This window comes from Coptis chinensis, chromosome 6 (genome assembly GCF_015680905.1).
Source record: "Coptis chinensis isolate HL-2020 chromosome 6, ASM1568090v1, whole genome shotgun sequence".
Classification (NCBI taxonomy): domain Eukaryota; kingdom Viridiplantae; phylum Streptophyta; class Magnoliopsida; order Ranunculales; family Ranunculaceae; genus Coptis; species Coptis chinensis.
This window is the reverse complement of record NC_141461.1, coordinates 45,372,600-45,444,688: the sequence shown is the minus strand read 5'-3', so window position 1 is coordinate 45,444,688 and position 72,089 is coordinate 45,372,600. Positions and strand designations below refer to the sequence as shown.

The window sequence follows — 72,089 nt, the reverse complement described above, 5'->3', positions numbered from 1 at the left end:
TGTGGGCGAAATCTAATTTAAGTGGTTGGGCCCCTTTTCTTTTGTTTTGAAATTTTTTGGACGAACCACTTAACCTGTTTTGGGCCCGTTTAATATTGCTTGGGCGGTCCATAGGACTTAAAATAGATCCAATTAATTTAAGTAAAATAAATAAATTAGGCCGGTTTGACTTTGACCAAGACAGTTTGACTTTGACAATGATGAATTGACTTTGACCGGGACACATTGACTTTGACGGAGACGGTTTGACTTTGACCTTTCACCATGGACGGTTGACTTTCACCTTTGACTTTGACCGGGACAGTTTTGACTTTGACTAGGACATGTTGACTTTGTGAGGACATGACATGTTGAGTTTGACCTTGACCATGAGGTGTTGACCCTTGACCGTTGGTACATTGACTTTGGTTCAGTTGACTTTGGTATGGAATGTTGACTTTTCGAGTTTTTCATATGTTTGTTTATATGGATATATATAGTAATAAAATATTGTCCATATTGTATAACTTTGTGTGTCATTATCTAATTTAGATTTGGCGTGAGTAGTGTGTAAAAGCATATACATATTGGGCTTTAATTGTGGAATGGACCTTGTTTATTTGTCTTTCACGTTTTATGTGTATATTATATGGACACCTATAGTAATAAAATCTTTGTGGAAGCTTGTATATATTTGGTTGTCATTATCTAATAAAGATTTGACATTGATATTGTGTATTTTTGACACGTGACGATATTGAGATGTTAGGAGATATTATATTCCTAATATGTTATAATGTATGTGATACGTTGAAGCATTGTGACATGATATAATATGCTAGGATAGTTGTATTAATGCAATATCTTGGAGAAATGTATATACACTCCATTATTTTATATGTGAGATGCTAATATAGTATTGGTGAATATTTGCCCACGGGAGTGTGGTGTAGTGCAATAAGATATTGGCACGTGAAAAGTATGAAATATGGTTATGAGATATATTAAGATATTTCTAGAGATTGTGGCTTAGTGCAATAAGGTAATTGACCTTGCACGTGATATAATGGAATGTTTATGAGTCATTAATGTATGACACCTGAATAAATTACGTAAATCCGAAAATCCTAGAACGACTACCACACCACAACTCATGAGATTTGCCTTGTGTGGGCTTATGTGATATGATTGACCCATGTGTTGGGTGTATATATAAGATGTGATTGACCCATGTGTTGGGCAATCGTGGCGAATAATTGGCTTGATATATTCCGTTAAGCAAAATAGAACGATGATGCGCAATATTTTATGCCGAATAGTGGCGGTGCTTACATAGATTTGGCTTCCGTGTGAGGATTTACGGTGTCGCGGCATCCCGCTTCGGGTGGTTACGCATCGGAGTGGCTCATTATGTAAAGGGAGGCATGTGGATGTACATGTTCGGTTGGGTTTTCGATTGTGGTAGCCGAGGAAACTAGGTAAGACATAGATACGATGTGATTTTAGGGACACACAAAGAAAGCCTGAAATAATCTAATTATGGTAATATGTTGGTAAATGATATATCTCTAGATAGATGATTTGTATATGGTTGGATGGTTATAGTTTAGTTAGAACCTAAGGCGCCTCGATGGAGGAACTACATGCCTTATTTATTATGAGTATAGTTGTGGTGTGGTTAGTGGGAAGTTAAGGCGCCTCAGTGGAGGAACTACCTGCCTAGATTAGTGTACTTAAGAATGTTAAGGCGCCTCAGTGGAGGAACTACCTGCCTAGATTATTGTACTTAAGAATGTTGTATTAGTCGTTGAAAGTTAAGGCGCCTCGGTGGAGGAACTAACTGCCGTATGGATTGTGTATATATATGTATATTATATGTTGTATTTTAGGACTACTCACACCAGCATTTTTATAATGCTGACCCGATTTGCATGTTTGCTTATCGGGTGTGTTCATTAAATGAACATAGTTGATAAGTCTTGACAGGTTTAGTGTTGAAGAAGGTTGGCTGCTGCTTGTGGTTTGCATTAGCGTTACATCTCCGGATACGTTTTGTTTTTCCCTTGAGGTGATATAACTTTTCAGTCATGACAATGTTTTTGTATTCTCATTTGTATATTTTAATTAAAGAGTTATTGAAAAGAGATTTGTAACCTAATCTTAATTGGGAATTTTTGTAATGAAGAGGACTTTTGTATAATTGAAATTTTTATTGGTTTTAATTATCCATATTTTAAAAATTTGTTTATGGGTTTTGGGAGTGGAGAGTGCGTCACACCTCGGAAATCGAAGAGTCGGGGACAAATAATGTTTTTCCGAATTCTGTCGAAATTCGGGGTGTGACAGTTTGGTATCAGAGCATTTGGTTAGCTTAGACTAGGGTGAGTCTAGGTGATTCTCGGATCGTGGTTTATGGGTAGTGTTTAAGGAGTATTATTTTCAAAACTATTTCCGCTAGTTGTTTTATTTTTACAAAGAAAATGAAAGAGATATAGAAATAAAGAAAGTCAATATTTTCTTTGATTTGATTGTATGTGTAATGTGTATATTGATATTAGTTACTCTTGTGGAGTGCATATGAAATGATTTTTGTTTCCTTATCATATGAGGAGTAGTTACATTTATTATATGTTAATTATTAACGGGTTTTGATCAAAATGATGTGTGCTGTTATAATATTGTTTTCTTGTTTGTGTTCATTTTCACTTGGAGTATGGATTAAGTATGACAACCTGTCTGTGAACTTTGTATTTGGGTGTTATGTGATTGTTCAAGAAGCAAGGAGATATTTTATCTATATTGAATGAGTTGTATTATATGATGGCTTTGTGACATACTGAGTAAGGAACTAATTGCCTCGGTGTTGGAGGAACTATCTCGCCTCACTCGTACATTGTAATGGATGGATAGTATTTTTAAAGTATAAGAGATTAATCTGTTAGAGGTGATTAGTTAGAAATAGATTGAATATAATAATAAAATATACGTGTATTCTTTTTGAGATGTATATACTTGCGTATATACGTGTATTCTTTTTGAGATGTGTATACTGGCGTATACACGTGTATTCTTTTGAGATGTGTATACTTGCATATACGTGTATTCTTTTGAGATGTGTATACCGCGTATACACGTTATATATTGTATATAGATGAACTATTAAATGCGTATGTGATGATTAATATTGTTGTACCAAGAAAACATGCATGTGTAGGTTGTTTTCTTCAGGTCACGTTACTAATGATTAATTAAAATAATGGTGATAATTGTTATTTTTAATTTATGTAGAGGATGTCTTAATATAATGATGATCGTATTTCCACAACAAACGGATTTTTATTTTGTCTTATAAGTGTGTCGTGCCTATAAATTATGACATGATTGATTAATATCGTTAAATTAGTTTCACTTGATTTTTGCATATTCGAGTATTTATTCTGAATTGTTTTGTTTCAGTCTATATGATTTCGATAGATGAATATGAAAAATTATTTTTGGATACGTGTTATATTTGATCCAGTTGCAAGCATGAATTAGGATTCAAGGGTGGTTTTAAAATTTAATTTTTTTGAGAGCATGACTAAAGTAAATATAAAGTTTTATTGTAGTATCAATGACATGAGTGATTTTTGTTTTAAGTGTATTAGGACACTAATTTTCTTTTATGCATGATATGAAAGACTCCATAATGTTTTATGCATGGATGAACTTATCCTGTATTATTGATTAGTTACGTAGGATATTATTTTTTTCGTAGAGTTTGCTACGTGTCAAGAAATTGCATGCTTATGAGTAATGATATATTTATCTTGTATTTAAGGGACAGTAATAATTTGTTTTAATATAGACAGTTAAACTGTAATAGGTTTTGTAATGGCATGAGGACATATATTCTGAAATTATTCAAAATAATTAATACCAATGTTATCTTGCTTAAGTTTAATCAACGTGCATTCTCGTATAGGTTCTAAGTTAATAACCAACGTTTTTGTTCGTATAGCTTTACTTCGAATCTGGGACGAGATTCTTTTGAATAATGTATAGTCAGAATGCTACCGTATTTTAAATAATATTTTTCTATTTTATTAATTAATTAAATTTATTTATTTTCAAAATTCGTCGATTGGACTCGGGATACGTGGGCCCGGTTTTGGGCCCGAGTCTGTGTTGGGCTTGGGTTTCGGACCCAAGTATATAAACACATTTTTCTAGAAAATAGGGTTCAGAGAATAATAGAATATTAAAAATGGAGGCAGAGATAAAAAGCTGGTTTGCTGGAGCGTTGGAGCTCGACGAATCGGGCTAGGAGGATTCAAGTCGAAATTTTGTTCATCTCATACAGGTGAGTAGTTACGTTTTATTTTTATATCAAAACTAGAGTTTTACGCGTGAACAAAAAAACCTTTACTGCCGATTTCGATCAGTTTTCTACTTATGTGTTTTCTCTGTCGATACGTTTTAATTTTATTGAAAACTGTGGGAATCCGCTATTTAAACCGCGAGAGGCTTATCGGGTTGTTATCGGCGGTTAAGCCTAAAGCCACAAGAATGAATCCTCCTCTGTCTTGTATGCATTACTGTGATACTGTGGGTATGTATATATTGTTATGAACGGTTTTGGTTGGTTGTCGGGGTAGAATCGGCGGTGGTTATTGATGGTGGGTGGAAGGTGGCTGCCGATTGGGTTGTGTGTTGTGGTTGGACGAGGCTGTAAGAGCTTGGAGGCGTCAATGGCGTTAATGCCATTGCTGTGACACTGAGGGTGTGCGTTTTTATTTGTAATTTTCGGTGTTTGAACTGTGTTTTTGTTTGTTGTGGGTTGTTTGGTGATTGGGAAGTGTGGGGTTTCGGTTTTGACGATGGTTTGAGGGCTGTTAAAGCTTTGAACAGCGGCAATGGCGGCCGACAGTAAATCGTTTTTTATTCAAACCTTGTTGTTGGGTTTTGTTTGGGTATTTGAATTGGTTGTTGGTATATGATGGACGTCGGGAATGTGGATGGGGGCTGTTGAATGGTGGTGGAAGCCATTAATGGCGGCGGCAAGAATTTCATATCTAGTTTGGAGAAGATGGTGGGTTAGGAGTTGGGGTTTTCACTTTTATTAAAGTTGGAGGGGTTTTCTTGAGGAGAAAAATCGGTGGGTCAAAATTGGTGGTTGTGTGGAGGTGGTGGTGGCGGATTTGGGTCACCGTAGTGGAGGAGATGATGAACGATTACCAAAGCGATTTGGGCTTGGGCCTTGGTTGGTTCTTTGGGCGAAATGTTTTGTTTTGGTTGGGCCCAATTGATTTTTAAGTTGTTTGGCCGAAATTTCAAGGGTGGTTGGCGAAATTTCAGTTTTAGTTTATGTGGGCGAAATCTAATTTAAGTGGTTGGGCCGCTTTTCTTTTGTTTTGAAATTTTTGGACCGAACCACTTAACCGCTTTTTGGGCGCTTCTAATATTGTTTGGGCAGTCCCATGGGACTTAAAATAGATCCAATTGGGTCAGGTAAAATAAATAAGTGGACAGTTTGACTTTGACCAAGACAGTTTGACTTTGACAATGATGAATTGACTTTGACCAGGACCTGTTGACTTTGACCAGGACAGTTTGACTTTGACCTTTCACCATGGACGGTTGACTTTCACCTTTGACTTTGACCAGGACAGTTTGACTTTGACTAGGACATGTTGACTTTGACCGGGACATGTTGAGTTTGACCTTGACCATGAGGTGTTGACCCTTGACCGTTGGCTGTTGACTTTGACTGTTGACTTTGACTGTGGAATGTTGACTTTTCCAGTTTTTCATATGTTTGTTTATATGGATATATATAGTAATAAAATATTGTCCATATTGTATAACTTTTGTGTGTCATTATCTAATTTAGATTTGACGTGAGTAGTGTGTAAAAGGATATACATATTGGGCTTTAATTGTGGACGATGACCGCTTTATTTGTGCTTCGCTTTATGTGTATATTATATGGACACCTATAGTAATAAAATCTTTGGGAAGCTTGTATATATTTGGTTGTCATTATCTAATAAAGATTTGACATTGATATTGTGTATTTTGACACGCGACGATATTGAGATGTTAGGAGATATTATATTCCTAATATGTTATAATGTATGTGATACGTTGAAGCATTGTGACATGATATAATATGCTAGGATAGTTGTATTAATGCAATATCTTGGAGAAATGTATATACACCCATTATTTTATATGTGAGATGCTAATATAGTATTGGTGAATATTTGCCCGGAGTGTGGTGTAGTGCAATAAGATATTGACGTGAAAGTATGAAATATGGTTATGAGATATATTGAGATATTTCTAGAGATTGTGGCTTAGTGCAATAAGGTAATTGACCTCGCGACCGGATATAATGGAATGTTTATGAGTCATTAATGTATGACACCGAATAAATTACGAACGAAAATCCTAGAACCCCACTACCACAACTCATGAGATTTGCCTTGTGTGGGCTTATGTGATATGATTGACCCATGTGTTGGGTGTATATATAAGATGTGATTGACCCATGTGTTGGGCAATCGTGGCGAATAGTGGGCTTGATATATTCCGTTCGCAAAATAGAACGATGATGCATAATATTTTATGCCGAATAGTGGCGGTGCTTACATAGGTTTGGCTTCCGTGTGAGGATTTACCCGTCGCGCATCCCGCCGAGGTGGTTACGCATACGGAGTGGCTCATTATGTAAGGGGAGGCATGTGGATGTACATGTTCGCGTTGGGTTGCGATTGTGGTAGCCAGGGAAACTAGGTAAGACATAGATACGATGTGATTTTAGGGACACACAAAAAGAAAGCCCGAAATAATCTAATTATGGTAATATGTTGGTAAATGATATATCTCTAGATAGATGATTTGTATATGGTTGGATGGTTATAGTTTAGTTAGAACCTAAAATCTAATGGAGGAACTACATGCCTTATTTATTATGAGTATAGTTGTGGTGTGGTTAGTGGGAAGTTAAAAGCTCCGGTGGAGGAACTACCCTAGATTAGTGTACTTAAGAATGTTAAAAAAGGCGCTCGATTGGAGGAACTACCTGCCTAGATTATTGTACTTTAAGAATGTTGTATTAGTCGTTGAAAGTTAAAGGCCTCGGTGGAGGAACTAAGCTGCATTATGGATTGTGTATATATATGTATATTATATGTTGTATTTTAGGACTACTCACACCAAATTTTATAATCTTGACCCGATTTGCATGTTTGCTTATCGGGTGTGTTCATTAAATGAACATAGTTGATAAGTCTTGACAGGTTTAGTGTTGAAGAAGATTAGGTCACTGCTTGTGGTTTGCATTAAGCGTTACATCTCCGGATCACGTTTTGTTTTCCTTGAGGTGATATAACTTTTCAGTCATGACAATGTTTTTGTATTCTCATTTGTATATTTTAATTAAAGAGTTATTGAAAAGAGATTTGTAACCTAATCTTAATTGGGAATTTTGTAATGAAGAGGACTTTTGTATAATTGAAATTTTTATTGGTTTTAATTATCCGCATATTTTAAAAACTGTTTATGGGTTTTGGGAGTGGAGAGTCGTCACACCTCGAAATCGAAGAGTCGGGGGGACAAATAATGTTTTTCCGTGCAGCCGAAATTGGGGTGTGACAACGTTCTCCGCTCGGACTAAAGAACGCAGAGGCGACCTATCGTGACTAGTAACTAACATGTTCCAGGACATGTTAGGGGACACCATGGAGGTCTACATCGGCGATATGGTTGTCAAAAGCAAGAAAGCGGCGACCACCTTTACTCACCTCGAAAGCAAGCGCGTTCTCCGACTACTGACGAACCGAATGAAACCGAACCCGAGAGAAAGTGTCTTTTCGGCGTCCTCGAAAATTTCTCGGATATCGGGTCGCAACGCGAGGTATCGAAGCAAATCCAGATCAGATTCGATGGCGTTCTTAGACATGCCCGACCCAAAACAAAGAAGCGGATACGAAGTTGTCAAGCATGGTCGCGCACTCAACCGTTCATATCAAGAGCATCCGATAAGTGCGAATCGTTCCTACAGATATACTAAAGAAAGGCGAGCAATTCTCATGGAACGATCAATACCACCAAGCATTCGCCACCCTTAAGGAGTACCTCACAACACCTCCCGTCCTAGCCAAACCAACAGACGGAGAAACTTTGGGGCTCTATCTGGCGGTATCCGATTTCGCCATCAGTTCGGTCCTATTCAAGGACGAGCACAATTCAGAAAAGCCGATCTACTTCACTAGTAAGACACTCACTCCAGCAGAGAAGAACTACTCTTACATAGAAAGAGCGGTCCTTGCTTTGTTATACTCGGCAAGAAAATTCAGACCGTATTTCCAAGCTCATCCAATCAAAGTACTTACCGATCTCCCTTTGAAGAGGATTCTTCACAAAGAAAACAAGACTACTAGGATGGCAATATGGGCCGAAGAGCTGGGCGAGCACCACATGGACTTTGTCCCGCGCATATCGCAGAAGGGTCAGGTCGTTGCAGACTTCCTAGCAGATTTCGATCGGACGACCTAATTGGGAGGTGAAACGAGTCGCACCCAAGAAAGCGCATGCATGCAAACAAATGGTCTCTCTACGCCGATGGTTCCAAAGAACACGAGGCGATGGTATGGGAATCGTTTTAGTCTCCCCGAGGGAGCTATGGTAGAGAAGGCAGTTAGAGTATAGACTTCGCGAACGCCCAACAACGGCGAGTAACGGCACTAATAATGGGAATCTTGCATCCGCGATCCGGCCAAATTTCGGAGTAAAGGAGATCCAAATCTTTAGTGACTTCGCCGCGAATCGGTCGCGCCCGAGTTGCAAAAAAGAGTACACTACCGGCGGTAACCTCTCTAAATACCTTCAAGTTGTTAACGATTTGCTTCCGTCATTTAGCGCGCAGCGACGATACACCATTTCTTAGCGTGACGAGAACCGCCGCGGATAGCTTGGCATATCTAGCCACTCGCATACACAAACTATGTCCCTAGACAACCGATTATCGGCGTAGTCGATCGACCCGGCTTACCGCTTTAAGCGGACCAAGTCTTGACAATTAGCGACTGTTCCCACTCTCGAAGATCGACGAGCCAAAACCTGGATGCGACCTATTATACAAGACATCCAAGACGGCAAGACGCGGCTCGGATGAGCGCGCTTAAAGCCAAGAAGGTTCCACACCGCCGTGTAGCTATTTGTTTGGTGAACGGCAGATTATTCCGCGAAATCCGCGGGGGGACCTCATCCGAGATGTATCGAGTCGAGCAAAGGCCGGCTAATTTTTCTTTGAAATTCACGAAGGAGAGTCGGCAACCATCTGCCGAGGTCGATCATTAGCCCACAAAGCGATCTCCCAAGGGTACTTCGCCTCGTGATGCGATTGATGCTAAAGCGTATGTCCTCAAAAGTGTGTCAAATGCCAAACATTTGGTCACAACATCATCTGACCATTTCGCGAATTGATTAACATCGCGAGCCCTCGGCAGCTCCACATGTGGGGCATGGACATTATGGGACCATTCGTCCCACAGAAGAGCACCGGCTTCCGCTTCGTCCTTGTTGCCACAGACTACTTCACTAAGTGGGTTGAAGCAATTCCATTAGCACACGTCAAAGAATCACATGTCGAAATTTCATTTGGACTCATATCATCACCCGGTTTTGGCTTACCACATACACCGTGTGAATGACAATGGCTCCCAGCAAAGGAAAAATGCGAACAAAAGAGTTTCTGGCCAAATGGAAGATCGTTCATGCATTCTCTACACCACAGTACGCTCAAAGCAATGGACAAGCAGAGGCCAGCAACAAAGCCATTCTGGAGAATTTGAAGAAGAAAATTGAAAAGAACAAGAGCCAGTGGCCAAATCAGCTGGAGAACATACTATGGGCTCATCGCACTACAGCTCGCTCAAGCACCGGCGAGTCACCATTTTCCCTGTGCTATGGCACAGAAGCCGTCATCCCCACCGAGCTGACAATCACGACAACCCGATCTGAACTTGTCGAATCAGGCCTTAATGACTCAGTTCTAGCTCGAGAGATCGACCTCCTCGAGGAACGGCGCGACCTAGCAGCCATCAGGGTGGCAGCCTACCAACAGGTCCTCAAGAGATCTTACAACAAACGAGTACATCCACGGTCTTTTCAACCGGGGATCTCGGTTTTGAAGAAAACTCAAGATGACGCTAAGCTAGCACCAACGTGGGAGGGCCCTTACATAGTGGAACGCGTCGTTGGCAACGGCGCGTATTGATTAAAACCCAAGAAGGAAAGTTGCTGCCACGACCATGGAACACATACTTGCTAAAGCAATTTTACCAATAGTTGTATTACGCATCGTAATTCCTGTTCCCAGGCACTACAAAGTTCATATGAAAGAAACTCAAGATTATTATCATAAATGGCAGATCTACTCACATCTCCAAACCATACCTCTCACACAGTAAACTCCATACCGAGACACGCTCTCATACGAGCAGAACGCTCTCAGGAGCAGAACGCCCTCAGGGGCTAAACACGCTCTCATGCGAGCAGGACGCTCTCAGGAGCTTACAGGCTTATCGCCTCTCCGAGTCTCGCTAAGTTGAGGACCTATACTTCTAGGATCAGCTTCGGAAACGCCTCAGAGCGTAACGCCCTCGGGGGGGCTAGACACGCCTCATACGAAAGCGTAACGCTCAGAGCGTAACGCCCTCGGGGGGCTAAACACGCCCCCATGCGAGCGGGGACGCCTCTCGGGGAGCTTACAGGGCTTATCGCCTCGAAGTCTCGCTAAGTTGAGGACCTATACTTCTAGGATCACTCGGCCGAGAACGCTCAGAGCGTAACGCCCTCGGGGGCTAGACACGCCTCATACGGCGTAACGCCTCGGGGAGCGTAACGCCCTCGGGGGGCTAAACACGCCCCATGCGGCGGGGGCGCTCTCGAGAGCTTACAGCTTATCGCCTCTCCGAAGTCTCGCTAAGTTGAGGACCTATACTTCTAGGATCACTCGGCCGAAACGCTCAGAGCGTAACGCCCGGGGGGCTGCTACACGCTCTCATATTGGTAGAACGCTCTCGGGAGCGTAACCTCGGGGGCTAAACACGCTCCCATGCGAACAGGACGCTCTCAGGGAGCTTACAGGCTTATCGCCTCTCCGAATCTCGCTAAGTTGAGGACCTATACTTCTAGGATCAGCTCAGCGAGAACGCTCAGAGCGTAACGCCCTCGTGGGCTAGACACGCCTCATATGGCGTAACGCTCTCGAGAGCGTAACCCTCGGGGGGCTAAACACGCCCCATGCGGCGGGGACGCCTCGGGAGCTTACAGACTTATCGCCTCTCCGAGTCTCGCTAAGTGGGGGACCTATACTTCTAGGATCATCTAAGCGAGAACGCTCTCAGGAGCATCACGCCCCTAGCGACTAAAACAAACTCTCATACGAGCAGGGCGTTCTCAGGAGCTTACAGGCCCATAGCCTCTTTGATCCTCACTAGACGAGGACCGATACTCCTAGGGTTAACCAAAGAAGAACGCTCCCAGTGAGCAACATGACCCACGAACTCGCAGGGGCACGGTCCCCTTTCGTCCAAAAAGATCAAATACTCACATGTCGCGTTCCCGTGCATTATCATACCAGCTTAACATATAACGAGAATACATCTCAGAAGCAAAATCCATAGACAGAATCAAAGCCATGCACAATCAGACCAAAAAGTATATAGCATTAATCAATTACGCACCAAAAGGAACACACATTCCGGATCCAGTGAAATCAGCTCTAAAGCACCGACTGCTGGGTCTACCCAGAAAATCCAGGTCGGTTACCAGATTACAAAAACCAAAGTTAACGAACTGCCACTTTCACGGAAACCAGTTCTCCAAATTCAAAAGAAGCGAACTGCTCGGGCAAGCCCGAAAACGCAGCTCTAGTGTTTAACCCTCGTAGGGGCAAAGAAGACACACGTTCTTATCAAACACAAAAACAAATTCTCACCAGAAGACAGAATCGGCATCACGGAGCAAATAACCACATGTTTATCCTCGGAGGCGGCCGGGTCGAGGGAACATGCCCGGCACTCGCAGAACAACACGCGATACCGGCTCTCGAGCCCCATCCGCCCGTTAGTGCGCGGTATTTCGTCCAGCCTTGGCGTATCACTACAAAAGCGCTGGTATACGCTGCTCGAGCCTTTACGGGCAACCCTCTGGCATTGCTTCGCATACTCGGTGACTTCCGCGATCTCCACTTGCAGATCAGCCATAGACGCAGCAAGTTTCGCATTTTCATCGAGAATGATGATATCTCCCGACATAGTCTCCAACCTTTTCTTGTCACCACCACCGAAAATTCGCGGACATCCCAAATCACTCGGGCATCAACATCAGTATCAGAGCGTTGCACAACACTCTTCAACTTATCATAACCAGCAAGAAACTACAAGTACGGAAAGACAATGAAAATCAATCAAAACGGACGACTAAAAAGTTCACAAACAACGTACTCACCAAACAGCTTGCCATGTCCATGGTCCCCAGGAGCGTATCCATATCTTCGTCCTCGACCTCAGCTTTGTCCCCGTCCAGTACGATACCCCTCAGGAGACTAGTCGCTATAGGCGCAGAGTGGAAGCTGCAGTCGGAGCGCTTTCCAGCACGCCTCTTCCCCGTCTTCCCGACGTAGAAGAACTCACTTCCCACGTCCCCAACGTGAGAGTGCGAGCTCCTACTGGCGACGTGGCCCCCCTGCTCCAGGTCGTCTACCCTTTCGGCAGCCCGAGGGACGCCGTCCTCCGGTGCGACGACGATCACAATACCTCCATGGAAAGCCACCACGACCTCCGGCCGTTTAGCTTTTGGACCCGACGCTACCGCTTTCCTCTTGCCACGGTCCTCGTGCACATGAGAATGAAACTCCATTTCCTCCATCGAGAGGAAGAACTTCTGAGACCGCCTTCCCCCCTAACAAAAGGGTCACACCGAGCCATAGAAAAACTAAAGCACAAGGAACAAAACAAAGCCAATGAGGGAGAGATAGCATCCAACATCACGATCAAAAAATAAAAGAGCAAACATATACGAGAAGATGACCAAAGAAAGCAAGCAAGTTCGAGGAGGAGAAAAGACAAGAAGAATGAAGTCCAAATGCCGTCGCTCTCCCCGAACAATTTATATTTATGCAAGTGAAACGTCTCTTCCCGAGGCAACTCATTATGGCATCGAGACGCCAAACGCCAATCCAACTGGCAACCATCATTTCATATTTCACGCATCGTTTCATATCCGCTGCGTGCCAAGCACGCGATCAGAATGGAGGTGACCATCGCTCACAGACGCTTCCAAATTGTATCAAGATCGATTAACTAGAGGACGCTAAAACCGGCTACACGCAAAACAGTTCAAAAGTGACACAGGTCCACCAACCCAAAGGCAAACAAATCAAGCGGATATACAAGACGCGCCAGAAGAAAGACAAAGGACAACAATATAGCCTTAATATAAAACAGTTAGCAAACTGAAGACCACGATCCGCCCAAAATCGTCGAATAAGCCGAAGCCGGGGTCTACCCAGAAATCCAAACTAAACATCAGTATCATAAAACAAGTAAAGGAAAAGACGAGCTGCCCGGGCAACCCCAGGAAAACAGCTCTATTGTTTTAGGCCAGAGGCCGCATACAAACACAAAAACCAGACATTGACCGCTCAAATAACATCATCGAAGCCTTCAACAAGAGGGACGGTCGACGCTTCCGAATGTTCGGATCACCAGGAGACGCCACCACTCCTTCAGTTAGCGTCCCACCTGTATCACACCAACAACGGGAGGTCGATCAACCACCACCTTCAGAGCCGGACCCGGCAGACCAAAGACTACCGACCTCTAGCGAATCGACACATGGGTTCTATTGTAGGTCCATGAGATCGGCTCCTCGGGCGGTCGCCGATCTCGCCCTCCAGTTCTTCTATTTCAGCACGGATAGCAAGATAGGCCTCTCTTGCCTCCATCGCAGTAGCTTTACAACGTTCAACGAACGCATTAGCAGCAACACCCTTTTTCTTCAGATCAGCGACCTCATGCCTCAGCCCAATCGCCTCGCTCACGGTGACGCCCTTCTCAGAGATAAGCGTGACCGGGTTCGCCTTCAGAGTATCCAAACCACCTTCTCCGTTTGAGCTATCGCCGGAGATCGAGAGACCTCGAGCCTCGCGGACTCGACCTCCGACTTCTCCATTTCAAATAACAAGGTACTCTTCAATTTTCAATTCGATACCCAAAGAACCACCGCAGCAGCTCCATTATAGTACCACAAACAAACGATAAGCAACATTAATACAATAAGTAATAGCACAAAACAAGAATAACGCGTGACCACTTACCGCACAAATCGCCTTTATCCACCCTCTTAGATTCGACTCTAGCTCCTTGGCATCAAGGTCCTTCCTATCACCATCAAAAGCGTCATCCCTCCAACAAGCAAAGCGGTATATGGGTGCGGACTTGTAGCTGCAACCGACCTCTTCACATAGCGCTTCTTCCCGATCCACCTCATCATCGTACATCGTCAAGCGCTCCCAGATCGTCCTTTGCCGATCTTCGGATCGCCCCTTTACAAAGATCTCTTGAGCCAACCTTCCCTTCATCTTGCACGAGGCATCTCCAACAACCCGGTCGAAGACCTCGGGCAGCCTCGAGTAACCTCCGGGCCGCCCTCAACTAGGGCGCCGAAGTCGGCATCGGCTCGACCTCTGGTTCATGAGCCGCCCTCCCACCCGTTCGCACCTCACCACCCTGTGCGGTCTGGGCCACCCTCGCAGTCTTAGCAGGTCGGTATTCCGGAATGTCGAAGGGAGCGTCCTCCACATCAAAAGGAGCATCCTCCCGACCCTTCCCCGATCCAGACCCGGAGGCCCCAAAGACTTCGGGGGTCACTTCACCCCAAGATCTGACCCGGTTTCTATCCTCTCTGGTCACCAGATCACTCCCACGCTTCTCCATAACACGTTCCTTGGACGCTCCCTTACCACGAGCCCTTGTTTTCTGAGCTTCCCTTCTCTTCCGAACGGCAGGCCCTCCACGCTCCTTAAAGAATCCGGCGACCTCTGGCAACTTCGCTTTTTCACCGAAATCATTTAGCGAAGCTTCGATCATCGCTTTCGGTTCGTCTCCTGCGCAGGACGGGTATCTGTACAAAAGACAAAATAACAAATGTTAGATCAACACAGGATCAGTCGATATCAGCGTGAAACCTAAGAAAACGTACTGGTACCCACCAGTAAAATCACACGTTTTCCTGTCCACACTAAACCCGCTCGCACAGTAGTTACCGACTAACAGGAACGGTCTTTTATCCCAAGACTCGTTACTCACTCCATCCAGAACGGGCGACAGAGTAGCTCGGGTTTGCAAGCTAAAGTTATATGCCCTAGATCGCTTCAAAGTGAAGTGCTCAATAATATCAGCGACTTCGATCTGGTATTCACCGCTGGCGTTCAACAGGTCGAACACCTTCAACAACCGCCATGTGTTACCCACGAACTGCACAGGCGCTTTGCCACAACGGTTCAAAAATTCGCAAACCAACTTCGAAAATGGTATCGCTATATCGCCCTCGGTACCTCCACAGACGATCACCCCGGGTGCGGTGGGGCGTACCTCTCGCCAAAGACCAAATCGCCTTCGCTTCGGCTCGTGGATCTCCGCACCGGCCCGACGCTTATACCATATCTCTTCCTTAGATATGGAAACGCCCTCAAAGCATGTTTATCCACATTTAGGGCGGCGGCATTTCGAATCGACCTCTCTCCCGCGTCACGAAGTGCTAACGTCGGCAAACCACGAGCGATCGAGCATCGCCTTCCTCACTCATCCCTTCATCCCCATCACCCTCACCCAAAGATACCAACCGATTCGTCTGTCTCCTCCTCATCTTCCCAACCGAGGGAAACTTCACGAACCTCGTTCGAACGAGTGTCATCGGAATCCGACATCTTTCTCCTCTAAGCTTAACAAATCTAGCTACTAGTATCTAACAGAGTACCCTAACAACTCTAGCACAGAAGCTTAGCACCAAACAAGGGAAACGCGTTCAAAAATGGCAGAGAACTAACCTGAAGATTGATGCGCTAATGAAGTTCTCTCTACCAGACGAAGCAGCCAAATGAAGTTTCAGTCAAGCAAGTAAAATTTTTGAACAACCGCCCCTCCAATTTCCAAGGCATTATGATTACACCCTAGCCCTAGCCGCCCACGACTTCCAAACAACTGTCTTGTCTTTTCACATCCCGAAAAAAGGTCTTTCACGCGTTTCTTCTTCAAGAATCGCCAGATCATCCGTCGCGTCGCGACACGTCACACGATCGCATCGCAACCAGCTCACGCGGTTAACACTAGTCGTTTCTACACCGATCGTGGGCGCATTCCCACCTATCACATAGTACGCTACAGCCGTTATTCTCTCTCGCTCAAGGTCGTTATCACAACCTACCGGTAGGGGGTCGGTAGGGAGTGATATTCTCTATCCAAAGACGCGGCTAACATGGTGGAACTAATACACCGACCTATGGTCTCGTGTCGCATCCATGAGCCAACATCGCCCCGGGGACGGATCGCAACATCATGCGAACTACGCCAGAAGTGACACGCACTCTATCCATAAGCAATCATGACTAAAGGTGTACTTGCACTCATCCCGACCGATCACCATCGGTCACGGCCGCTAGTTACCGCCTGATCGCCACTCCTCATCATCACAAATGACCTATGTAGATATTTCTCACGTGCCCCATGATCCACACCCCACGTTGGTGACATCCTTTACACGTGGAGGGTTAGGATACACTCTCGATCTCTATAAATACCTCTCCTATGAACTACGCCAGACTTGATTCTACTCTGACCCCAGGAACCCAGAGTAAGATACGTAGGCAGTTCGCTCTCAAAACCGAACTCGGTCTCACCCATCCAACCATACCAGTCCCCCAGAGACTGTTTGTAAGGGAATATCACATCACACCTTTACACTCCTCATTCTACTCCATTGTTTTCTTCACGGTAATGTATTAGTCAACGGGATGGCAGTTTGGCACATCTAATTTCTATCCACTTCACTCCCAATCTCATCCAAGTATGGTGGAGTGCAATCCGTTGACCGTCATATGCATGTTATGACTTTTGTAATAAGATAAGATGTGAGACGATGTAATAGCGTGTGTAAGATGTAATGTATACGCGATAAGTTGGACGACGAAATAGGCAAAGCAAAATAAAATATTGGAAGATAAGATTTATTACGAATATTAATTGGGAAACTAACAGTCATAAGGCGCAGCATAGCCGGTCCAGCCTCTGGTTTGTTCGGTCACCCGCTCAATTCCCCTCATGACCCAAAAAAAACACTGTTAATTTTGTTAATTTTTTTTTCTTTTTTTTTAAAGTTTGTGATTCAGATCAATTCAACATATTTTGAAACAGTTAGTTCCATATCATCAATAAACTTCTTATCAGAACGTGAGAACTATGGGGAAAGCCGAATTTCCATATTGTATGCACTATGCAGGAACAACAAACAGTGAGCATTTGCTAGGCAAAATTGCAAATGTTCAATATAAATTGAAAAAAAAATGAAAATGAAAGCAGATAGTGATCAAACTAGGATTTCGGTATCATCAAGCATCTGCTTCAGCCTTCAGCTATCTACTTTCAAATTTGGGAAAATGGTGTGTTTGCAGTTTGCAACATAATTTATGCATAAGTTACGGGGAAAGCAAGCATCCACGAGGAGCACTTCAGACACAATTTGTGATAAGCCTGATCTAAGTAAAATATCATCTTCAACCTCCTTATTTGTTTCTCGAGTTTTTTTTTTTTTTCAATATTTTTATTATATACAATATAGTGCTCATTTATCAGAGATGTGAGAGAAATTACTTTTAGACTGGCGATGTGGAGAACTCACTAACAGCTTCTAGTTTCATTTAACTATTGGAGCTGTAACCAAACACCATGCATAACAGCATAACCATAGTGTTAATCAGTGGCAGAGCCACATGGTGGTTACATAGGGCACGTGCCCCAAGTGAACTTGGCGGCAACAATCAGTTTGTAGTTACTGGCTTACTACCAATGTGTGTCAGTGACGCCATGGACTACTTCCACCCTCTAAGTCAAAGCATAGGTGAATTATCTAGTACAATTACCCAAAACACATTTTAACCATGTTGTTATACCTAAGCAACTTTGCACTACTGTCGATTCACATGCTAGGATTTCAAATGAAACATGTGTACAGACTCAAAGGTTCTTGGTATATATTATCCCCAATCTAATTTTACCACATTTTTCAATAAAAATGTAATACTTGATGGTTAGGTCATTAAAAAAAAAACTACTTAGCTGTTTATTAGCTTAATAATAATCTTTTATTGCTAATATATGGTTAACCAAATCAAGGCGTTTTTTTCCCCGGTAAGGTATCCAAGTGCCCCATGTGTCGGTGATTCCTAGCTCCTGCACTGGTGTTAATGATACAAAAACACATTCAAGTAAAGCAGTTTGCTGTGAGGTGACTTGGGTTCAAATTTATATTCTCAAGGTTGCACTTCAATGCACCACAATAATAACAATGAGTCTGTGAGCCGAGTTGAGAGAACTCTACAAGAACAGATAAATAAGTACAAAATGTACCAACACATGATCAATAAACTCATAAACACTCCAGGATTATAACACAGAGGAAAAAAAAATAAAAAATAAAAAATAAAAAAGAAGAAGATATGATTTCTCAATACATGTTTCCAATAGTAGAATTACCAATATAGAACTCCCCAAAAAAAATCGATGTCCCTACCAACACTTTCCAATTTACAGAAGTGGATAATGCCAATTTGGGAATGTAGCAATTATGCATATCACGGTATAATAGCTAAGACAATTTTGAGGTTGTGGGACCATATCTACGAATTAGTCCTATATGCTCTCTATGAAGGATGATGTCCAAAAGATCAAACTCACAATGTTAATGGGTTGTCTGGAAACTAGGATCCAGGAAAGAATGTGATTATCCTAAGAGACCCCTGAACTTGAACAGCCTAAAAATCCACAACTTGGCTAACTAGAAAAATACATTTTATAGATACAATAAGTTGAATAGCCGGTTTAAATAGGGAGAACTGGAGAATATACTAGTTTATATCAAATTAATTCCAAACTCAAAACAATCAACTCGATTCTTTTTTTTTTCCTTTTTTTTAATAGATAACTCAATTGCATGCAATTGATAAATGTATATAAGAAAAAGGGAAATATACAATCTATTCATCTACCACACTTTTTAATCCCCCAACTGATCCAATGCCGATTCTTAACAAACTAACCCTCCTAAAATATAATGGACAGTCTAATTATATTAGACTCCCTAAGTCCAATTTTCATGGTAAGCCAAACTGCCAAACCATATTCCAAAGGGTTCATTTGTCACCCAATTAGACTGGCAAACATGGTGAAAAACCAACAACCAAAGCAAAATAAAGCATCTGACCATCTAAGAATAAAAAAAAGTGCAAAGCTCTACCTTCCCTAGTGGAGAAGCCGATGTACCACAAGTAAGACATTGTTCTTGATTCCCAGAAAACATGCCAGTGAACTTCGCAAGGAGGACTTGTCTAAAACACACATCATACGAGGAGTCAATACCACTAGATATGTCAGAGCATATGCCCAGTAAGATAATTTGGAATTAACACAGTGGCCTTTGAAAAATCTTGGTGTTCAGAGATTTATTCAAATTGCCTAAAGAGCTATAAAAAAAAAAAAAAAAAAACAAGAATAGCAACCATATTAGCACTTTTAACATTTTAAGTCTCTTTCACTAAAATGTGGAACTTATTTTCTGACATTAAAAATTCTTACATGGAAGAAAAAGAACAACAAGATTTCCAAAGACACCAAGCAGGACCTTATTAAGAGCTTAATGGCTTTCCTGTTTAACTTTTCTACGATAAATGCCATGCTTAGTGATCATAAATATAGAGATTAATATCCAGGCTACTCTGCACCCCCGCAAACCATTCGGCTATATTGTCTGTAAGAACAATAACTGAACTCGAGTTGAAGTTCACTACACACGTAGATAGATATGTACCTGTGTAAAGTCTAAGGAAGTTAAAACAAGTTGATGTACTCCATTCTTTCATCTAATTCGACTGAAACTAGCAAATGGCTCCAGATTTGTTTTAGGTGCAGGATTTGCCACCACTTCAGGAGTCCCAAAGACGTTCCAAAATCTTAGTGTTTCATCCCCAGCTGCAGATGCTACGGTGCACCCATTTGGACTCTGAAAAGATAATTAGAAATTCAACATAGGAAAAATGTTAATAAATATGACTCATAATTCTATCCATAGTTACTTGGAAAAACATTAATTAGTACTTGAGTCATGAATAAAACTCTGGAAGTGTGACCAGTAAGCTCAGCCATCTTAACCATTGATGGGTACTTCCAAAGAGTTAACTGGTAATGTATGAATCCATGAGAGCTCAGCAGTTCTCTCTCGTTTTTATTACATAACAATGCACAGACTTGTGAACCGGTGTCGACTGAGTTCAAGCAAGCACCAGTGTGAGTATTCCAAAACCTAATGTGATGGTCACACACACCTCCACCAAAAACAAGCACACTACTGTGAAATGGACACTAAGCAAGGGCCTTAACTGCAGCGGTGTGGTTGTCGAGCCTGTGTAGCCACTGAGTAGGAGAATTTGAAGAGGCCATTGAGCAGTCCCATGTATGCAGAAGGTTATCATTTCCACCGCTAGCTAGTTGTTGACCAGAGGATGACCAATTCAGTCCACAGACCTCCAGTTGGTGCCCTTCATATTTTTCAACAATGTGGTTGTTGATTCGCACATCGTTGTTAATGATCACACTGTCCATTCCCCCCAGTGGATAAAATATGTTCATTCCAATCTAAAGACCCAAATCGTGAACTATGTCCACCTCGCAGTGTCCTCATTCTTCTATTAGATACAACATCCCAAATTTGGACTTCCGAATTGTTCAAGCCAACCGCAAGGTTACCTCCATCAGAAGCCCAGTGCAGACTTGTAATGGGACCATTTTCATTGTCAATGGTCAAGAGCTCAGTCGTGGATGAATCAAAAGCATCCCACAAATAAACTGTGTTACCAAGACCAATGGCCAACAGTTCAAGTAATAATCATCTCCCATATCAAGTGCATCAAGAGTCCTCTCGGAAGTCTGTAAACCATCAAATCACATCAGTACACATAATCAAAGCAATAACCATATTAATAAAAGAATGAAAAATATAACTCACTTGATGTACTTGTTTGATTTGATGTTGTTAGCATTAGCAAATCGTCCCGTGTTTGCTTTTGGTATAGGTTTTGCCATTTATCTTTGTGATAAATGCTACATATAGGATTGCTTCATTTGCATCATTATAACATATATGCCAACTGAAAGCTGGATGAATTTTTCTTTATAACTATTTCAAAAGAGAAGTGTGATAATACACGATTTTGTTAATACATGATTTTGTTGAATACAATGTATTTTAGTAATTCTATCTCTCAAACTGTTAGCAACTCCAAGTGTAGGATCACTCTGCACTACTACAGAAAAGCTCATATACCACTGTTATTTACAGTGGTAAAAAGCCTTTAGCCACTGTTTTCATACCGTGGTAACAACCACCGTGACAAATACTTCTAGCAAAACCGTGGGAAATAGTACCTATTATATACCACGGTTTTGACTAAACCCGTGGTATTAGTATTTCCAAACCGTGGTTAATAGTCTAAACAATATGCTCTATTTGATTTGAACCGTGGGGAATAGTGATGCTAAATACGACAGTTGGATAAACACCGTGGGGTATATAAACTACTTATACCTCGGTTCTTACCAAACCGTGGTTTATAGTCATTTAAAAAAAAAATTAAAAGCCCATAATTATTTGATTCTAATCATATTCATTCAACCTGCAACCTACCCTTTTCACCATATATATCCACAATAGATTTAAAAACACATTGCTCAAATAAACAATTCATAGTACAACACGAACAAAAGAAATAAATTTAGACATCCAACACGAAGACATTGAATTGCTAAAAGAGTTTTGAACTTTTTCGAGTCATCAATAATGAAATAAACATCCAAATTTAGTTGTTCTATCAACATAATAATGACCTAACTTGTTCCATCAATCAAAAGAGCAATCTATTTGTTCCATCTAAAATATCAAAAAAATGGTGAGACCAAACACCAAACCTTAACTGGAATGGGTCAAAACCTAGCAAAGACACAACGCTTGGCTCAAACGCTCCATTATGCTGGATGAATCTAAGAATTTCAAGTCGAATAACATCAAGTTCCTCTTGTGTGTATGTATCTTTGAGGGATAGATTTGTTATCTGCACGATCAAAGATCATAGAGTAATATAATAACTAAATAATGAAGATTACCACAAAATAGAGAATGCTAGTGTATGACGACTTATACCTTATTTTCAAAAGAATTATCTGAACAAGCTTCATTATTTCTCTCATAAACTTCATTATGTAATACCTACACTCTTTACTATTTGCATGTGATTGCTTGGGGGTTTGGTGCCTGATAGTGTATCTTTAGGAACCTACCATACCATTTTCGGTTTACTATAAACAGAAGTTTAACTTATCATGAAAAAGGTACCTCAGAAGTAAATCTGTAAGCACCATGCCTGGAGATACTGTATGTACTCCTACCTTCAACCACTTGCAATCTGTCAAAAGTGATGCCCCGTTCGCCTTTATACCGCGACTTGGTCGAACCATATCTACAAGTCAAAGTAGTCACAACTGAGTGAAAAGCATTAACAAATAATAAACAATCTTAGATCTATGTTGTCAAGCACGAGGCAAGGCGCAAGGTTCCCAAGTAGCGCCTGGGATCTGAGCCGCCTCGACTACGCCTTCAACAACAACTTGGAACTTGCCGCCATACTCTTAGATGCTAAGCACAAACACTGCTGTTTACTTTAAAATGAATAAAATTAGATTAAGAATGAACAAGAATAAAGCTTACATAGCTATCAAAGGGGTACTAGAACCTCCAGATCCTGCACCATCCATGTTAAATATGTGACCTCCTTTTTCATGGGATCTCATCACCCGCATGTCTTCTCGTGTGCAAAGCAAAGACCCAACCAAATTTGTTGAGACAATCTATTCATACAATCATGATGTATAAAACTATGTCAGTTAAGCACCACCGGCCCCTTTGGGAAGAATAAGTACACTTAGTAACTAAAGTAGACCATCCGTCTCAGTTGAGAAAAAAGCCAAAAATCCTTCATATCATGGAAAGCAATGGTTACTATTTAGATTTATGTCACCAATTTTATTAGCTCATTAAACATATGGTCACTAATTGATTAATGGCATTGGACCTTTACTATTACCACCCCCTTTGCGGAAGGTGATAGAAAACCACATTTCAGAAACAAGCAGTACTCAGATGAATGAATTCAAAGAAAAAGAAACACCTGCTCAATATTTTCATTTGCGAACTGCAGTAAGGGTCTAAAACCTTTATTGGTGCCAGCATTGTTTAGCTGTTGAAAATTAGCAAAACTAATTAATTAGAAAAAATATAGGAAGAGATGATAAATACATTGCAATAGATAGACAGAAAGAAAAAAAGATGAATAAAAAGCGAAAACAAAAGTTTTCAAAACAATCTTTGAGCTATAATATTCGAATGTAATTGCATAACCAAAGGAATCATTCACAAGGATATAATTATAAGAACGCTAGTTTCAAATCGGTATAGCATCAAATCAAACATAATTAGTATTCAAGTCACAAAACAATGAAAAACAGTTGCATAACCAAAGGAATCATTCACAAGGATATAATTATCAAGAACTTGGCACCGATCTCCAATAAGCAAGTACTTTTATGTTTTAAATTGAATCTGGTTGACAAACTGAAAAAGACCATGACAATTATCTTCAAGCATAATACTAGACAAGTACGACTATCAACTGTTTAACAAATTACCAAGAACATACTCCTTATTTCCTTCTTTTGGTTTATATTAAACATAAAACAGACTGAGAAGGGAACAACAAAAACAAGAAGAAGAAGAATAATCATAGTAAAATGAACATATTAGTTAAATTGAAAGTAATTAAAATTTCAAACTAATCTAAGAAATCTTACCTTCCAGTAATGACAATATTTCTTGGACCAGCCTTATAATGTTCTTCCAAAACCATATTGGAACCAATCATCGTTCCGATTATAATTCCCCCAAGCCAACTATACCATATCAAAGTATCCAATTGATTGTTCCCACCTTCAAACAAAATTCACACAAAACTTTCTCAATCCAAAAATTCCAAATTATTGTAAAATGTCCCACCAAATTATGAAAAATTCAAACCTAACAATTGAAATCCAATTGCAAGTATGACTCCAGTACTCATCATACTCACAAGATATCTTCCAACTTGAGTAGCACACTACAATTCAAACTTAACCAACAACAAGTTTATAAGCAAAATAATATAACAAGCATATTATCCACAAATCTTACCGAGAGGAAAAGCCATTGCTATCGCCCCTGCTAACGCCCCGCAACACACACTCTCAAATGGTTCCAAATGACCTTTCTTAGTTTTAGCCAACATCGGCTTTCAAATACTCAAACGACGAATAACTCAACACCCCAAAGGTAAATTCCTAAGCAAAGTCAAAGCAGTATAACCAAAGATATAAACCCAATATCCCGCCTTTCGTAATATATACTGAACAAAACTTGCCAAGACCTACCCACCACACTGGCTTGCATCCTTTGAGTAATAAGCTCTTTCGACACCATTACAGCTGAAGACACAATATTCCCCATTGCACCAGCAGTTGGTGGAATTAAAACAGATGGGTATTTACTAAATTTCGATAAAAATAACTTTTCAAACTCACAAGTACCAAAATAAATTGCAGAAGAAACAATTGAACCAACAATTACAACAGAAATGCCGCTATAAAAACCCAATATCCCCTTTGCTTGGAAAGTTTTCACAATGACATCTACACTTCCTTTGTAAATTTGAGTTGCCCCTTTGGTTTGTAACTTTGTTTTAATAGTGTCTAAAGGTAAAAGACAGACATAAGTAAAAGCACCGACCATACCTCCAAATTGATGAACCAATGAGTGCTTTCTCAAAAGTTGTCAAGTTTTTCATCAAAGTTTGAATCTTTGGACTCCCTTTTAGCAAAGGGTTAATCCAATTTTTTGATTTGGGGTAGAAATTTTTGTTCCATTGAAATGGAAATTGAAGAGAATGTGATATTGTTGTTTGGAGGAGATAAGAGAGTGTCGTTGAAATGAGTGAAAAGGTTGTCGAAATTAGTGAGACTTTAAAGGTTGGCGCCAAGCAATGAAGTTTGGAGGTGGAAAGACCAAGTGATGCAGAGCTTGTTCTTCATTTTTAAGGTAGGGTGCGGGGTTTTGGTAGGCTTCCTTTGTCCACGGTATCCAGGCTATTTTGCAAAACATTCGCCACCTTTTTCGTTGAAACTGTGGGATATATGAATACCAAAGCACAAATTAGCTGATTTTGAGTCGTTCCGTGGTATATGGCACTTTATATGCCACTGCTTTACGAGACTAGTGGTATTTGCTTGTGTCGAAATTAGAAAAGTTATTCTTACCGTGACAAATGCCTATTAGCCACTGTTATTAGTGAAACCGTGGGATATACTCTTTGACCTACCGTGGGGAATGAGCCTTTATGTAGTAGTGCCGGCTTGTGTTTAGTCCCACTTTTTGCAACTATTTATCTGCAAAGCCTTTGGTTTTATGTAGATTACTAGATTTTGAACCCGTCCAACAAACGGGTGCAGTTATATAAATTATTCTGAAAAATATTTGCTACTATGCAAAGCTATGAGATATGAATATTATATTGATTGCTCATTTAAATTTCTTGTAACTTGGAAACTCCACTCTCCATAAAAAGAAAAAAACCCATCCATGAAAAAATCAACCAACTTCTTTTTGTTGTTGGAAAATAGAAATTTTATTGAAATCCTATGCGAGCTACTCTAGGCTCAACACTTAAGTTGGATATCATGTAGTCATGCTTAAGCATTGAATACCATTTTTTTTTTGCAATTTATCGTACCTATGAACTTTAAGATAACAAATAAAATAACTTCCATCCTCATTTAATTTTCTATGTCTTACATGCTTGAAGGGATAAATGATCTTGCTCTAAGAACCTCTTTAAACATAAGGGTTAGACTTTAATCCCATCAAAACCTATAAACCAATAAACGCCTATGTTAATAAGTTTCAAAAATAGCATCCAATTTAAAATTTGTGGTTACAATGTATTAAGATCAAAATAAACACGATGAGACAATCTACTTAGAAATTACTATGACTAAGCTTACTAATCGGAAAGCTATTACTACAATGAACAACTTATATGCAGCTTTAAGAAGAACTGACAGGTAAAGCTTTCTATAGTGCCATGTACAGAGATGAATATGCTTACACCCCAATTCAGTCTTCATAAATTCGTGAAAAAAAAGCAAAATAAATTTTCCTGATTTTGCAAAGAGTTAGTCCAAAACTTGAGATTAGTTATTCATTAGCTCAAGAGATTGAGAGTATTGAAACGGTTAATTTACAACTGTGGAAAAATAGTGAAAAGTGTCTCTTGAATGGGAGGCCTCGAAAAAATGCAAATGCTTTCGAAGTTTTTTTTCCGGATAAGTAATATTCATTAATATATGTTTTTGAAGTAGATATATGAAAGATAGAATAAAATAATCTTTGTTATTCTGTAAACAAAACAATTAGGAGTTAAGGAGACTCCAACCTATATTAACTTGGTAGTCTTAAGTACATTTTGCGTCTAGCACCTGCTTCTACTAATACAGAAAGAATTTCCTTAAGTAAAGGCATGTTGAACAATAATACATTTTCGATAAGATCAGCTGCTCTATTTACTTATCTAAATACATGAGAAAAGCATGGATGTTATAGCAGTACCAATTGTATAACTCTATTGGAAACGATCGAAGATGTTTCGAAGTTGATTCTCTAGAATTTGTTATGCATGTCAACAGTGCCAACTAAATTTTTGAAAAATTTATATCGAATTATCTCCTTTTGGTTGTTGCAAAATAGGTTAAATAACCGTAGTCCCCTTCCATGTATTTTACTTCTTTGCTTGTATGGGGAAACCTATCAGTATTCGGCTAACTTTTCAGATTTTAATAGGGTGAATAATAAGTATCAGTGTAGAACTGTAGAACAACTATCTCAACTACTTCATTATTGAATCTTTAAGCTTGATGCGGAGATGTTACATATAATCAACATAGTGATAACAACAAATTGGACCTGAGCACCGTGACCAAACTATGCAATACTACGAAATTTGAAACGATGCTTCACACCTTAGCTTCATGTCCATTTAGGTAGTTACCTAGCCAACACTGTTCCATATTCTCCAGCTTGTCCCGGCCATGTGCAAATGAGATTCCATCTCTTGAGTGAATTGTGGATGTTTTGAACTTCTTGTCAATTTTGGCGGAACTCATCAAGTTCTTTTGGAAATTGTATGATGCCATTCCAGTTCCTAAACATTGCAACTCACGAAGTTCTTTGAGTATCTAAACATTAATGAATCCAATTTCCATATGGCCATACTGTCATTATATCCATATTCATATCCATAAATAATAAGACCAACTCAAAGGCATGCTGAGAATAGTATAAGTGGCCGAAAATCACAGTGCATTATTGTAAGAATAAATTAAGATCTACGTAGGGTTAGGGACCAACTTCGATTCTTTTCATTGAAAAATCAAGTGACGATGCAAGGTGGAGCAGCATAGTTTCCTGTTTTTTTCCCAAACACTACAATGATGTATGAGGTTATTGAAATAAAATCTAAAACTAAGAAAACCTAAAGCTATAATAGAATAATTGATGACAGTAAGCTCAAATCTGATTTTGCAATTATGATAGACTAACTAAAAAAAAGGGTTATTGTCATTAATCCCATTAGATTACAAACATGCAAGCCAATATAACAAATTGTATTATATATAAAGCTGGCTAAATCATTAAGCACACTAAATTACTGCGTGCTATTATTTAAGGGAATGTGCAAAACACATGAAATTCCAAATAGTACAAGTGGAAATCACCTGTGCTTGCTTGCGTAACAAAGAACAATTTTGTTATCCTCCAAAATCAAACCTTTATTTTGCTTTAAGCATAAACATAGTACAAAAATCACATTATCGACCTATGCTAAACAAACATCTCCCTATTGTGCCTCGTGTGTGACAATCATGTTGTTGCAAGCAGGGAAGTCGCCACCTTGGCCCCCTTTTTTTTTCTAGGTGCCACCTTGCCACTAATCATAGTCAGTTATTTTATATAAGCATTAAGCAAAACTGCAGTTGATTCATCAAGTGTTTTTTTTTTTGAAATATTTAGAGGGTTAAGGTAGACCCACACCGGTTACATTGAAAGACCCTAACACCGGTTACATTGAAAGACCCTAGCCCGAAGGCTTACATTGCCCAAAAGCTCTCGCTGATGCGCCAGTTTTTAGTAGACCCAACCGCCTCCACCTTGTCCATGAAGACTTGCTTTCGCTCCTTGATCCACCCATCCTAGATGCATCTTGTCTCTAGCACGAAGGCTCATTTGGCCCAAAGGCCCATCACATAATTACACAAGAAAGAAATTTCAACCAACAACACTTGGTGGGATTCGAACTTGCAACCTCTCCCATGAGGAGAGGGGTACACATCCAATTGAGCTAGAAGCTCTTGTGTATCAAGTGTAAAGTCAAAGTTTAGATATCTGGTAATTACAAACTACCTAAGATTCTTGTTTTTGTAGTAATGATACCAATCAAAGTTAACTCTTCTGATTTCTTCCAGGTGACAGAGAAAAGACATGTTTCTTGCTATGGGACTCAAGTACTAGTAGTGACTACTTCCATGTGCCTTGATATGCTTTCAATTCAAGAATGCAAAAACATCTATGAGATTACTCTAGGTCTCAAAATGGAACTAACAACACACTTCAGCATATCTAAAACACTTCCAGGATGTCTGAGTTACCAAAAAAAAATTAAAAAATAAAATAAAATCTAATCTACACATTTATAGTGATTTTAATGGTTAACTTTCATTGAACTAAAAGAAGTATAAGTCATCTTCTTACTTACATTTTGCCATCTCGCTCACAGAGCCCAATCGATCTTTTGCTTAGCTTGCTGAAAAACTTCGCCACTACCATTAGTTTACAGTCGCTTATGTGAGAGAATTCACTCTTTGTAGGATGGCATGCTTTAGTGGGATTTTGGTGTTCGTCCCTATTTCAAGGATTGGGTGGCTCAGCAGCGGGCGGACTTGATTCACATCCTTGTTCAGCTGTCCTGTCGTGACAAACTTCACAATAGAGTAGTAAAGTAAGTATAAATGAAAGTTGTGGTTTTATTGCCGAAATTTCCTATACGCCACTTGAAACCATAAGTTGTCAAAACAGACTATTAAGACCTTAATTTTCCACTAACAAAACTCACAAAAGAACTCTAGAAGAGGGAGATTGGGCTTACAGGTGCGTCATCGTGGGTGAGAGGAAGACAGTATACATATGTTTGTTTAACTCTATTTTACTAATGCTTTAAGGGAGGTTTTCTCTACAATGCTTAGGGTTCCAATACATCCTTGGTTTTCATAAGCCTACGCCACTACTTTAGACCTAGGCGGTCTAAAAATATTAAATAACTAAACCCCACAACAAAGTAACTACGAACTTAATGTTTGCATGCTTGGCTCTTGGGTTATTAATTTGGTTCTCATGCTAAAAAATTGTCAGCTTATTAGTTCAATATCATTAGACAACAATGTATTTAGAAATATTCAAGCAAAGCGATGTACGGTGTTAAACAACAGGTTCTTGCTACACTTTTTCTTACCAGAATATATATAATAGCTTAGAAGAAACTTACATTATAGATCAGAGAACATTGGACCACACTCATTATAATCTTAAATTGAAGGTAATTTTAGTCTTTAAATAAATTGTGAGTACTCGTGCATATCAAACACCATAACACAGGTTGAGCTTCAACATGCCTACCAATCGAGCGATTATATGAAAGATTAGCAAAACCTATACTAAATAAATCTAGGTTACATTGACACGCCGTATCGGACACGGATACGAATTGTCGGACACGGCAAAATATCAAAATTCGAGGTAAATTACATGTAATATGTGTCCGACACGGACATGTGGATATGTATCCGACACGGATTTTTTTCAAAATATGGCGTGTCCATGTAACCTAGAAATAAATATATTTAAAAACTGAGTAAGACCGTCCCAATAGTATACTCAAAGAGCATCCCAATAGTATACTCAAATCTCAAATTTGAGTGGATTATTAATCTCATAAGCACCCCTGATGGTTCCCTTCTACCATTCAGCTTCCCCAGCATTTTGCGATTTTCCATGGTTTATCAATTATCACACTGGTATGCATGATTTCTTAGTCAAAGGTGTTCACTACAAAAGTGAGTTGTTGGAAATACAAACTCCATTAGTAATAAAAAGGTAATAATGTTGCATGTGAAACACCACATTTTATTAACCACAAATACATTTCAAGAAATTGTTCAAAAGGGGAAGAATAGGGTGCTAGCCAGATAACTACCATAACATTGCCATAGCACAAAGTTTGGAAGCTGTTCTAAAATAGGACCAATTCATAATGTAAAATGTAATCATTTTGTTGATCTTATTGCATGTTAGCCAAGAGCTAAGGAAAAAATAAAAAGAAAATATGTAAAAAGAAAACTTCATTGCTACACTAACCGAAGCACCCAAATTGAAAAATAGGAAACGCTGTTATGAGTTATGACAACTTAAGTTTTTGATATGCTATTACGTGTTAACCAAGTCAGGCATACATGCATATTGTAGCTTGAGATACCAAGAACCAACATTGTATCTTCTGACTTTTAATAGCATGAAAAATAAAGTAGACAAACACCACACCACATGAATTTATAAAGGAAGAAAAAGGAGATGTACCTGGCTAGAGTATGGTTCTCGTGGTTTAATATTTTTTCTCATCCTCAGAAAATCTAATTAAGGTAAAAACATTGAGTTCCTAGCAAGACTTCAATCAACATTTCACAATTAAAGGTGTAGTAGTGTAATTCCTTTCAAGCTCATGTTTCTTAATCGCATTTCCATCTTGTTCCATTTTATTGTGCCTTCATAATCCCAGTAGCTCAAGTCTTTAGAACTATTTTACATTAGGCAAAATAGTAAGCATACTAAGAACACCAATTTACCTGATAAATTGAATAGACACCACGAAAATAAGATGTTTGAACGGATTTCTAAATTTCAAAAAACAGCAAAACAAGTTTATCCAAAAAAACATTTGAAATTGCAAACCTCAATTTGATTGCATTTTTTTTTTACCTTTAATTGCAGTCCCTAAAAATGTGGTGGATTGGAAGAGGAACCACTACAAAATGGAAACAACGTGATAAAATGAATCCACTGGTGAACAATGTCTATAGCCACACAGATAAATTCAACAGGACCCAATGCCTAACATATTCAGTAATTAAAGGATATGAGACAGTGGAGTAATCTAAAGTTATATCCACTGTTGTTAGGAGAAAGTCAAAGCCTGGGGCTCTAGGCTCTATGTTGGCGCCTCTAACAGTTCTTAAAAACCATTGTTGGCGCATGTGACAACATGCTTTTATCAAAACCAAGAATATATAACTAAAAACCAAACTCCAAAGTTATCCTGCATGACCGAAAGAAATTCACAGTAATAAGTAATGTAGCCATATATAAGATCAAAACGTAAATAATTGATCATTTAATTAGTGAAGTCAGGCAAACAATGTCTTAAGTCATTCCCAGTAAAAGTGTGTTAAAAGCAGTCTCGTTCATATCCAAACTCCACTTCCATAGTAAAAAACAGTACAAATTCAAAGAAATGTACCTGCATCTTTAAGTAACCGACTCTAAAGTAACATACCTTAAGCAAATCGACTTTGATGGAAGTATAAGTTGAAATAGCAAAATTTCTTCAAGTATAACACCAGACATAGAAAAGGCATGGAAGCCTATCCAATTAAGAGTGGAAGAACCGTGCTAAAAAGATGAAAACAAACCATAATCAATTTATGTTTATAAATAGGCATAAAAAAAAAAAAGATAGATCACAATGCAGTGCAATTACAATGCAATTAAGAATTCAAGATAGATCACAATGCAATTTTTTCGGCTTTCCAAATCATTTATTCAAACAACAAAGAACAAAAGATATACAAATAGGAAGTGTTACCAACAACCAAAACAATAACCGATTTTGAAAACCTTCAAAAGCTGATTCCATAAAAAAAAAACACAAAAACAAAAGGTCCAATAGTAAAGATATTTCACTAATAATACAATTAAATTGACAATTTCCCATAGGTTTATGGTAACTAATAATATATATAAATCAACTACACTAAATTTTATATTCCTAATCGACCAATAAACGGCCATTAACATTCTTCACAATTCAATTAAAATTGACAAAATAGCAAAAGTGTGTTCTCAGTAGCAAACCGAAAGAATTGAAGGAATTGTTCAAGTGACAAACAAACCTTATCCACGGAACTGCATCTACAGATGAACCATCTGCTATGCAAAAAACAGAGTTATTGTGTGAACGAATTGCATCGAAGACTTATATATGTGCGAAGGGATATAATGATAGGAGGGGAATAGGAGTAACGGATGGGAAATATAATGACAGGAGGAATTTGTTTTTTGGAAATTTTTGGTTAATGGACTTTAATGGTGAAATGGGGAGAGAGGAGTTCCAGGTACGTTTTTTGAAAGGTTTAAGAGTTTAAAACTTTAAATACAATCCTTGTAAACTTCCTTGTAAACTGCATGTACCACTTGACGTATGGAAGTTCACTGAAAGCAGGGCCGAAAATATTGGTCGAAAAATCAATTTTTCACCAATATTTATCATTTTTTCAGCCTACCAACTTCGAAACATTCAAAATATCGGCTCCGAAAATTAAATGAATTTTAAACCGATATATATTTCGGTAAAACCAATATAAAGATATATATCGGCAATATATTCTAACATATTCGATATATATCGTTTGACTTGGTTGGACCGTTTGACTTTTGACCGATATATATCGTTATATATCGGTGATATTTCCAATATATCCTAATTTTTCAATTTGGTTTTTTAGACTTGCCCCCCCCCCATTTCAAAGATGGATTAGACTTGCCCCCCCAAATTCAGGGAAATTAGACTTGCCCCCCCAAACTCAGACTTCGTCTAAGTCAATGCAGTTTGACCGTTATCTCCTTGTGAAATGTCCAAATTACCCTTTCGAATATAAAATTACCTAAATAGCCCTTGACTTCACAAGACCGAAGTTTTATTTTGAAAAATAAAACAACACGCGGTAAACATCTTGTTCACTCCGATCAACAAATCCATATTCCATCCCTAAAATTTGGCTCTCTCATTTTTAAAGGCGGAAAATGTACTCTAGCTTTCATTGTCCGTGTTGAGTCATGGTGTTATGTCGGGTTTGATAAATTCATGTTGTTTTAGTGTTAGTCTTCATAGCAAGTGCTATTTGTTATCATTTTCAACCATCAATCTGTTGCAACTTGAAGAGGAGAAGCAAGGACAAATTTTACCGCAATTTGTAGGTAATTATGTTACGCTTTTAAAGTTGTTTTAAGTATTTTTGGTGGAATATGTTGATTTGGTACCTGGGAAATCGAGAAAGATAACAATTTTATGCATGCAGTTTAAATTTTAATATAATTTTGACAATTTCGATTCAACCCATGGTTTTTTATGAATGGAAGTGGGGTTAACATTTATGTTTGTATTACAGAAATGGGTGATAGGAAAAATTTGAAGATACATTATGCTGGGTCGTTTTCAAAAAGAAGAAATGGAGAGGAATTGTCACATTTGGATTACAGATCAAAATATCCAGTTAAGGAAATGCTTGATGTTGATAGTGATGAGTTGAATATGATAGACTTTGCTGCAGATGTTAGTCTACCTAGTCACATGTCAAAGTTGGATTATATAAACATTAAGTTGTTCTATCTTGTTAGTGGTAAGCAAGTGTATGTAAACAGTGATAGTGGTCTTTTAGGAATGTTTGATTTGTTAGTTGTTGATGATGAAGGGTATTGTCATGTATTTGTGGAGAATGATATGGATGAAAGTGCTGTTCCACCATCTCAAGAATATGATGAAACAATGTGTACACTAATGGATTTAAAAAAATTGATTAAGAAGAGGGCTTTGAATGCAAATGACAAGGGGAATTCCATGCAAAAGAAGAAGAAGAGTGATAAGGACAAGGGAGAAGCAAAGGGAAAGAAGAAAAGTACAACACATATGAAAGGTAAAGGCGTACTAGTTGATGGGGAAGATAGCTTCTGGGTTGAACTTAGTAAGTTTTCTAATGAAGAAATGGATACTGAGCTGCCAGAGTATGTGGATGTACCAGGACTTGCAACAAATGATCCAGTAGAGATTGATGTTGAGGTTGGGTTTAGAAACCCACCTAGACAACCTCGATTGATCGCCTTTGATCCCGATGAGGGATACCACAAAGATAAACTCATCGATGAAGAAATAGAGTGGCAGCAACCAAGGAGTGATGAGTTTTACAATTTTGTATATGAAACCTCCAATGTGTATGTGGATGAAGGAGAGATAGTTATGCCAACATGTTCTGATGAATGGAAAGTTGGCATGGAGTGGCCTGACATTGAAACTCTAAGGCATGAAATTTCAGATTATTGCATAAAGAATAGATTTGAAGTTGATATGAGGACTGTCAATGAAAGGTACAGGATTAGAGCTAAATGTAAGGGTAGCTACAAGGGTAAAGACTGCCCTTAGGCAGCTTTATTGGAGATCGAGGCCCCGATGCCTTCACAATGAGATTAAATACATTTGTAAATGAACATATATGTTCTCACGATCCGAATCAAGAATGGGATGGTGATGCAAATTGGGTTGCAAGAAAGATTGCGGCACATATGAAGGTACATTACAAGACCATGTCTCCAAGATTTATCATGGCTGAAGTCATGAGAGGAGATTTCCATGTTAGTATTAGCTATTGACCGCTTGGCATGCAAGGTTGAAATGTTTGCAAGATATTCATGGTGACTATGGAGCAAGTTATAACATGTTGCTGTGCTTATGTGATCGTGTATGTTATTTATACCCTTATTTATATTTGTAAATAATTTGGTTGTTTATCATAATGGTGTTTGAACTATTTCAAATGTTTACTTGATACAGATTTTGAAAAGTAACCCAGGATCCAGAGCATGTTATTCTAGAACTGATGGTACTTTGACATTTGAGGATATGTGTGTTTGTTTTCCTGCTTCTTTGCATGGTTTCTTGAATGGTTGTAGGCCTATCATAGGACTAGATGGATGTTTTATGAAGGGGAAGTATGGAGGGCAATGCTTAAGCATGGTGGCCTTGGATGGAAACAATGGCTTGTTTCCTATGGCCATTTATATAACTAGGTCTGAGAATAAAGATAGTTGGATTGGGTTTTTGAATATAATGAAGAAGTATGGAATAGATGAACATATGGAACTGTGACATTCATTTCGAGATAGACAGAAAAGATTGGTTGAGGCTTTGGCACATGAATTTCCTAGGAATCCCCATAGGTTTTGCTTTAGGCATATGTTCAAGAATTTCAAAAAGTACTTTAAAGCCAAATACTTAGAGACTATAGTTTGGGGTGCAGCTAAGTGTTATAAGAAACTAGAGTTTGAAAAGTTAATGGAGAAGCTAGGAAGAGAATGTACGGAAGCCAAGGCATGGTTGCTACAAGAAGATGTGGAATGTTGGGCTAGGTCACACTTTGATCTTACTACAAAGTGTGATCATATTAGCAACAACTTCTCTCGAAGTCTTTTAACAATTGGATATTGAACCGGGATAAGCCAATAGTTCCTTTTGTTGATAAGTATCATACATTGTTAATGTCTTTTCTGTACAAGAGGAGAGAAAAGGCCAAGGAATGGGATGAGGATGGTCTAGTTCCACAAGTGGAAAAGAGAATCAAAGAACTGATAAAAAAGTACATTGGTATCATGTGGAATCAAGCAATGAGGTGGTGATAAGTGTTAAAACTGAAAATGGAACTAGATTTTGTGTGAACTTAGTTGACCATGAGTGTAGTTGTATGAGGTGGCGCTTATCCGGTATAGTTTGTGTACATGCAGAAGGGCAGTGTTGTATCCAAGGAGAGTGTATTGGAAAGAATATTGTAGTAGCTATTATTGGGTGTCAACCTACAAGCTTGCTTACATGGGACACATCATGCCAATGCCTGATATGTCTGAGTGGCCTATGAATTGTGTAAGTTGTAGTCTATCTGTAATTAATGATTGTGTAGTTTTCTAATCTCAAAAGGACTAACATATATTATGTATGTAGGATCTTGAAAGACAAATCATGCCACCTCCATATGTCAGAGGCATTGGGAGGCCCAAAAAGGCAAGGACTAGAGGAGCAGATGAAGAAGTTAATCCCAACAAGCAAATCAGACTTTGTTCTAAATGCAAACAACCAGAACACAATGCCAAGACTTGTAAAGGTCTACCTGCTGCAAAGAAAGATAAGCATGGCAAAAAATCTCAAGAGGAAACTCAAGCTTCAGCTTGCTCGGATGAAGCTCTAGAATCCATCAAGCATCACAAGCATCATCTCCTACTCAAGCATCATCATCAAAAGCAAAGAAAGAGGGTTTGTTCTAAGTGCAATCACCCGGACACAATACCAAGACTTGTAAAGGTCTTCCTACTACAAAGAAAGATAAGCATGGCAAAAATCTCAAGAGAAAACTCAAGCATCACAAGCTTCAAACCAACCAAGCATCCAAAGCAAAGTCTGCAACAAAGTCAACTATCGGCGACTCCAAAATCAAGTTTTCAAGCATCTCGGGCTTCATCGAAACTCCTCAATCAACAAAATTTCGGCAACTCGACTTTTGGACCACCAAGAGTAAGAAGATCAAAACTGCTCAAGCTCAAGTTTTAAGGTATATTTTGTAATTGTTTTAAGTTACAATATGCTCCCTATGTCGGACCCTAGTTGATTAGCTTAAAATTATGTTATGTTACGTTATCGGGCACCGAACAAAGGCACACATTTGGTGATTTATTGTCTAAGCAACCGTGCAAGTCATCCACTAGTGTGCTTGAAGCGGCCGAGCTAACATTTATCACTTTGGGAACCGCCGGGCACCAATAGTAACCAAAAGGCCAAGGCCACATGGACCAGGATCAACTCCATTTATGCCAGCAGGACCAGCATCTCAGCCTTGGGTGCCACCAAGACGAGTGGGGGATGCACCATTCAAAGCAACTAAGAAAATACTGCCTCCTCTTGCTCCCGGCCCCTTGCCAACATCAAGGAAGAAGTTTCAAGTTGTCAGACCCAAGTGATGTGGGTCTGTATAGGAGTGGAGTGAATTGTTTTTGTTAGTAACTCATGTCAGACATTTGGTTAAGGTTATGCTTAAGGTTTTTTTTTTGTTAGTAACTCATGTCAGAAATGGTTAAGGTTATATTGTTGATTTTTTGTTCATAATGAGCACATGAAAACACAACTATTATGGCTATGGCTATTCAAGATTGTAAATCAAGGATATCCGTTTGAAAATTTATGTTTGATTGTACTGTGTTTCTGGTTTGAGGATCGGTTTTATTGTATCAGTGTTTTCTCCGGTTTTATATTTTCTTGTACCTGTGTTTCTCTGGTTTAACCAATAAGCCTTATCACCACAATAGTAGTGATAACTGATAACAATATAAACATGGGTACCCTATAAACATCCACTTTCAGACTTGGCACGCAAGCATGATAACCAACATTATATATACTAATAAAAATGTGTTATAAGAAAGTGGGTACCCTAAGAAAGTCAAACAGACAGGGTACCCAAACAAACAACTCAAGGTACCCAAACAGACAAAATGGCAAAGAAGAAACAGACAGACAACATTTCAAAACACAAAATCAAGTTCACACAGAACTTTAACAGCATTTCCATTTCCATTTCCATTTTACAGAATGCTCAAAACACAAAACACAACATTACAACATCAAAACACAACATTACAACATCAAAACAAAACATTACAACATCAAAATAAAACATTATAACATCACTTCATCTGTTCTTAACAACATCAAAACAAAACATTACTCCCTAACTTCTTAACAACATTACAACATCACTTCATCACTTCTTAAGCTTCGGCAAGGACACACCAGCAGCAGCAAGTGCTTGAACCACTTCCTTAAGTTGCTGCCTTTGTTGAGGTGCTGCTTGTGGTGGTTGAGCTGTAAGTGTAGATCTCCTACCAAATCCATGAGCTGGAGCTGGAACTGGAGCTGGAACTGCAGATACATTTCTCCCTCGAGCTGATTTGACCAGATGTTCAAAACCTGGTGGTGGAGCATCTGCCTCTAGAGCTGGACCTCGAGCTGGAGCTACAAGTACATTTTTCCCTCAAGCTGATCTCTCCACATGCTCATAACCTGGTGGTGGCCAATCTGTTTCCAGATGCTCATGATTTCCACTTCCATCTCCACCACTTCCATCTCCACGTTCCATCTCTACAAAACAAAGTTCCCTACACTTACGGCATGAAGTCATCCTCAACTTATCATTTTTCAACACCACCTCCATGAAAATCCTACTATTCACCCTTGCTTTCAACATAGTTATGACAGCAGCACAAGATTCCTCTATATTGTCATGATCCACCTCCATCGAGCATAACTTGGCCTTCACCATTTCTACACTTTTTGTCGTAATTCCACTCAACCTAAAAATGAACTCAAGACCACTTTTTATAGAAAGATTTTGGAACTGAAAAATGACAAAGAAGACTTTTTTTTGGAACCTGTTAGAAAGATTTATAGAAAAATAGAAAACAATACAACACGGTCTCCAATCTTTACCTTAATCTACTAACAGCATTCATTCTTACCTAAAAGTAACTTCATAACTCCATCCCATTAATGATAAAGTAACTTCATAACTTTATAACATATTAATTCCCAAGTCAAAAGTCAATGAAAGTCTAAGAAATAGTTCTAACTCAAAGTTTTAGTTGTTATTTTTAGTAAAGAAATAGTTCTAGTAACTCAAAGTTCTAGTCTAAGAAATAGTTCTAACTACAACTAGAGGAATTACACCTGAAGTACAACTAACTAGACAGCTATAATAACTAACCCTAATAAGTATGTTGAAGTACAACTACGACATCACTGATATGTTGAAGTACATGCATTCCCAATCTAAACATATAGTTAAATAAACAACCCCAAGAATACTATTTTTAATTTAGACTTGCCTCCCCAATATAAACCTATAACTAGATAAACACCCCCATTCTAAGATAACCATAATAATTTCAAAAGTAGAATAACCATAAGATAACCATAATGCAAACAACCAACAACCATTTGACTTTGATTTTCTTCACCTCCAACTCCAATTGACGATTCACCATCTTCAGTTTACGATTTTTTGCTTTTAAAGCTTCAACTCTTGCCTCCAATGTTTCTTCCTTGTTCTTTGACGATTTGGATTATCAACCCAAAAAAAGTGGCAAGACAATTGGTTGTTCTTGTTGTAATGTCTCGCATCCATAGAACAATCGACACTGGGTTAGGTAATGCGTATTGGACCTTTTAACAGATACGGGATCTCCATGATAACAAGTTCTTTAGGATGAACAAGAAGCATAAGACATTTTAGTAATTGAAGATGAGAGCGTAAATTTTAGGGTTCGAAATTTAGGGTTTTTAAGTGAACAAGATGTTTACACGTGTTGTTTTATTTTTCAAAATAAAACTCGGTCTTGTGAAGTCAAGGGCTATTTAAGTAATTTTATATTTGAAAGGGTAATTTGGACATTTCACAAGGAGATAACGGTCAAACTGCATTGACTTAGACGGAGTCTGAGTTTGGGGGGGCAAGTCTAATTTCCCTGAATTTGGGGGGGCAAGTCTAATCCATCTTTGAAATGGGGGGGCAAGTCTAAAAAACCCTTTTTTTTAATATTATCACCAAAATGGGCAAAAACGATATATCGATCCGATTTTTTAATTTTTCCGATATATATCAGTTTTGGGAGGGTCTGAAATATCTTCAAATCCCGAAACTTTCGACCTTGACTGAAAGTTAGCGCGACTCTAGGATGGGCGGGTATTTTCATTTCTAAACTTATCCAAGCCCCTAGCCCGAATAAACTTTATAGAAAACTTGATGTTACAACGTAAATTATTTGGTTCATATAAGCCATTCAATTCATGAAGTAAATATTTCATAAGTTATTTGGAGAACTCATATGCCCATAAATGTTTAAACATGCATTTTTGCAAGAACTGTTTTTAAAAAAATCATTATGTAAAAATTTCAAATGAAGTGTTAAAGGAACCATTTAATTCATGAAATTTAATTCATTCAAAATGATCCCAACCGCCCCCTCCTAACTCAGATCCCCACCACTCTTTGTCTTTCCATTTTGTTTTGTTATAATAGATGTGTCACCTCTTTTTACGTTTCATGATGAAATGATATATGTATTCTAAAATACTTTAAAGATCGCACCTCTCATCTACAGTGGGGCAATAGTGTTTTAATATTTTTTATGTATCTCTTGGTTACTTTGTCAGTTGTTATTTGCCCCTCTATTTTTTAGTTATTTACCTAATTTAACCCTATTTAAAAGAGAGAAAGAGAAATTGTTGGGCTTTTGGTGGACATGATGAAATGATATATGTATAAGTATAAACTCACCAGATAATTTGGTATTTTACATACCACCATAGCACGTTACATTGTGAATTAAAGTACATCCACTCCTATGTAGCACATGTTGGGGAAAAATCATAATGTATCTAGTTATACTCGTAGAAAGAACGTGTCTAACATAAACCTAAGTGTTGCTATTTAGAAATATTAACAACAAACACTGAAAGAAAGGAACAATTATAAACTATATATAACGATGCTAATTAACTAATAATTAGCTAATTATTAGTTAATGATACCCACAAAAGTGAAATTTAGTTCATGATGATCCTTAACCACTATAAGACATTTACATATTAAGGCGGGCCATATAGACCTAATGAAAGAAAACTGGACTCAAGAACAATTAGTTTCTACTTTATTGGTTAATTATTCAGAAAGGTCACAGGTTTCAAGTTTTACTGCCCCTATTCCAATACCTTGATTGAGACAGATAATGCCAAATTTATTGAAGATGTTGAGGACAGTGTGAGTACATAACATAGTTATATTTCTTTTGACGAAGAACATGTTGATATTCCTTAAGGGGATATCCATAGTGATGAGACTTAATAATGGAAATTACATTTGCTTATTTTTTCAATTTGTAATGTCATAATTATCTGTTAGACTATCCATGAAATAATGCCTGAAAATATTGGAAAATGGAAATTACTTGAATTCGAACTCAAATCTAGAGTCCAGACCAACCCAACTCATGAAGGAAATGAGAAGCAGTGTACCTGGCTTGAATTGGTGTCCTCATTACATAAAACTTCCCATGCATCTTGGTTGAAGTAAGTCATCTTCAAATTCCACGCCCGTTTGCGTTTGCAAATCCACTGGTTTCTCTTCATTGAATAAGACTTTATATACGGATAAACTGATGGATTGAAGTAAAACAAAATCCTGAAAGCATTACTTAAACAATTACTTACTGAAATTCCCAAGAATGAAATGGGTTAGCTCAAGACATAGAAAAATTGGCCAAAAAATGCAAAAATAAGAAATTTGGCCAAAAATGGAAAAAAGGAAACACTATGGAAAAGAAATAAGAGTGGTCCACAGATTGTTTTGTGGAAAGGAAAGGAAAGGAAATAGATAAATAGGGACTTACTGAACAACGTACTCCAAATTTCCTTTCCATCTAAATATCAAAAAAAAAAAGGTGTTGACATGTAGGCAGCGACTACATTGAACAAACAAACCAAGGGCAATGAAATGCATGTATTTTTAGATTTCTTTAAACTTTCAAAAGAGAAAATTCATGAGAGAAAATTTTCGTGGAAAATAGGTACCATATTTACAAACTTTAAGTGCAAACTATCCACACAAAACATACCTAAGAGAAGATGAGTGTTAAGAAGAGAGGGAAGATTAAGTAGATTTGCATTTCGTTTCATATGCGGGGATTTTGTTTCCAAAATAAAGAAAATACATAAGAAACCTATGTTAGGTCTCTGCTTTGGGGGGCAGGAGTGCGAAGGGCTAGTAGTGCCCCTTTCTTTTTACTCTGTCTTAGGCAACACTTAGCTTTAGGACATCCAAGATTATAATGCAAGACTAAAAGTCTGAAAACTCAACTTAAGATATATAAAAATCTATGTACATTGAAATTTCTTGAAAAACATGGTTGGGATTCATAGGTAGCTTGCCTTGCTTGCAACCTGATCTGATGTTCATAATTAAAACACTTCAGTACTTCACACACTTCACAGAGTTCAGCCCTTGACCGCTTCACACACCGATAAGTTGCCTGCAATATACATATATGAGACAATTAATTTTAAAACTCGGGAGGAACAACATAAATAAACGAATACATACTGTTGTTATAGCTGTATATAGATCATATCCAGTACGTAAAACAATATGCTTACTCGTCAAATATCAACTAAAACCATATGCTTACCCTACTTAAAAAGCAAACCAAGGAACTCAACAAAGTTTCTAAATAATGCTATGGGATGAATAATTTTTGCTACATTGTGGCATTGCCAGACCGAGCAATGGCTTTTAGGTGAGTTTATAAACCTCCTGGAAAATACTAAAAACTGTGTGAAAAGAAAAGTTTCTTATGGTGATTTACAAATGAGATACTTGCGAAACAACATAGCTAAATATTGAAGTTCTGGAAGGTAGTAGATGGAAAAAATGAATGAAAAAAGGGGGAACAGTGTCATCGAGCATACGATAATTACACAGATTATCACCTCCAACCCAACTATTGAATTTCGTATTCAAATGTGTGGTCTATTTAAGATGGAAAAAGACTTGGCACTGCTATTACAGATCCCTACTCCTTCCTAAGGTAGCTTATACGAAAATAGAAGTTCAGTGAAAATAAAAATTTATCAACGTTTGAGTGTTGACCTAAATAATAGCTCTTAGAATCTAGTTCACGTTTCCCACTGGTGTTGAGTTTTGTGAAATTATTGGCAAGGCGGAGATATTGGGGTTGTATGAGCCCTGAATACTTCTTCTATTGCCAATTGTGGATTTGTGGTATGATCATTAGAGGATGTGAGGATCCTTGCTGCTAAGCAAAGCCATCTGAATAACGATAAAGAAGGTGATAAAAATAAAGGTTTTGGGGTTTTAGAAGAGAGTCCGATTTTTTCCTATAGAAAGAACGAATGTTTAGTCTTTCGTCTTTACTGGAGTCTCCACTGTTTTTCCGTAATACGGTGGGCAGGTCTTATATATATATGCTCTGCATATAGATCAAGAGCAAAATAATATATATCCAGAAACTTTTAAGCTATATATGGTACTAACTAAACTACATGTAGAATCAGATTGCTTGGTTTTCACCAAAAGGTATTCAAAATAGAAGATAAAATCTAAATTAGTTTAAGTAAAACCATAGGTTGTTTCAAGACCAACCCAAAAGTTAGTTCAATTATATGCGAGTTTGATTACCTAAGTTTCTTTTATTATTATTTTTACTTCTTTGGTATGTCATCATTCTTGGATTGTGTTACATATTTAGTTGTATGATGCCTTCCCACCCTTGGTCATGAGTATGCAGACTCCAACGTGAAGCATGAAAATTTTATGGATATAAAAAGCCAAGAAAAGGTAATTGAATTACTTCAATTCCCACTCACACACGCACAATCTCAGTTCAAGAGTGTGTATCGAAAAACATCTAAACATTTGAACAACGAAGCCCAAGCGGAATTTCTATTGGTTAAAACATTTGAGGTAAACCACATGCACAACCAAAATATTTCAATGTCGGTCTAGCCATAAATAATAAGTATTCCAGGAAACTTTTCTAAGTGTTATGCTACTCCAAATAATAAGCAGTGGGGTTTCTGTTCGTAGCACACACCCAAGAAATATTTTTCATATTCAATATATAAGTTTTATGACTCTTTTTGCTCTACTCATCCCTTATTTGCAGTAGAACTTATCAACTTGGTATGAATGATGTAAGAACTAAAAAGAACCACGAAAGATACATTCAGGTTTGTGGTAAGTGGAGTGAAATCTAAGTTAGAACGATACCTTGGGTTGAGCACGATAGGTGACCAACCTCTTTTTGTGTGTTTAGATGGTGTATGGATGATGTAGATAGATGATGATCGTTAAACAAAAGAGAAGCGTATCAAAACCTAATTATCCCTCACTAAGTAAAAGATGAGTAGGGTATCGTTCCACTTTTAAGTGTATGTTATGTGAAGAACAGGACTGGAAAGGGGGTTTGAGGGATTAAAAACTAATGTTGTAGAGATTGTAGATTCTAATGCTAAACTAAGCTAAACTAACTAAACTATTGAGAATTTATAAGAGAGAGAATTCAAGATATTAGAATCCACCAATACTTTTAATCTATGACCTTCCTACATTCATGGTTGTTCTTTACAAGTAGACTACAATTAAATGATCGAAATGAAAGTGCCGATGCCCTTTGGATGAAACATCGTTAACAATTAACTCTACTTAAGGTTGTTCTTATGTTTATGCTATTAATATCTTCTTTCCTTTTATGTAAGCTCGGGCAGCCATTCAATGTATTACCAAGAGCAACATCAAGGAGTACTTCCTAATAGGGCAGACCATTCAATGAATCACCACTTAAGGCAAACACAAAGAATACTTCCCCAAAGGCACCCACTCCCGAGCTACCCCTTCTAAGGCAACACAAAGAATACTTCCCTAACTCTAAAGAATTACACTACTAGAAGAAAAGTAAAGAACACTAGGATGATATTAATATTGCAAAACATAAACCCTATTCTATACTTCCATCCCCGGTGTGGGCAATGGAACTAATAACTACAAACATAAAGAACTAACCTGATTGAAGAACACCATGAACCGGAAGAATCATTAAACCTTAAGCATCGGCTTCATCTCCTCCTTGAAAGGAGAAGATTAGCCTTCCATATAGAAGGAAGAACACGAAGAACGAGAAGAAGAAGAGTTGAAGAACATAAGACTAGAAAGACTAATTTATTAAGACTCAGCTAGTTAAAACCGATCTTTTATTATTAATCTCTCTCTGCCTCAAGTTCTGGAGACAAGAATATAAGTGAATTGGCCAATTACATGAGGCACTTAGGTCCTCTATTTATAGGGGTTACAATGAGTTCTAGAAGCATTCCAAACCGTCATTTGTTTCCTAATACAAATAGGTTTCTTTCAGAGTCCGACTTCGTCTTCAAACCCGAGAAGGAATTGGCTCTGATTAATCGATTCATGCGTGCGGGCGCATTATCCATGCGTCCCAGACTTAATCAATGCATCTCGACGCTTTCGATCTATCGCCCCGGACGCAAATAACAATCTGCACTGGGCGCCGATCCATCGTCCCCCCGCATATAAAGCCGATTTTTCTCTCTTACGCTTCTATCCATTCTATCCTCTTTTTGGGGCTTTGGTCCAAGCAACGAATTATTTGGCCTTGGGCTTCCAAATAGACTTTAAAATAGGTCCAAGTCGCATATTTAATAGCTCCAATTCTTTGGCCTTCTCTATGATTGTCCACGGACCTCCCATGTGATCATTAATGCTCCGAATTGCTTCGTTTTACCCCATTTTCTCTAATATTCTACAAAACTCTCTTTTTCACCTGTAGAATCTTAAAACACAACTTATAAACACTATTAGTCCACTAAGATAGCTAAACAAGAGGCATAATCGAGGGTTAAATAGCACTTTTTGAGCACTTATCACAACTCCCAACTAGCCTTTTGCTAGTCTCTTAGCAAATAAGATAAAAAATAGATAAGTGATCAAAATCATATCCTAATAACAAAAATAAAATCCTAACTCACTTTCGCAGGCATCGCGATTGCATTTACCATATACAATAAGGCTTTAAACCTTTAAGTTCCCCAAAAAGGACGAAAGTTATAGTCTTGTGAGGGTTTTCGTGTGATATACCCACAAAATCAATCAATAGCATGTTTAAGAATGATAATATTTTTCGAGAGAGAAAATTCCTTACCTACTTAGTGCTTACTCCATAGAAGCGGTCTCCATTGCTAACTACATTGCTTTTGCAAAGACTCATAGATTATGATCGGAGATAGTAAAAATTGACAAAATTCTCAATCAAGGCTTATGTGTGTACTTAGTCAATCTCCTATACTCTACTATCCAAGAAACGGAATCCCTAGTTTACCTTTAGATAGATAAATCTCGACTTTCAATCTTCACTAGTCATACTCTCAACAAAGAATCTCTCAGAAGATGGTCTATTATTTTACCTCATGTATGTGGGGAAAAGAATAATGCATATGAACATCCCACATACTACCTTGAAAAACAGACTTCTGAATAAAAGTAGTCTCATGGAAAGAATGTCAATCACATATGAAGTGTCGGGTCCTTCACTTTAGCATCCTCTCACCTATTCTAAACTTCGCACCATCTTGTAGTGATAAGTCATGGGTTGTAACTTGGCTTGGGTATTGGTTTATGAAGGAAAGGTAAAAAAAGGATTCTAAGGTTGTTTCTAAAAACACTAAGGGTTTTGCTTTTTTCTCAAAAGATTGGAAGATTTCTTTAAATTCTGTATTCAGAGAAAATTCTTTATCTTAGCTTTTCCATCCATTCGCTTTTTTTTTTTTTTTTTTTTTTTAAAAGCTCGATTGGTATATCCTTGATTAGTAATGGATATGCTTGTTTTCCACTAGGTTCTTTCACTTTGAAACGAATGATGGACTTCATTGTATCTCTCGATATTTCCTTGTAATCTTCCTTTTGTGGTCTTTCTTCCTCCTTGTGCCCTTCAGATTCTCGAAACATATAGGTATGGCTGATAAAGATTTTGGCTATACTCCTTGTCCGGAGTTGGGTGACGGGTAAAGGGTTTTATGAAAGAAAATGGTTTATTGTAAGGCTCAAAAGGTTTTAACATGATGGTCCTACTAGGTGGGATAAAGGTGAATGGGTTCACTACTTGACTTATCAAGATGATACTGTTTTTTGAATAGACTACAAGACCTAATGGCTATCTCCCCAGTTGATGTCACTTGATTAACCAAATTAAAGAATAATGAGACTATATTACAACGACATAAAGAACTGAAAGATGATGAGTCACTAAGACTCGGATTTTTCGTAAGAACTCTCCAAAAATGGGTATAAAGCTCAAGTCTCACGGGCTAAGTCTAAAAATTCTACTTCCAAATTTACTAGGGGTTTAAATCTCTTTCTAGCAAAAGTACACAAAACCCAATAAGTATTATGGTGGTGCCTTGATAAAGAATTCTATCAATAAGAACTATGTCCGAGCATAATAAATAGTCTAAGCGGTAATGAAATCAATAATATCAACTATCTATCAAACTCAGCACTAAGTAGTATAGAATCTATATCCCAGACTCATCATTAAAATTCATTTTTCTCATGCTACTGATAACAAAAAAATATTTTTTGTTTTTGAAAACTAATTTTCAAAATTCATTTCTCAAGTACACCCTCCCCCTACTTATGCATGCATTGACCTCAATGTATAAAGAAGTAAATGAAATGGATGAGAAAAAGGTAGGATATTACCATTGATGCGAATATCGAATTAGTTCAAGAAACAAATTTTAGGTCTTTTTACGCCGATCCCCAAGACGTAATGTGAGTCTTTTAAAGTCGATCCTCAAGACTTTTGAGTCCTTTATAGTCGATCCTCAAGACTAGTATTCCTACCCACTAGGTTCCACTTTGTAGGAATTCTTCCGATCTCTCTCTCAAAGATGTGATTGACAAAAGTATACCTTGTACCAACAATTTTCTCTTAATGGTCAGAAACCGGGACAAGTTTTAGAATGGCAATTCTTACAAAGAACCTAGCTTACGCGACTCTCCTCTTATGTGCAAATGGACTTTTACCGAACCCTACACGAGCCATACAAATAATCTTCCTTTGAAAGTCAACAGGAGTAAATCCCATAAACTAACAGTGGGGAATACTTAGGTTTCCATCTCAAAACCGATCTTTTCGACAACATGCTTACTTCCGTAGACATTTTCGCCGATCTACTAGAATTCCTTCCAGCAGATCCCTTCCTTTACCATGAAGTGACACTTTTCCCAGCTTCGGAACTAAGTTGGTATCGCGAACAACATTTAAGGACTAAGGAGAGATGATGCGCATAATCCTCAAAAGGACATGTGAATGTCTTCTCTTGGTCCTCGGGGTGAATATGGATCTGAAAGTATCCCGAGTAACCATCAAGAAAGCGGTAGGAAGCTTGTCCAAATAATCTTTCAAATATCCGATCGATGAAAGGCAATGGAAAATGATCTTTCCTCGATCGCTTATTCAACTTCCTCAATCGATGCAAACTCTCCATCCAAATCAATCCTGGTTGGAATCAACTCATTGTTCTCGTTCTCAATCACTGTGGTTCCGGACTTCTTTGGCACATCTTGAACTGGACTAACCCATTGACTATCAAAAATAGGGTAGATAATGCTGGCATCAAGGAGTTTGACGTCCTCTTCTCGAACTACTTCCTTCATCTTCGGATTAAGCCTCCTCTGTGGTTGCTTAGAAGTATTGGAATCCTCTTCTAGATGAATCCTATGTTGAACTATCATAGGGCTGATCCCCTTGATATCATCAATTGTCCAACCTATAGCTGACTTGTGTTCCTTTAAAAGTGTTACTAACCTGGATTTTTGCTCCGTAGTTAAATCTGATGCAATGACTATTGGGTAGGTTCCCAAATCTCCCAAGAAAACATACTTGAGTGTAGACGGTAAAGGCTTCAATTCTAGCTTAGGTGGCTCCTTCTTAAGCTCTTTAGGTGGTCCATCAAGCATAGGTGATTCAAGCTTTTCTTTGAACTTGATGTCATCCATGACAGGTGATGAATCCAAAATCGCATTGATTGACTCAACACTAAGTTCCTCACAATCTGAGTCTGTCAGAGCTTTCAATAACTCATCGCCAGGGATATGAATGAGTCGATAATCCCGTGCTAACGCTTCAATCATGCATACCTCGCTCACAAAGACATACTTCCGTGGTTGCTTTGAACATATGGAAAACATTGGTCTCGACTTTCATATTACCAAAGGATAACGCGTCATATTACCGTTTCGACGGTTGATGAGTGCATTTGCGGTGGCCAAGAATGGTCTGCCTAGAATGATTGGTATCCGCCTACCGATGTAGGTTACGTATCGAAAGTACTATGAAATCAACCGGATAATAGAAATCTTCGATCTTGACTATGACGCCTTCAATTAGTCCTCTAGGTATCTTCACCGATCTATCCGCCAACCGTAAAGTAACATCGGTCGGTTTTAGATCCTTCAAGCCCAACTTCTCGTAGAGGCGAAATATGGTAGAAGATTCACACCGGCACCCAAATCTAGTAAAGCTTGTTCCTCCAAAGAATCTCCAATTCGCATGTAACAGTTGGACTTCCGGATCTTTCGGTTTCACAACCGATAGATTCGTAGAAATACGATGAACATCTTTGAAGCGATAAAAGCTTCTTCGAATGTTGGTCTTCTTCTTTACTAGATCTTTCAGGAACTTGGCATACGAGGGAACTTGCTTGATGGCGGTCAGAAATGGGATATTAATCTGTAAATTCTGAAATACATCGCAAATCTCCTCAGATCGGGTCATCTTTTCTGGTATTCACTAGTTTTGAAGGAAATGGTGTTTGGCGGATTCTTCAAAATCGGTTCTCTTCTTTTCAACGAGTTGGCTTGGTAACAATTAACAATTAGTGGAGTCACTCGTGATGGCTTCTTCTTACTTACTTCCATAGTAGTTCCTTCAACTTCTTTTGCAACAGTTTCTTCAGCAGGTTGCACAACACTAGATATATCTGGAATGTTAGAACTGGGTGGGATGGTGGGGACATAAGTTACCTTAGGCTCCACGTAATCTTTTCCCCGGTTCATAGACAATCTTGTTATCAACTTTCTTGCGACCCTCGAGTGGTGACAGAATTAACTTGGGCATTCGACCGAAAGTAATCTCCGTGTTATCCACCGCAAGACACCTCTTCCTTTCGGATTTGGCTCCGGCTTGGTAATACTCCTTTTTGATCTTTTCTCAAAGGCGGCAGATTTGCCCTATCCGGCCTTGAATGACACTAAAGTTATTCTCCAACTTCGGGTTCTTTGATTTGTCCGTTTCACTCATTGACAATGGTGGTGATAGCTTCTTCCGGATGTGGGATAACCGCTTTGCTCGACCGAGGCGTAGGGCAATATATCCACTTATAAGATCCGGTACTAACTCTCTCGTTTGTGTTGGCTTGGTATTCTTTGGTTCGGTATGACCGCTGATTTACGTATGGTTCTTTGGCGGTTTTGGAACCGATATCGGGTTATTCGAACCGATTTGATCGATTTTGGAATCCGGAGGAAAATTCCTCCTCGATTTGTATTTTGTGGTTTCCAATAATTTTGTCCCCGATTGAACCGGTTATTTCTTCCTAAAGAGTTGATACTACATGCTTCGCATTAGTATCCGGATAGTATCTGAACACTCTTCGCTGGTGTGGCCTTCATCGGAACATAGCTCACAAATGGTATAACAAGGCTTGGATGGTCGAGGTTTAGCTTGGAAATTGTTTGGTTTTGAGGATTCATGGAGAACTCGATCAAACTTCTTGTTCAGATTTTCAAGTCCCGCTGATAGGCTTGCCATAATTGATAGCATTGCTTGATTTGGGTCTTCTTGAATTTGGTTGCCAAATTTCTTCTAAGACCCTCCACTCTAGCTACGCCCCTCGTTGCTAGTACTCCATTGTTGAAAGTCTTGACTAAATTCTCGAGAAAGTTGTAAGCTTCCTCTCCATCCAATGATGTAAACTTACCTTGATGCATTGGATCAGATCATCCGCTTTTCATAGTAGAAAGTCCTCGAAAAAAAAAATGAGCCGTGTGCTCTTTATCATAACCATGATGTGGACATGAGACTAGCAGATTATTGAATTTCTCCCAAATTTTGATGATATTCTTCACCACCTTCCCTTTGAAATTGTGATGGCTTGTCGCATTGCATTGCATGCTCTCTTCAGGGTGGGTAGAACTTGTTCATAAACTTTGTTCTTAACTTCTCCCAGTTGTTGATTGAATTGATCGGTTGCGGCGCTTAACCATTCGGATGCTTTACCTTCGAGTGAGAGTGGAAAAAGGATTAACTTGATACTCTCATCCCCGATATTCTCGTTCTTGAAAGTTCTCGGGGATCGATAGAAATTTGTTCATGTGAACATAAAGTCAACATTATGCGAACCATTGAACTTTGGAAGCATAGAGATTACCGATGCTCTAAGTTCAAACCGGTTAGCTTCGTCTCTGGAAAAACAATACTTGCTTGGTGGGTCTCCAATGATTGGTGAATAGAAATCACTTTCGACTTTTTCCTCTGTTGTGCTTGCATTGGAGGAATAGCTTCAAGATTATTGGTGTCCAAAACACCTCCATCATTGCTTTGCGGCCATTGTATCAATCTCGCCTAGTATTCTTGTGAGTCGGTTGTTAAACCTTGTCCATTTGTGTTCTTACCGGACGATGATATGGACGACGACGGGGCATACACTAGAAAATTCTATGCAAAAATAATAAAAAACTATCCTACTATGCAACTATTCTAAATTATACTAGAATGTAAAACTACTTTTCTTCAACTAGGGTTGGGCTTTGCAGCTAGTATCTCGCCCGTTGTCTAAAAGTCGTCTCTTCTAGGGTTATGGTGAATCACTTGGATTGCTTAACCACCACCACCCACGCATCGATAGTCCGTTTGTCAAGATTCGGACAAGAAACACTAGAGTCTGATATTTCGCTGTGTTGGCTTACAACTTCAATTGTTGAAAAGATCCTAAATGCAATTATACTAGAAAGCAATAAAACTAAACTATGATGCAACTATACTAAAAAGCAATAAAAAGAATGAAGATTTGACTAACCCGGATGGTAGATCTTGTCTTGAGATGTCCTTCAAACTTCTTTCTTTCTTAAAAGGATGGATGATCTTTTTTAAAATTACCTCAATATCCAAAATTCTAATCTTGAAAGAAAACGTTAAACATAAACAACTTAAAGCGGCAAAATAGCGGCGCCATTTGACCAACCTATTTTTGTGTGTTTAGATGGTGTATGGATGATGTAGATAGATGATGATCGTTGAACAAAAGAGAAGCGATCAAAACCTAATTATCCCTCACTAAGTAAAGGATGAGTAGGGTATCGTTCCATTTTAAGTGTATGTTATGTGAAGAACGAGACTTTGGAAAGGGGTTTGAGGGATTAAAACTAATGTTGTAGATATTGTAGATTCAAATGTTAAACTAAGCTAAACTAACTAAACTATTGAGAATTTATAAGAGAGAGAATTCAAGAGATTAGAATCCACCAATACTTTTAATCTATGACCTTACGCTTCATGGTTGTTCTTACAAGTAGACTACAATTAGGCAATCGAAATGAAAGTGCCGATGCCCTTTGGATGAAACATCATTAACAATTAACTCTACTTAAGGTTGTTCTTATGTTTATGCTATTAATATCTTATTTCCTTTTATGTAAGCTCGGGCAGCCATTCAATGTATTACCAAGAGCAACATCAAGGAGTACTTCCTAATAGGGCAGCCATTCAATGAATCACCACTTAAGGCAAACACAAAGAATACTTCCCCTAGGCAGCCACTCCCTGAGCTACCCCTTCTAAGGCAACACAAAGAATACTTCCCTAACTCTAAAGAATTACACTACTAGAAGAAAAGTAAAGAACACTAGGATGATATTAATATTGCAAAACATAAACCCTATTCTATACTTCCATCCCCCTCGGTGAAGCAATGGAACTAATAACTACAAACATAAAGAACTAACCCGATTGAAGAACACCATGAACCGAAGAATCATTAAACCTTAAGCATCGGCTTCATCTCCTCCCTTGAAGGAGAAGATTAGCCTTCCATATAGAAGGAAGAACACGAAGAACGAGAAGAAGAAAGAGTTGAAGAACATAAGACTAGAAAGACTAATTTATTAAGACTCACTAGTTAAAACCGATCTTTTATTATTAATCTCTCTCGCCTTCAAGTTAAGGACAAGAATATAAGTGAATTGGCCAATTACATGAGGCACTTAGGTCCTCTATTTATAGGGGTTACAATGAGTTCTAGAAGCATTCCAAACCGCCATTTGTTTCCTAATACAAATAGGTTTCTTTAAGAGTCCGACTTCGCCTTCAAAACCGAGAAGGAATTGGCTACAATTAATGTCGATTCATGCGTCACGGGCGCATTATCCATCGTCCCCAGACTTAATCAATGCATCTGACGCCGATCTATCGTCCCGTGACGTGATCAATCGTCTGGATGCTTTCGATCCATCGTCCCGCACGCATAAGCCGATTTTCTCTCTTACTTTCTATCTTTCTATCCTCTTTTGCGGGCTTTGGTCCAAGCAACGAATTCTTTGGCCTTGGGCTTCCAAATAGACTTTAAAATAGGTCCAAGTCGCATATTTAATAGCTCCAATTCCTTGGCCTTCTCTATGATTGTCCACGGACCTCCCATGTGATCATTAATGCTCCGAATTGCTTCGTTTTACCCCATTTTCTCTAATATTCTACAAAACTCTCTTTTTCACCTGTAGAATCTTAAAACACAACTTATAAACACTATTAGTCCACTAAGATGGCTAAACAAGAGGCATAATCGAGAGTTAAATAGCACTTTTTGAGCACTTATCAATAGGTCACATTTGAGTCATATGCAACATTGCAAATGGCATAGTTCTTCAATAATTTATGTATGCACCTCCTTCAAATCTAGGGGAAAAAACATGTACACAATTTTAAATTGGAAGAATTGATTTATCACATGAACATGCTCTGCGATGAATTAATGCATACAAAAGAGTATTCTCTTTTAAGAAAAGGACTTCACCTACAAAGTTATATTTTTTTTATGGAACTTCTATTTTTAGCTATGTGGTAAAACCTGATATTTAATTAACTATAGTAAACAAATAGTTATATGGTCATTCTAATCAAAGAATAAACACATTTGAGTTAACTGAAATTCTTTAATGGTGCTTTCTCGAATATCAAAAGCGAATGATCGGTGTGATGGGTTAATTTCACAGCAAAGATCACCTAGTGCAATCTAATATTCATGATAGATAAAGATAATATCACTTAGTGGTCTAAAACCCCAAAGTTAGACTGTTAAGTGAAATACATTGGAAATTCAAACAAGAATTAAACAAAGTTCTTGAGCATAAACATCCCATCATCGCCAAGATTTTTTTTTTTAAATTGATTCTTCAGCAAAAAACAACAATCTTGTGCAGCCCATTCAAGTCAGAGAAGTACACCGTGACTGCGTACTTCCTCATAACTCATAAGAGCCTTGTTATTCATCTATTTTAGTTAGACGTCTTGTGATGGCTTGGACAGAGACTAAAAATAAAAAATTTCTAAAACATAAGGAAGTGATTAAAAAATGATACAAAATGGTAATAATAGGACCTAATTAGACAATTAGTTAAAATGAAGACATGTCTAGATATGTAAAATCCAACTTGCGCCTTATAAGGATAAATTGTTACCTGAGTTGCAAATGTCGACAGTGCTAGCTATGTTGCCGCTACTTGATCTGTTAGCTAGCTTAGCGAAACCCTCGAAGGTCATTGCCCAGTCTAACTTGGGATTGTTAGGTAACCTTGTTGCAATTATATAACCTTGTTGTATAAATCTTGTAACTGAGACGGGGATATTACCATTGTTGTCTAGATTTTCCAACGCCTTTAAAGAAAAAAATAACAGAATCAGAAATAAACCAAATTGAAAAACTCAGATATAGATTTAAGGTAATGCAAATGAAAACCTTTTCTGATTCAATAGTGATAGTACTCCTTGACATTGTGTCACAAAGCAAAGAAGACACATGCATTGATATCAAGTTCTGATCATAAGTGTATATTCAACAGAAAGATTGAATTAAAGCTTCACATAAGTCTAGTCATGAAACTTATTCAGTGTGAACGTCTAGTCAATAACCAATGGGTGCATGGTCACCTTATAAACTACCCATGTTATGTCAAGGCAATATCGAAACCTCTAAACTTTTTCTTGAGAAGAATGGTCATACACTTTCTCATTTTATAATGTATCTAATTTAGTTCAAGAACATGCCACAGTAAGTATTACGTCAAGAATCAGTAAAGTAATAAGGTTATTAGTATTACGTGGACTACAAATGCAGTCCTTCCTAAAATAGAGAAAACAATCAGTAAGGGCAACACAATCACCATACATTTTGGTCACATACTCTAACTACATTGGGTGAAACCTACAAGTACCATACTGAATTCAGCTAAAGGCTAAGACCACTAATTATTGATCAAAACAGAAGAGAAAATAGTTAATATTAATGAGGAAATAAATTTAGTAGTGTAGAAATTGATTGATTATAGGGTCAGGCTAAAAGTTTATTGAGACGACACATAAACTTTGGACGTGTTAAATCCTAAACTTTGACATCCAATTTCAACATAAAGTTTATGAACAAATCGAAGTCGATCTTATTTCTTCTCATAATAAGAAAAGGCAGATGCATTTAATCTCTTCTTCCAAGATTTAGATGCGTCTGAACTATGTAGAAGAACTATAGCATCCCTCATATAATTATAGTTAGAAAAAAAAAAATACTTATGCATGAACTTCCGCTTCTTAACAACGTTTCAACTTTAGTAGAAATAATAAATCACTAACTTAGTTCTGATGTTCTCTTCTTTGTTTTTTTTTTCTCCTACTTAGTGAGACATTGTCACAAACACTTAGACCCCAAATCAATTTAACACAAACAATAACTATTACTAATTGAAAATAAAGAAGGGAACAATTGAAATTGTCAAAAAGATATTTTTTACTTCAAAATCACTGAGTAATAGAGTAAGACTCCGAGGAATTTGCGAGGTGATTAAAGAAACTACAAAATTAGCAAAAGATCTCACCTGAAAAATTCCTCGCCAATCCCCAAAAGTTTAATGAGGTTGAAGATTTTTGTTTATGTTCACTACCTGACCAAAATAAGGTATATGAAATCAAATCAAACACACTACTATATCAAGTGATGAAAGAAAGAATCTAACCCTTCTTTGTGGGATCATAGAAAGATGTGATGGTACATCTATAATTGCTCAATCAACAACAATAAGAGGATTGGTTTTGCGTGAAGCAAATTACTGGTTATTTTTGTTTATCACTGTGCGTTTTGAATTTTGATTAGTGGTGGGTGCATTGTCATGGTAAATCAGTTTGATATACATGAGAAAGAGAAATCAAAATCACTTACCTAGCCTTGTTAATTGGATCATCAAGCCCTCCAAGGAAAGTGGAGAAACGATAGAAAAGTAGGGGTGGGTTTTTTTGTGAAGAATAGAGGAATTTGTTTTGTTGGGGTTTAGTGTTTTGTTCGTGGTGAAAGTTTTATTTCCTATATTTAGTCTCCTGATTTTTCATAATCCCCCTAGATACATGGATAGGCCTAGAGCTTGAAAAGACAATAATACTGACTTAATTGTTGGTTTCTTCTAATTGACAATGAAGTAATAATTGAGAAAATAACAATGATTTATTTTTCTAATACATATATGAAGCATAAGTAGGTGTCTACTCGGGGGTATTATTTCCCGTCTATCCACTGTCGTGGTTGGGTACTTAGGGGATTTTTGACATTGCTCCTGAATGTCTTATGTTGAGAAAATGGACTTTAGCTTACTTGATAGGGCTAGGTTATAATAAGTGCACCTTATTGAGTGATGTCCTGAGGAAGTTACTCACAATTAGACTCTTGGCTTTAGCAGAGTCTTAAAAAGAGATCACTACTAATAAAAAGACATGTGATGACGGCTTTTAGCCGTCATGAAACAGGTTTAATGACATTTTTTCATTTAAAAAACAACCGTCATTATAGAGCCCGTCATCATAATTTTGATGACGGTTCTGAAGAAACTAACATAAACACTCAAACTTAATATGACAAAAATTTATTTATAAACGTCATAATTGGATTCTTTTTGCGTGACATGTTTTACTTAACCGTCATAGTTTTACTAGAAAAAACGTCAAGAAATAAACCTTCTTTATGTCTATTTTTATTTAAACGTCACCATGAGAAACAAAAACGTCAATAAATTAACATTAAAAACTGTCAAGAATTGGTATGTAACGCTCTTTGGAAGCCGTCATAACTTATTCGTTTTTTTTTTCCTGTAAATCTGAAAATTCCTGTAAATTTGAAATTCCTGTAAACCCAATGCATTCATACACCTTGACAACTCAAGTCCATTACGGAAACAAGAATCATACTTTTATTACCAACATAAATCATTCCAAGAACTTGTTCATATTACATGATTTATTCACAAAGAAAAAAATTAAATAACTCAAACACTTGATTCAAAATCAAGTCATAATCCAACAATAATGCAATTTACATAACCCATCCAACAAATTGCTAATCAACCGATCTATCTCAAACAAACTTAATTGAGCTACCATGTTATCTCACTTATAACCTAAAAAACAATATAAAGAAGAATGTGTTAGTTTGTTTAATAAATAAAATAAAAATATAATCATATAACTACTAAATGAAAGAGTTACAAGCAACACTACTATGACAGAGAATCATGTTGGTTAAGCCCCAAACGTACACCACTATAGGATATCTGATCTGTATACACAAATAACCCTTTACCTAATATGCAAAGGAAAGAACGTAAGAAATTACCAACCAAAAAAAAAAGTAAGAAACCGAGTGATGTGAGAAGGTTACACTCAACATGAATTAGTGACTTAACATGTGAGAAGTGATGTGAAAGGTTGACTCTTTGGTTCCAGCTGAGAACAGGGCCAGGTGTAGCCCCCTATACTCCCTTCCTTCCTACATAAAGAAATTAGTGACTTAGCAATTTAAGTTCCAAGAGATGAAAATGAGAACAAAAATAGTAAGTTGTCACATATATGATCAGTAGAGCTAACAAGTCCAACTTATAGGGAACGCATTAGATATACCATGTAGAATGTCATGTAAAGAACCCTTCGTTGCATACTGATATATCAAAATTCGATTATTTGCCTCCAAACAGTAGCCCAACAATTCCACAAAATGCTCATGCTTTAGTCTAGAAACTGTTGATAACCTGCAGCCAACAAATTTTAAAGTCAAGACAATGAATCGGGCTTAAAAGACAATTGAATCGGGCTTAAACCTCATATACTTGCCCTTCAAAGAGCTATACATATTTCATTTTATTACTCAAGTCACCCTCGAGGCAAAATCAGAATCCGGCTCTTGTGTGTTCTTGGGGATCTAGCTTCTTTACAACCGCACTCACTCACCAAGATTGGGGTCGCAGAGAAAACTCGACTATAAGACCCTTCTCCAACTAAAGCCTTTGTCCCAAAGTTAGAAGTCAACCTCTTCAGTTCATCCAAAGATATTGCTGGCATTTCAATGGGTAAGATCTTTGGAGGAGCTGAACTCCTCGAAGCTTGGGGATCCCCTAGGCTCTCCTCGATCATTACCTAAAACACGCAACAAGAGGAGTGAATCAGTGTGTATTGTGTATATGCATGATGCCATGCTTGCAAAAATTTGCATGACAAGCACAAACATAACGGGACATAAAGGAATTGACATATATAGCATAAAGAAGAAATTGAATACCTTGTGAACTTCATACAAATATGATGAAAGCAAAAAATAAGGGGAAAAAAAATGTTGATTTATGCACATTTATAGTTCTAAAACTAAACAAAAATGCCCCTGATCTTTCATGTATAACAAGGTTAGAAGATGTAAAGTGCGCTAAATATGTGTTTCCTCATAAATGTTATAATAGTACCATAAAGCATAATTCAAAACAACAATTGAGATAGGACCATGATTCAAAGAAAGAGCACCATGCATGTTACTTCCTGAACATCAAAGCGGCTATTCATGATATGGCTGCAAGATTTATGAGTGTAACCTTCTCACATCACTACTAAAAAAAAAATTACCCATAAGCGGTACTAAACTAGCATTTCATTCGCTTCAAAACCCAGCTAGCATCGGCAGGACTGGAGCTTGTTTAGATCAGGACCCATGCTTTAGCAGCTAAGAAAGCTGACTTAGATTCCCTTCTAACTAGTCCTAGCCGAATATAATGAATAGCCCAGGATCAGAACCAAGAACTTCATTTAGATAGGAATAATCGCATGTTTAACCCCTGTGTGCTGTCTTTACCCATGAGCAGGACTAAACAGGCTTTTGATGCATCTCAAATGCCAGCTAGGTGGGGCAGGAGCTTGTTTAGAATTAGAGTTCACCCGCGACTTTAGCTGCCATAGCAGCAGACTTAGCGCTTAAGGAGGGGGTTTTATCCTCTTCGGCTTACCCTTTTTCTTCTTTTTGTTTATAGCTTCATATTTGTGATTGTATAGAGTAGGTTGTCCCGTAGTTTCTTGGGTACCGGAACTATGTTGGCCAGTCACTCTGGATAGTGTGAAACTAGGAGGAAGCCGGCGTTGTACTGCTTGATAAGGTCTTTCTTCCTTGATCTTCAGCATCTATTCAGGTCTCAGTCTTCGTAGTTTCTGCTTAACTGGCTTAGCTCCTTCGTTCATAGATAGAGTAGAGAGAAATGGGAGAAATCGGATTAGCCACGTTCTAACTCTTCGCCATCTGACTATCATAAGAGTCATTTCATCCTAGAGTCTCGGGCTGAGGGATATCTAGTTTAAGTGCCAGTTTCCTTTGCTGTCGATGCAGGCGAGTTGGGCCTATTCTCATCTCGAATAAGAGAGTACCAGGAGTACTAACATATAATCTTTCTTGTAGATATACAAGACTCCTTTTCCTTTCCAGTACTATTACTATTATAAGCCCCTATAACCAGGGAGTTTAACTAGAACCTAGATATAATCTCCGGAATCATAAATTGCTATCTCTAACTATGCTTTTATGAGTGGATTTTAGAGTGCGGCATAGCTGTAAACTCCTGAATTTTTAGAAGGTTCTTTCTAAGCAGCGTAAGATAAAACACTAGTAAAGGAAGCAGGCAAGTGGTAAGCTGGCCAAGTCAAACTAAGCAGAAGTTGAGGAATGCTTTTGAACTCTAAACCAGATTTGTCAAAGTAGCCGACGGGTTGATGGGTTTGAGAGGAAATGGTATTCGCTTCGAAGGAAGGACAATGAGAGCTCAGTCCTAGTTCGCTCGATGACGGCGAACTACTCTATTCGGAAGCGGGGGACTGAGGTCGACGGAGATCGAGAGGAAAGCCTGTGTGACCATTGATTGTGAAATTAGAGCTTTGATTATAATTACTAAGAAAAAGAATATATATTTCTTAGTAAGATAAGGCACGTGGAAAGGAAGGGGTTTTGCTACTTACATAGTGTGTGTAAGGAGAAAGCCCATTGAAAGATATACGAGGGAAGCGTCACCCCAAGCCCTATTTTCCAGCAATGACCGGTCAATCAAAATGGAGATTCACAGATGATTCTCAGCATAGAAGAGATCTTTACAAGTCTGATCACCGATGGAACGAACGGCTAATCATCGACTCAAAGCACGTACTGCCATCACATTACAACATGTCTCCTGAAAGGTCAACAAAGAGCGCCTCCCTCCACACTCAACCGAAAAACGGAACCCCTTGAGCTGAACCAGCAAAGCAAATAATTGAATGAAGCCCAATTCCCTCCTAGAGAGCCACTTTCGGGGGCCATGGCTTCCTGAAACCAAGAGACGGGACAGAAGATGCATAAATACTTAAAGAAAGATAATTCTAATTATCTTATTTAGAAGAATAATATTATAGGACTACTCGCTCTCCCTTATTCAACAGTGGTATCCCTTCTTTCAGCTGTTGGCTGTAGTATCTCTTCTCTATCCTTGTCCTCTGTGCTTCTTGTTCCAAGCTTTCCTTCAAATCTGCTTATAGGGTGTGCTCCTCTCTCTCGGCCCCTGCCTAAGCTGAGACTTCTCCTTCTCTTTTAGAGTGAAAGAGTTCATCTTTGAATACTTTGCCCGGTACGGTCAACCAGACAAGCTGGGGTTGCTTCCTCGGAAAGATCCACATAGAGGTTAAATAAGAGAAGGCGAACCACATATGAGGGCTTGGGACCTTTTTAGTTGGAGTTAGTGGCGGCCAAGAAAGAAAAGGTAAATAGCTAATAACAAGACCACTTACAAAGAAATAACAACACCGTCAGCAAAGCATCCAACCATTTTCCAAGTACAAGGATAAACCGAGTTAATACCCCTACACATCTAGAACATGCAATTGACCAATAACACTCCTAAGGCATAATATCATCCATAATGGTTCTTCATTACACAGTATGAACATCACACGTACTGAAGATTCAAGACATATAAATTCATTACATGTTGGTGACTATTATAATATCTGGTTCGAAACTATAACCAAAACCAAAATTGCCCAACTAGATTTATCACAAATAAGGATTAAAAAGGAAATTATATACAAACCTGCTGACGCAAGAAAGACGAGCGATGTCACAAGGAGATAAAACTTTGAAGAGACAACAGATGATTTCATCTGGAAGAACTTGCGAGTCTCAGGTCTGCAATCTTTTTACCGAACTTATGATTTGTCTACGCGTCTATTTTTCGATTTCCTCTCGTCTGACATACTTCAGGCTTTCGCCCTTCTTTCTTGTGAACTTGTGACCAAGCCTTTAAAAGATTAATTTCTTTCAGAAATTTAATCAAACATTCGGTATTCATTTTCATGAAGACTTTTTAGAAGTCAAAGCTGCCAATTGAAATAAAAACATACAGGCTTAATTCGAACCTGATGATAGATTGAGAGAGTGATAACCGATGCTACTCCTTGGTTTTGCTTAAACTTCTCCAGATCCAGAAACACCAGTGTTCTAGTTTTTCCCTCTCCTCATCAAGCTTTGCTTCCAAAATATAATAACAATATCAGAGATTATCAAATTTATGGTCAGTAAAACTAAATTCATTAAAGGGGGAAATCATAAAAACCCACGCCAATTAGCAGGAAATGAAATGAAAAGGGTTAGAGAAATTAAGACATATATGGAGGCATACCTTGATCGACCCAAAGCCTTCCACTGCTATCGTTTCAATCTATCAAAAACCCGAACAAAAATTAAGTACTGATAACCAATTAAAACCAGAATTTGAGCGAAAGGAGGCGCCTTTTTTCCATGGCCAGATAAGAGGCAAAAAAGATTCGTCGAGAAGGAAATGGTGATATTCCAAGAAGAAAACGAGGCGCCTTTTTTTTTTCTAGTGAAAAATAAGAAAATGAAAAAGAAAACTCACTGTTCGCATTATAAGTCGGGGAAAAATAGAGCCCTTGACGCTTTTTCTATTCTTTTGGTTTACTTTTGTTTTTGGTGAGACACGCTCGAGTCTAGATTGTTGACGCTTAACTCCCGAGCCTTGAGTTGTTGACGCTTCGATTAAACACACCAGCAACCCGCAAGTTTTTCACTTTTTCTTCTTGGGTATTTCTCTTGATCCCTTGACCACTCTTGACGCTAGAAACACTAATTTAAGGGTCCCTGAATAAAATGTTAACCAACAAATAGTATTGACGGTTTAGGAACTACAGGAGTTATCGGTTGTGCTAGAACAGTCAAAATAATTCTTGATGGTCTATCTTACTCTCATAAAAAATAGAACTATATCAGCTGATGGTTTTGCCAAGTACGTCATAAATTATTATGACACCTGTCTTGGTTACATCAAAATTTGACAAAACCGTCAAGAAATTTTTAAGTACTTTAATTTGGTCTATTATATTGGTGACTTGACTGTTTTAGGAAACCCGTCAACAAATTATCAAATTTTCTTGACGTTTGTGTTATACGCGACATAATGTTGCAACAGCCGTCATAAAACCATCATATTTTCTTGACACTTGTGTTATACGTGACATAATGTTGCAACAACCGTCATAAAACTATCATATTTTCTTGACACTTGTGTTATACCCGACATAATATTGCAACAGCCGTCATAAAATTTTTACCAAAATACCTATCTTGACGGTTTTCAATAAAACCATCAAGATAGATGAAAAACATGCGTCATAATATGTCTTTTTTTTAGTAGTGGATCAACACAATAGGCTGTTAACATTAAATTCTCAATTCCACAAACAATGAACAAGCAATTCCATTGGAATTAAGAAAGTTGAAGCTAACCATAACACACCTTTTAACGACAATCAAGTGGCGATAATCCTGCGAAAAATCATTTGGTGCCGAATTGAATCTCCAATAAAAATAAAAAAAATAAAAAAAACTGATAGAAACACACAAAGAGTCAAATTAATAAGTAAAAATTGAAATTTACAGAAAAAGTTCGCATAGAACCACAATATATGATAAAAGAACAATGTGATATATTAATTAGGGCCATCAGCCATACATGGATGATCAACTGCTTTCGAGAGAGTGTCATTAATAAAGCACCGAAAAAAAAAAGTTTAACTTAAAAGTTTTGATTGTTTAGGGTCTATGTATTATTGGTTTAATTAGCTATTGTATTATGCTATTGAATAATGCTTTGGATGGTCACTATTGTTTGCTTATGATTGAATGTCTAAAGTGTGAAATTATAGCAAAACGATGGATCCCTAGCAGCGACATAGAAATCAGCACTTCCCTTTAAAATCATAGAAATTGCAGAAACAGTAAATCCATTTGTATATTTAATATACAACTTCCAGCAACAAAAAATATACAAAGGGCAACTAAAAAAACATATAAATATTGGAAGAAAAACTCCATCAAATTTTCATGAAATGATTATCATTTCATTTTTTTTTTCCAAAAAAAAAAGTGGTGTGCACCATACGTTTTGTATATACAATTTCAGCCTTGAACTGCCTCCACAAAGCATTGCATTGCACTGGTGTAATCAGCACATCCTTTGGGAGACCTGCATTGAAGGATTTTTCTTTTAGAAACAATACTCAGGAACTATTACCAAAAGAGGAAAACATAAAAGGAAGGAATATGATACTTCTTCCCATGTGTTTGAGGCAAGCGGATCTGCAGAGGTTCCTACACTGCTCTGTTGAGACCCAGAAACAGAAACAGTTCCATCCATTAGAGAAGAAAATAGTACATTGTTCACCCATTTGCTTAACCAAATGGCAATCTTTCTGCAAACAAATTCAATTACCACATCAACAGAGTTCATGCATGAGGCAGCTTGTAACAAAGACTTGCAAGAAAACAGTATCCAAACATTTGACGTAATCTAAATATGAAAGCAAACTGAGACAGTAATTCCTTTATGCTAAAAATGTGAACTACCTTAATGAAGTCTTCCACATTTCTCATCCTCTTCTCAATTAGTTCAATTAGATTGGCAAACTGTAGATAAACGACAGTAAATTAGAGTGTCAAACTCTCAACTATACATTGAGATGACCAAAAAGGCAAAAACTAATAAAAACACAACTGGCATCAAACCAATCTCGCAATATCTGCCACCTTTCTAAATTCTTAGTTAGTTTGTTTGCTTGCTTGCTGGAAATTCTTTTTTGCTTCCTCATCAATCCAATAACACACAAACTGATTATGTTATTGTTATCTACCAATAATGAGTTAGCTCTCTATAGAATTAGCTAGGCCTCAACTTCGTGGATGAAGGTTTGGGAGGGGGATTTGGGACCCTAGCCACTTTCGGTTTCACAGAAAGTTGTTCTGAAGAAGTTGAACGAAACTTATTAATAATAACAAAAGTGTTAAAGAAAAGATTAAAAAAAAATAAAAAAAGAGTGGGTACCTCAGAAACACCAGTGACGGCAAAGTGGAGAACATTGGAAGTGAGAGCAGTTTGAATGAGTTGAGGAGCTACGTTGTAGACTCGTAAGTCAAACAGAACGAAGGGTTTTTTGATGAAGCGTATAATTTAGATTAGGAAACCTTCAGGGTTTAACTTTCGTGGGTTACTTTTGTGATTTTGTCTAATATCGTAGCTTTCCTTCTTCTTTTTTTTTCTCTTTTTTATCGGCAGTTTTTTCTCCACCTTTCTCGTAATCCCCCTGGTCGACGTGGACACCCTCAATGCGCTCTAAAAGGGACTTCTATTATATATACTAGCAAGATGCACGTGCTATGCACGCGATGTTAAACAAAACTTGCCGAAAAGTGTAAATATAATTTGGGTGAGCACACTTACAATTGAAATTATGTCTGAGCAGACCCACTGACAGCTGTTTAAATTTTGAATTGAATGGAACTCCATTCCTATTTGATTTTCAGACATACCTAAGCAATAAATTTTTAAGTATATCTCCAAATAACATGTACTTTGAGCCTCTCATCATAGCAAGTGCACGTTGCAACGACAAAGATAAAATGTTAGTGCATCAAAACACCTATATAACGCTATTCACTGGAATCAGTATCCAACCGTTAGGTAAATAGGTAATATGCAACCGTAAGTATTGAATCGGAAGAATGGGACATACACTCAAGAGCTGAGTCATTTGGTTTGTTAATCAATCATCCAAAAAGGAGTTATAATGGCATATGCGACACAACGGCATACTCAATCTACATAGGATATTACATCAATATAAGAATTAAAGTACACCAATAACAAAAAAAAGTAGGTCACTCTGACTTGTCCCCACTATAATAGCTGGTATGTTGCAACCATCTACTCGCAAGCAGCTAGGCGTGGGTAGAGTGAGACGGGCGGATAATCTATGGAAGTACGTTCTTCTTATGAGTGTTCATGCATTGGGCGTTGGCTTGAAGATGGGCCCCAGATACGACCATAAACTTAGCAATTGTCAAAGGGAATGATTCTCGTATAGTAACTGCATTATGAAATTGAATGCATCATACTCACATATATGCAAGAAACCATCAAGAATACAACCCATTGAATCCATTGATACTCCAATATTAACTCGAGTATCTTTGGGATGAACTTAATTCAGATTAGAAAAATTTCTTTTACTTATTTAAGTTGAAAATTATGTCAATAGTCAAGTCACAAATAATAATTCAAAAACCAACAAAAATGCAAATTCAGTGGAGTAAATCACCTTCCTCACGACAAAACATAAATTCAAATTGGAAATATTAAGTTTTTATAAATCTAATGATTTTGGCAATGCCGGTAAACTTCTAAAATTTACTAACTTATTGAAACCAAGAGTTCCAAAATTTGTTGGTATGTTTATATAGTGAACAAATCAGATATGAATTATACTAAAAAGATTATAAACACAAAAGCATATATTCAAGCCAAAGACAAAAAATCACTAAGTGTAATTTATTATTACTATAATCTACACCAAGTTTAAGCAATTTCTTCAACCGTAATGTAACCCAAATATATATATATATATATATATATATATATATATATATATAAATTTTTTACATTTCAATTACACATAACACAAATCAGCTAAATGAAGGTGGAATAACTCACTCCAATCATGTTGATGAGTCTCAATTCTAATAGCATAACTACATGTTGAGCCAAGAAAGAGAACTATTTTTAGAGGAAAAGTTTTCACCAAGTTTGTAGATTCAAAGTATAAATACAATTAACTAATAGGTTCAAAACAATAGAAAGCTTCAACACAGAAGATTTGATTTTGATACACACACAAAATAACTAAGATTATCAAGTATGCAATGTCGCCAAGCTAGGTAGCTGACAGGTGAGTACCAACTTACAAATGTGCATGGAATTCGCAGTAAGTCAAGTGGTCTTATTGTACTTATTATTGTGTACACTGTAGAGATAATTGATTGGATTTCATGACTATCTATGGTTGAGGTTTGTGGTACTGTTTAGTAATAGAGTTTACAATGAACCATTAAGAAAAGTTATCAAGATGAACTTAACCATGTAAAGATAAAAATTCCTCAATAAGAACTTAACACCAAATTCCATCAAGGTTTTATATATATATAAAATAAAACCCCACATATTCAACACTAAACTGCCCAACACAAAACATGTTTTAAAATCAGTCTTAAATCCCATCATTTAGAAATATGTACCATTAAAGTTCACTTAGCATAAGAAAAGCAATAAATAGACACTCAACATGAAGATGAACTTACGGGAGTTCTGGTTTGCCGATCTGTCAACCATATTCTCCTTTCAGCATGCAACCCGTTATGTTTGTGCACCTCCTATCTTTCTGCCAATTTCAAATTTTTGTTTGGCCACCTCAGCCAGCTTCAGCCACAATCCCTATTCACACCAAGTCGACAACTAAGGCTAACAACGCCGACCGACATTAGAAACATGAAACAAAAGGAAAAAATCAACTAATAATGTAACCCTAAACGATATCACACCTCGTTGTTCATTGCCCTTCTCTCGGGAAGTGATTTTGGTTCCCTTTTTCCAACCCGGTCTGATCTCTATTGTCGATTTCCTCTACCGGTGTGGGTCTCCTATAAATACAAAGCAGAAAGCACATAATTAGATCAAAAATTTTAGGAAGTTATCGATCAATATCATCACATACGAGACATCTTCTTTATTTTTTTTTACCGGTAGATGTTTTATTAGTATATATTAGCAGAGAATAGCGATTCATTACAATTAATCTCACCAAACACATAATTCAAGCCTTTAATGTAAAAAACAACGGAGTTCCGTATAAATTTGTAAAATGCAGCCTTCCAGTTGCCTCCCCCAATCTTCTCCCAAAAAATAATAATAAAATTAAAAAGATAGAAGAAGAGAATGAATGAGGAGGGCATCAACGCAAAACAACTTCTTCAAAGCTAATAATTTGAAAAGCCCACCTCCTTCACTAAGCTGACTAAATATTCTAAATGAACATCACTACTTTTGTTTCCTTGACCTTGAGACACTATATGTTCTTCCACTGATAAACTTTCAAAGATTACTTACGAAATTAGAGCTCGCTTGTCGCCCAACATTTTTTCGGCAAACCATCCTATTCCAAAAGCGATTAAGAGTTACTACACCCTTGTGCTGTCTGAACACAAATAGGCATCCCCTGCATGGAAAGATTTTTAGAAGCACTGGCATTGATTTCAGCAGTATCTACTCCCCCCACCACCAACAACGATGCCTCTTTGTGTTCAGACAGCACTTCCGATATATTTATCAACCATGTCAATTTCTTTGGAAGAAGTAATATGTTCATCTTTACCGCTATCAATCGTATTCTGGGTGAAATTAGAGTCACTACTCAATTTGGAACCCGCGGCATAGATTCAAGCTTCTCCACCTAACTGGATGGGTTACCCATTTTTTTGCCATGATCATGTAGCTTTGTGTCCTCAGAAGTTTGATCATTCAAGTTCAGAGATCTAGCAAAAGTGTCGGGGTCCAACATTTTAATCTTTTATAATCGTTTTTTAGTATTACTCTTCTTCTTCAACGGACACAAAGCTACTATCAAGTACTAAAAACCATGAGACCAAAGTGCAAAATGAAAACTTTATAACAAAGTTCATAATAAAGATAAAGTTTTACCCGAAAGCGAGAGATAGTAGAGTTCACAACCACAGTGCATGGAAGGATATTGTCTGAGAAGACAGCATAGTGACGGAAATCTGGTTTGTGCAATCTGTGTTGGTTTGGAAGCACCCTCTCTTCAGGTTGCAGAGCAAAGTAATCTGCAGTCAACCACATGGATAGGCAAAGTCACAGTCCTTTTGGAGTAGTCCTTGAAGCAAGCTGAAGAGGCTTGCCAATAAAAAATAATAATAAAAAAAATATGGCAAATTATGAATGTGGTAAACTTTAGAAGTGCTATGCAATTGGTCGGGATGACGATAACAAATGTGGAAAGAGAACCCCTTAATTTAACACGATAGTGCACTTTGTGATATCATAAAACGGATATATGAATCTCAATAGCTATCGTAGCAGTGATTAATGATCATCTGGTGGTGCCATGTGAACACAGTTGGCAATGACGAAAAGCATCATTAGTCCTAAAAAGATGACGGTGTAGATACATATGCTAGCAATGTTGTCTTGCGGGGTACCCTTATCCATTCTGGGTTTTCACATTTCAGCCATTTCATGGAAAGAAGATATCACAGACATTGTACACTATTAATTTAACCACCTTTCCAGGATGAAGGTTAGAAATTGTAACAGAAATGGTTCCAGTGCTACTTTGAGGTACGGTATCAACTTCACCTTCTCAAGGTGGCACTGAAGTTTTGGTGAACACACCTGAAAACTCTCTACCACGGAGCGATACTGATCCCAAACCAATGGACAATCCAAGTTATACCAAAAAAGGTTGTCTAATGTTAGGTGCTGAATAGCATGAGGTAAACTCATCTGGAGGATGTGCCGCACTAAACATTGAAAGCAAAGATCAATTGTACTGAGTAGTGTAATTCAGGACTACACCTTCAGCTCCACCCCAATAGCCATGAATCTGACTTGAGGGGTAACAGGTGTTCAGGCCTTCAGGGCACTTCACGCTCTTCCTTACTCAAGGCGGTATAATGTGTTTTGGGTGACGAAGACTACCTTGGGCTCCTATTTGGATTGCAATCCATCTCCACTCCACCAAGCTCGACTCTTCAACTGTTTTTGATAGACGGGATATGGCTTCCTGAAAAGTTTGAAGTAGTTGTGAAATGGTGGATCTATTTTCGAATGCGCAAACTCCCTCTCTCCTGTGGTCTTTACTGGGTTTTCATAGAATCTTGATTTCGTGCACAATCTTCAAATGCAGCCATCGCTTATGGTCGACGATCTCTTAATTGGCATGTGGGCTCTTCATTCTTGGAACCGAATCGACACCAAATTTTGCCCCCCGCTATAGCCTACAAACCATCATCGCATCTCTACTTGGAGTAGAATGAAGAAAAGTTCTAAGCTGCCATAACTGGTTAAATGTCTGAAGACATGGTGTTCTTAGAAGCATTGAACATGTTATACATAATCTGTTTTAATTAATAGAATACGCAACTCATGTCCCTGAGTACATCTTATGAGGAGTACAAACCATTCCTACATATGCACATGCAATGGGAAGCATTCCAAATGTTATTATACGTGGTTTATGCTCGGTACATCTGACTAATCTTAAACAGGGGAATACTTGTTTTTCATTTTAAAAATGTTGAATAACTTTTGTAATTTAATAATAATAAAACCAACCACAAACATGCCCAATGTAGTTAGTTCATATAAGAAATGAAGTGCACATGTCTTGGCAGAACTTGGTGGACTGTCCTGTATCTAAGATAGCTTCCACTTACAGGAAATAATTAGATACCATTTGAGCATAAAACTCCAATGTAGATTATATAAATATATACCCTATTATACACAATTTACATGGAAATAATACATGAATATCTATAGAAAATGAAGGTGACATACCTTGTATACTACAACTTGCTATAGACGAGAGCTTGTAGCTAATCATTTCTTTTGTAGCTAAAGCAAAAAATAGTCGGGGGATCTTTGAAGGGATGAATTCATGAGTAAGGATTTAATGGTCGGGATGCTACAAACGCCAAAATAGTTCTACACCTAGCTGCCACATCAGCTAGCATCGCATTACCGCATCAAAGATACCGATTAATGGTTAGGATAGACGATAGAGCCACCACATGAGGCACCAACCGGGTGAGCATGTGATATTATTCTTAGAACTCATCGGCAATTCTCAAACCAACTTTTCCAATCACGAGATTGGCACATGATGCCCGCCGCAACATAAACAGCCTATTAGAGGGGCTCCTTTTCTCGATTATCATTGTCCTTTCTTTTTTCGATTCTCACTCCATGTCCTAGGCTTTTAGTCTATTACCTTCCGTAAGTTTAGATCGCTCTTGGTCACTCCTTACTATTTCTTCAAGTTCAACTCTATTGTACCTATTACACTTGGTAACTCTCATCCAAAATCAGTAGTGTTCCTCCTACACTTCATATCCTTTTTAACTCACCGAACTCCTATGGAGTCAAATTACGTAAGCTAAAATCTAAATACTCCTAAAAAACCTAGAAATCTATAGGACATCTTTCATTGGGTTTCTAATTTAACTAAACATCTAACTATCTCATCTATCCTAAAAGAGTCTAGAATCATTTTTCTAATGGTAGATCTTTAGTTCATATTAATTAGATATAATCAAACCCAAATATAAATAGTAATAATAATAATTAAACTTTTTTTTTTTTTTTTTTTTTAAAAAAAAAAATCCCTTATACTCTCTACATTTAGGCACAGTTAAGTGCTTAACAATGAGGTTATAAATGGAACGATCCTTTACATCTTGAAATCATTTATCGAGCTAAATAGAACAACCCCTTGTATCTTATAATCCAAGAAATGACATTTACAAATCTTGTCACAGAAGATACTTTGGAGGAATTAGTTTGTCTAAGCATGCTCGTGCAGAGTAGTAAGGGGAATAAAATGCTACCTAAGGAAGAGTCTGACAATGACTCATTGATACTGAATTACTGATCAAACATAACTTAAAACCTCTGGAAATAGTAAGTAAATAATCCAAAAATAACACACATGCAGGCACACAAACGGACAGGAAAAACTATATTCCTTTTCGTAGAAAATGCATGTGGTATAAGCATGGTAGGTCCTGGACATCACACAAAATGTGACCAAAATAA

At 37.9% G+C, this 72,089-nt stretch overlaps 1 protein-coding gene, 2 long non-coding RNA genes and 2 pseudogenes across 7 annotated transcripts; all 5 read right to left on the bottom strand.

Moving 5' to 3' along the window:
* Positions 1 to 20,118: 20,118 nt before the first annotated feature.
* LOC147493208 (cell division cycle 20.2, cofactor of APC complex-like) lies at positions 20,119 to 26,955 on the bottom strand (annotated as a pseudogene).
* On the bottom strand, positions 22,675 to 25,313 carry LOC147493209 (protein MITOFERRINLIKE 1, chloroplastic pseudogene; annotated as a pseudogene).
* Positions 26,956 to 27,300: 345 nt separating the features above from the next.
* On the bottom strand, positions 27,301 to 32,969 carry LOC147493207 (uncharacterized). Of its 3 annotated transcripts, none has more exons than XR_015199721.1 (5): positions 32,709 to 32,969; positions 32,093 to 32,208; positions 31,519 to 31,564; positions 29,246 to 29,468; positions 27,301 to 27,634 (listed from the first exon to the last, which is right to left on the bottom strand). It is a non-coding gene; the product is annotated as an uncharacterized LOC147493207 (long non-coding RNA). The 3 variants fall into 3 exon arrangements; XR_015199722.1 differs by lacking the exon at positions 27,301 to 27,634 and adding an exon at positions 31,120 to 31,385 and having other exon boundaries at positions 28,237 to 29,468; positions 32,709 to 32,957; XR_015199720.1 differs by lacking the exon at positions 27,301 to 27,634 and having other exon boundaries at positions 28,237 to 29,468; positions 32,709 to 32,957.
* A 5,180-nt stretch (positions 32,970 to 38,149) lies between these two features.
* On the bottom strand, positions 38,150 to 43,670 carry LOC147493206 (uncharacterized). Of its 2 annotated transcripts, XR_015199987.1 has the most exons (4): positions 43,329 to 43,623; positions 42,611 to 42,711; positions 41,699 to 41,864; positions 38,150 to 38,979 (listed from the first exon to the last, which is right to left on the bottom strand). It is a non-coding gene; the product is annotated as an uncharacterized LOC147493206 (long non-coding RNA). The 2 variants fall into 2 exon arrangements; XR_015199986.1 differs by lacking the exon at positions 38,150 to 38,979 and having other exon boundaries at positions 40,685 to 41,864; positions 43,329 to 43,670.
* A 14,082-nt stretch (positions 43,671 to 57,752) lies between these two features.
* LOC147493205 (uncharacterized) lies at positions 57,753 to 65,529 on the bottom strand. Of its 2 annotated transcripts, XR_015199306.1 has the most exons (14): positions 65,250 to 65,529; positions 64,775 to 64,834; positions 64,479 to 64,620; positions 64,311 to 64,394; positions 63,666 to 63,694; positions 62,769 to 63,010; positions 62,532 to 62,570; positions 62,269 to 62,380; positions 61,944 to 62,150; positions 60,841 to 61,183; positions 58,730 to 58,989; positions 58,477 to 58,604; positions 58,263 to 58,345; positions 57,753 to 57,977 (listed from the first exon to the last, which is right to left on the bottom strand). XR_015199306.1 is itself a non-coding variant. In XM_086566922.1 (13 exons), the coding sequence occupies exons 3-6, from the start codon at positions 64,799 to 64,801 to the stop codon at positions 62,937 to 62,939; spliced, it is 327 nt and encodes a 108-aa protein (XP_086423048.1). In that variant the 5' UTR covers positions 64,802 to 64,834; positions 64,955 to 65,167; positions 65,250 to 65,393; the 3' UTR covers positions 57,753 to 57,977; positions 58,263 to 58,345; positions 58,477 to 58,604; positions 58,730 to 58,989; positions 61,944 to 62,150; positions 62,269 to 62,375; positions 62,532 to 62,570; positions 62,769 to 62,936. The 2 variants fall into 2 exon arrangements, 1 of the variants encoding a protein (XP_086423048.1); XM_086566922.1 differs by lacking the exons at positions 60,841 to 61,183; positions 63,666 to 63,694 and adding an exon at positions 64,955 to 65,167 and having other exon boundaries at positions 62,269 to 62,375; positions 65,250 to 65,393.
* Positions 65,530 to 72,089: the final 6,560 nt, after the last annotated feature.

Bases quoted from the DNA above. Each gene is read 5' to 3' on its own strand.
- LOC147493205 (XM_086566922.1), bottom strand. From the start codon at position 64,801: ATGAGAAATGTGGAAGACTTCATTAAG. The intron at 64,621-64,774 runs GTAGTTCACATT...ATTTGTTTGCAG, and splicing joins ATGTGGAAGACTTCATTAAG to AAAGATTGCCATTTGGTTAA. The intron at 63,011-64,310 runs GTATGGTGCACA...CATTTTATTCAG, and splicing joins TGAAATTGTATATACAAAAC to GGACCCTTAAATTAGTGTTT.